This window comes from Vicia villosa, linkage group LG4 (genome assembly GCF_029867415.1).
Source record: "Vicia villosa cultivar HV-30 ecotype Madison, WI linkage group LG4, Vvil1.0, whole genome shotgun sequence".
Taxonomy (NCBI): Eukaryota; Viridiplantae; Streptophyta; class Magnoliopsida; order Fabales; family Fabaceae; genus Vicia; species Vicia villosa.
Window position 1 is genome coordinate 182,558,220 of NC_081183.1, and position 70,804 is coordinate 182,629,023.

The 70,804-nt window shown below is 34.5% G+C and overlaps 6 protein-coding genes and 1 long non-coding RNA gene across 10 annotated transcripts; 3 read left to right on the plus strand and 4 right to left on the minus strand.

The window, feature by feature from the left end:
* The first annotated feature begins 2,093 nt into the window (after window positions 1-2,093).
* On the plus strand, window positions 2,094-8,340 carry LOC131596292 (aberrant root formation protein 4). The gene is made up of 14 exons (XM_058868901.1): window positions 2,094-2,258; window positions 2,749-2,925; window positions 3,435-3,584; window positions 4,210-4,282; window positions 5,164-5,336; window positions 5,451-5,510; window positions 5,644-5,794; window positions 5,897-5,956; window positions 6,051-6,322; window positions 6,428-6,499; window positions 6,662-6,739; window positions 6,964-7,167; window positions 7,291-7,342; window positions 7,440-8,340. Exons 1-14 carry the CDS (start codon window positions 2,169-2,171, stop codon window positions 7,658-7,660), a joined length of 1,833 nt encoding a protein of 610 aa, XP_058724884.1. The 5' UTR covers window positions 2,094-2,168; the 3' UTR covers window positions 7,661-8,340.
* A 6,596-nt stretch (window positions 8,341-14,936) lies between these two features.
* LOC131596294 (probable receptor-like protein kinase At1g80640) lies at window positions 14,937-18,284 on the plus strand. The gene is made up of 10 exons (XM_058868904.1): window positions 14,937-15,263; window positions 15,453-15,629; window positions 15,730-15,980; window positions 16,062-16,194; window positions 16,284-16,347; window positions 16,555-16,651; window positions 16,752-16,854; window positions 17,322-17,440; window positions 17,529-17,618; window positions 17,711-18,284. The coding sequence occupies exons 1-10, from the start codon at window positions 15,104-15,106 to the stop codon at window positions 17,864-17,866; spliced, it is 1,350 nt and encodes a 449-aa protein (XP_058724887.1). The 5' UTR covers window positions 14,937-15,103; the 3' UTR covers window positions 17,867-18,284.
* Window positions 18,285-18,607: 323 nt separating this feature from the next.
* LOC131596293 (aspartate aminotransferase P2, mitochondrial) lies at window positions 18,608-21,844 on the minus strand. Its single transcript, XM_058868902.1, has 11 exons — window positions 21,654-21,844; window positions 21,533-21,574; window positions 21,054-21,248; window positions 20,883-20,921; window positions 20,706-20,795; window positions 20,465-20,573; window positions 20,268-20,377; window positions 20,043-20,186; window positions 19,682-19,848; window positions 19,147-19,411; window positions 18,608-18,997 (listed from the first exon to the last, which is right to left on the minus strand). Exons 1-11 carry the CDS (start codon window positions 21,723-21,725, stop codon window positions 18,866-18,868), a joined length of 1,365 nt encoding a protein of 454 aa, XP_058724885.1. The 5' UTR covers window positions 21,726-21,844; the 3' UTR covers window positions 18,608-18,865.
* A 1,268-nt stretch (window positions 21,845-23,112) lies between these two features.
* On the minus strand, window positions 23,113-25,238 carry LOC131596295 (uncharacterized). Of its 2 annotated transcripts, XR_009282246.1 has the most exons (4): window positions 24,656-25,238; window positions 24,322-24,471; window positions 24,139-24,280; window positions 23,113-23,693 (listed from the first exon to the last, which is right to left on the minus strand). XR_009282246.1 is itself a non-coding variant. In XM_058868905.1 (3 exons), the coding sequence occupies exons 1-3, from the start codon at window positions 24,902-24,904 to the stop codon at window positions 24,197-24,199; spliced, it is 483 nt and encodes a 160-aa protein (XP_058724888.1). In that variant the 5' UTR covers window positions 24,905-25,238; the 3' UTR covers window positions 23,955-24,196. The 2 variants fall into 2 exon arrangements, 1 of the variants encoding a protein (XP_058724888.1); XM_058868905.1 differs by lacking the exon at window positions 23,113-23,693 and having other exon boundaries at window positions 23,955-24,280.
* A 1,675-nt stretch (window positions 25,239-26,913) lies between these two features.
* LOC131596297 (uncharacterized) lies at window positions 26,914-30,299 on the minus strand. Of its 3 annotated transcripts, none has more exons than XR_009282248.1 (6): window positions 30,034-30,299; window positions 29,720-29,794; window positions 29,439-29,498; window positions 27,511-29,277; window positions 27,356-27,412; window positions 26,914-27,232 (listed from the first exon to the last, which is right to left on the minus strand). It is a non-coding gene; the product is annotated as an uncharacterized LOC131596297 (long non-coding RNA). The 3 variants fall into 3 exon arrangements; XR_009282249.1 differs by having other exon boundaries at window positions 26,914-27,412; window positions 27,511-28,238; window positions 29,235-29,277; window positions 30,034-30,295; XR_009282247.1 differs by having other exon boundaries at window positions 26,914-27,412.
* A 1,107-nt stretch (window positions 30,300-31,406) lies between these two features.
* LOC131598468 (probable receptor-like protein kinase At1g80640) lies at window positions 31,407-33,872 on the plus strand. The gene is made up of 9 exons (XM_058871064.1): window positions 31,407-31,468; window positions 31,573-31,711; window positions 31,790-31,922; window positions 32,012-32,075; window positions 32,279-32,375; window positions 32,466-32,568; window positions 33,010-33,128; window positions 33,216-33,305; window positions 33,402-33,872. The coding sequence occupies exons 1-9, from the start codon at window positions 31,407-31,409 to the stop codon at window positions 33,555-33,557; spliced, it is 963 nt and encodes a 320-aa protein (XP_058727047.1). The 3' UTR covers window positions 33,558-33,872.
* Window positions 33,873-33,917: 45 nt separating this feature from the next.
* LOC131596296 (aspartate aminotransferase P2, mitochondrial-like) lies at window positions 33,918-37,518 on the minus strand. The gene is made up of 11 exons (XM_058868906.1): window positions 37,326-37,518; window positions 37,207-37,248; window positions 36,739-36,933; window positions 36,550-36,588; window positions 36,373-36,462; window positions 36,206-36,311; window positions 36,008-36,117; window positions 35,783-35,926; window positions 35,447-35,613; window positions 34,788-35,052; window positions 33,918-34,646 (listed from the first exon to the last, which is right to left on the minus strand). Exons 1-11 carry the CDS (start codon window positions 37,395-37,397, stop codon window positions 34,515-34,517), a joined length of 1,362 nt encoding a protein of 453 aa, XP_058724889.1. The 5' UTR covers window positions 37,398-37,518; the 3' UTR covers window positions 33,918-34,514.
* Window positions 37,519-70,804: the final 33,286 nt, after the last annotated feature.

The window sequence follows — 70,804 nt, forward strand, 5'->3', positions numbered from 1 at the left end:
GTATCAAACTACATGAATTGTCCACCAAATTATATAATGTAACATCCAAAAGATTATAAAAAAAAACAATAGTTTCATAAGTTTTTCAAGTTCAAAAAAACAAATCTTTTCATCTACTTCTTCAACTTAATCAAAAGTTCAATCCTTCTACAACATCATCTTCATTAATTAAAATATTCATATTCGACTTGATTAAGTCCATCTCTAAATGTTAAAAATTCTTTAGTATTATAACCAAGATATGAATGTGAATAAAATTAAAAATCCATAGAGAAAATTTATGGGCCAAAATATAACATGTGATTTTTAACTTTAACAAAAAAAAAAAAAAAGTAAAATCAGGTCAAAGAGTAAAATCCAACGATTTTACATGATTTTACACGATTTCACCGATTTTAGAAAGATTTAAATCACGTAAAATCGTTCCAGAATACGATTTTATATAAAAAAAGTTTTTACCTGCGATTTAACACGAAATACTGACCTAAAAACGTGAAATCTATAGAATTTAGGTTTTAAATCGAGATTTTAACAACCTTGCCCCAAACTATTTTCTATGTTCTGCACCTGTGCTGGTGCAACACTTATACTGCAATAGATTTATGGTTTTGCAAATTGATGCAATAGATGTATGGTTTTTGCATATTGATAACCTGGCTTGAAGCTTTGTCATTCATAGCATGGATGTTCTATCCCTCATGTAACGTACTAACTCAATAGCTGCCACATAGAATAGATCTCCGAAGGAAAAAACCACTCATTTGGTGATGTATGCCCTTGTCTTAAGGAACTAAAGCAATGTTAATCATATTCAAATGAAGAGGGAAATCACTTCTAACCACAAACAACCTGCTCTAGAAATTTCGAAATCACACATGCCATAAAAATATGGATTGCGCCAAACAATACCATGACACTAATCAACTTGCATATAGAATTTAACATTCTTAAATCCTTAAACTATTCATAAAAACCAAAATGCCAACATTGCATTGTCCTCAACAGAAATAGTGGGATCTATATCATTGACGACACAATTATGAGAGCTAAGGTTCTTAAGGTTCTTTTGAAAGAGTTCAATGAAGTAATCACGTTCATCAACGTTTATTTAATGAAATAGTGGGATCTATATCATTGACGACACAATCATGAAAGCTAAGGTTCTTAAGGTTCTTTTGAAAGAGTTCAATGAAGTAATCACATTCATCAACGTTTATTTAATGAAATAGTGGGATCTATATCATTGACGACACAATCATGAGAGCTAAGGTTCTTAAGGTTCTTTTGAAAGAGTTCAATGAAGTAATCACTTTCATCAACGTTTATTTAATGAATCTCTCAACAACATAACCTATTATCTACGAAGCACGAACACCCAAACACGACTCCGACACTGATACAGAGATACAATAATAATTTTGAAAAAATAAATGAATTAAATATAATTAAAAGTGGCGGTGCAATCTGACACATACATGCATCTTTTTGGCTGTCATGTTACATAGCCTATTACGTTGCTAGCAAGAGTAAAAATGTAAACTTTTTATTTATTTATTGATTTATTTTCTTCTTTAATATTATTTTCTCCGTTAAGATGTTTTAGATATTTCACACGAATTAAAAAAATGTAATTGTTATTGTATGGAAAAAGGAAATGATCTATAATTTTATAAAAATGTTCTTCTAAAAAACGGTATTAAAAGAAGTGTTTGTCTAACACGTATAATACTGCACATATTAAGGCAAATAAAAGTAGTAATTTTTCATTGAAAAACATTTTATTATTTATTAAAAAATTATACATTTAAAATACACAAATTTCAATACAAATTTACTATTTTAAATTTTTTAACTTGTGCAAATTTACAAATTTACATAGGGTAGAAAAAACCTTTAAAAGAATAATAAAAAAGAGGAATAAAGGATAGAAAATATGATAGGAAAAAAATCATTAATGTTATATTAAAATTTTAAAATGAATTATAATTGTAACAAATATTCTTTTTTCAAAGTAACTTTATAATTTAGTATTCTTTTATTTTATTTTATTTGTATAAAAGAAAAGTTTAAATGACATTTTTACTCTAGTACCATTCTTTTTCGAAGTTAAGGTTTTTCCAGTAAACTGAAGAAACTGTTTTTTCTCTGTACTTTCGACATCACTTCTCATGTCGTTATCTGCAGAAAGCGAAGCCCCATCGTTTCGCGGTTCGGAACCTCTCAATAATCTTCAAAGAATTCTCCAATCATGCCCTAAAGTGAGTTCATCTTTTCAACCTCTATTTTTTTCAGTCCACCGTAAATATTGATTTTTTTTTTGAGGTTTGATTTATTTGAAATTAGTAGGAGACATGTTAATGTGAATTTGGAGGTAAACAATGCAAACAACTTTGATCAATGATGATTATGCAATGCCTTTTGATTTTAGGTTGATTTCACTCATGTCAGTAAAGTTATATAAGCTCAGTTTGAATAAATAACTTAATTAAGTGCTTATAACATAAGCACTTATCATAAAGTTAAGCTTTTTATTATAAGTTGTTTTCATAAGCCATCCAGAAGAGCTTATGGAAATAATTATCGACATGCCATAAGTTGTTTCTATAAGTTCTTCTAAACAGTCTTATTAGTGCTTCTATATTGGTAGATAAGCTCAAATACGTCAATTCATATAGGGCATTGAATTATTAGTTAATTGAAATGTTATTAAATTGCTGTTGACAGTGATGATTTATATATGCTTGGTAGTTGGCCGAAGTTGGAGATTCTAATGAGTATCAAAACACCATCTCCGAGCTTGTCGGTTTCCTTGATTCTTTATTGGATGCTGCTCTGTCTGATCCAGACAATGAATATGAAGAAAACAGTGCGTTTGAAGCTCTGTCCGAGATTCATCAATACATTGGTTCTCCGTCTCTTGACCAGGTTAGTTAACTCTTTTAGTCATGTTTCATAATCATTTCACTGTCTCGTAATACAGGGGGTGTTTGGACACTTGTTCAATTTCAATAAGCGTTTGTCATGTGATTGGATTGACTTGTTTGTGTTTATCTATTGTCGTAAGCACCTGTGAGGTTATATGGTAGAGTTAACGAAACCAACTTATGACATTTCCTTAAGCTGTTTTCCACTTATTTCCTTAACCTTTTCCAAGACAGATTATGAAAATACGCTCAAAGCAGTTTCTTTTCTTGTCTTAAACTATTTTTATCAGCTCTTTTGATTACCTACACAAGTGTCTGTAACATAAGCCCGAATAAAATTATTTCAAACGCCCCTATAGTCGTAGAATATAGAAATCAAATAACACAGGGATATGGCGTTATTATTCGGAGCATGACTTCTTTCAATCTCACAGAATCATGTAAGTTCTATTTTAGGGAGTGAGAAAGAGAAAATAAGAGTGCCTTATTGATTATTTGGTGATTTGACAGGAAGTTGTTGATGCTCTTTCCTTTGAACTGCCAAAGACTGTTTCGAAATTTGCTGGCATTTCAAGAAAGTTTTTGGACATGGCAATTAGCATCATCGATCAATTTATAGTGAAATGTGGTCCAAGGGATATGCTTTCAATTATCTGTGATGTAAGTCTGTCTTAATTTCAATGCTTAAAAGATTAATGATTGGTCCTTCCCTGATATTTAAATCCCATCAGTTTCATCCTTTTAGGTACCGATTTGATATCCCTCTAAGAATTTATTGCATGACATTCATAAAGGACACATTTGATATACTATTCTAAATGGACGACAGACCCGATAGCACACATATCTTTGAAATCCAAATGGACGTATACTGATATAACTAGACGTGCTTATTGTTTGTAATTGTATCTATGTATCTGTTTGCTTACTGCATAGGTATAGTTGAAGTATGTTAATCGAGTCAGTTCTTTAATGTTTATTTACAAAAAGTTAATGGCCATTGAACGAATATTAGTATATAACCTAGTTAGTAAATAGCACATAAGGCACTTGATGAGACTATATCATCGAAACATATGATTCACGTACACCTACATCATGTTCTGTATTATGCATCCCTGGCGTGAGATCTATTGTGATCCCCCATTTTTTATTTTAAAGTTGTTGAATCATGTCACAGATTCACAGTAAACATGTGAAAAACTAGACTTCAGTACCAGTGTGACATTTATTTATTTTTGGTTAATGTCTTGATCCTATGCTTCTGTAAATTTAATTGAAGCAGACATTAGGTTACTCAAGTAAGGTGACCAACGCTGCCAGTTACATTGTCCCTCCTTTATCAGGGCTCTCAAAGGGTAATTTTGCAGTGAACTTTTTAATTACTGGATACAATGTATATCTGTAACCTTTGTTCAACAGAGAAAAATATCATCATCACCATGTAAATTCCTGCTAATGCAGGGCTTTGAAGGATTGTGTTATTTTTCTTGTTTCTTTTCGCATTTCAAATTCCTGATTGGATTAATTTTATGGGCACATTTTTGGTTATCTTGAATCTTAGTTGCTCTGAGCTTAATATAAAGAAAACCCACCCTTTCTGACCATTACTAGCCAGGCTCGTTTTGGTTTTCATGACCAGAGTTGCATCAAATTGATTATTACATTAATATTGATAAAGGTTAATACAATATAATTTTTTGTTTTCTCAATTTTTTGGTAAGATTCATTGTATATATTTATGATTATTTTCCCCACTCATACTAGCTAAGCAAATGATAAGATCAATTTGAAAGAGATGTATTAAGAGGGGTAGATTTTGTCTATTAAAGGTTGGTCACATGTCTTAAGTGAAATAATGAAACAAGAGTAATTTCTTAGAATATATTGTGGTTTTTCTTCTGCATTCTGAACTATTCTCTTGAGAAAGTTTTTTGGTAATTGAACTGGACTCATACCAAATAAATCTAAGGCAGAGTATAATTGTTGGAGTAAACTGGCATGCTATGGGTGGGAAAGAAATATATTTTGTTTTTGGGCGAAAAAGTTCAATATACATTTGGATGCTATTCAAGTTGTTTTTTGTATTTGGGATGAGCGGAAATGAAATATGAATTTCAACCTTCCAATACAGTGAGAATTAAACAAATCATATTTTGAATTTATAATTTTATATCAAACCACCCAATAATTTATCGCTACTCGAAAATTTTCATTCATACCTATTTTTCCTTTTCAGTCCTTATTTCCATCCGGAGGCGTCACTTTGAGCAAGTAAAAGAAACCGTTCCTATAATTCTTAATGTTTTGAAGGCTGTATGTTTGGAGTCGGATGAAGAAGAACTTGATAATGTCTTTGACAGAGCTGTTGAGATTGCAAATTCTATATATGAAGTTTGCAACAAGTTGGTGGTCTGTTTGTTTTAAAACATTTCATTCTTTTTCTTTTGTTAGGAGAACATAAATTATTGATTTATTTTCCATTTTTTCAATATTTTTGCCGACATTTTTCCACTTATTCAACAGGATAATGCTGCAAGTGAGAAACTCCGAGCTCTCCTTGGTTTATATGTCCTGCAATGCTTGGTAGTTTTTCCGCACTATAAAATTTTATAATTTTTATTGTATTTCTTTCATATCCACTGTAGTAAAATTCTTTACTCACAGTGTTATGTTATCTACTGTAATATGATCTAATATGTTCCTATGCACTGTTCAGGCTCTTGTTTCAGCTAGGATAGACTACAAAGCTTCCGGTTGTCATTCATTAGTATCACAACTATCACGAATTTCATCCTATTGTGGTTTGTCTTATCTCAGTCTAGTAACAACTTATGACGCAGAGGCTGTGGCTAGCACCGTTTTTGGAGGTAGTACTCTTGGGTCACTCTGTGTATGGTCTGCTGTTAGTTTATTTTGATGTTTACTTAGCGCGGTTAACACCACTTTCTATATCTGTGTCAATTACCCAGAAAATAAAGATGATTGTATGGGCTGTTTATCTCATGTCAAGCATGGTGCCGCTCTATCAGGTTTGTGTTAGGACAATCACTGTTATACAATCATTGTCTTTTGTTTTATGCATTTCATTTTCACTAACCCATCAAAATCCATTTTCTTTTCCAGTTATTTGGGGGCATGTCTCAGAGGAGGTTGCTCAAGCTGCTAAAGAAGATATGATTGCGATCAAAGATGAGCTACGGAATAACCAGATCAAAAGGTGGCAAGCAATAGGAGTATTAAAACTTGTACTTTCCTTTGTAAGTCTGCCGTGGGAGTTAAAGAAACATACTATCAACTTCTTGCTTTGCATCACAGATGGAGATATCCGTGGAAACTGCGATGGTGGACATTCCCAGTGGCCATCTTATATGCCAAATATTTTCTCAGCTCTACAGGTACTGCAGCTCCTGACCTCAGTTTGTTTCTTATTTCTCGATCTTTTACTTTTTCAACAAGCTGCTGACATGTTCTTCACTTTTTATTATATTATAACCTTTCAGGCTGTTAAAATGGTCATCATGTATGCTCCAGACCCAGAACTTAGAAAAAATTCCTTTGCTGTGTTAAAAGGAGTGAGTTTCTAATACTATTCAATGCCTTTTCAGTTGAAAGTATTTTTTTTATAGTTTGTGTACAATATTTGATGCTCATTTTGTGAAATTGAGATATATGTTAATCTCTTGGATGTATTTTTCTTGATAGCTTTAATGTTTATGTGCTCATGTTACTCAAAGGTACTTGCTGATATTCCAATTTCTCAAAGACTTGACGTCTTGGAAGCGTTGATTACAAATACTGACTCTTCCTCCATGGTAATTCTCAAGGAGTGTTAGCAGCACCATCTAACCCTCCTTTTTCAACATACAGTCTCGCTATTTTGGAAATGGCTCTCATTAAATCATTGGTTGAAAAAGAATGTTAAAGAGAGTTTCTAACATATATCTTCTCAATCACAGTTTGCATAACTACATTGTTTATTTAGCTAATTGTAAGAATAAAATCATCTAATGACGATTGATTTTGCATCTCTGCGTAGATTGCCATTTTGGTCGATCTTGTTCGGAGGGAAATGCACACAGAAATCTACAATAGTACGTCAGTAGTAAAAGATGTCCAACAGATTAATAGCAACAAACATTCGAATACATCATTTTGGACTCCCAGCATCCTTGAATTTGTGGAGCGGATTCTAAGACCTCCACAGGGAGGACCTCCTTCCCTACCAGATCAGAGTGACGCGGTATTCTTCTTGTTTCATATTAATTTATAAAATCCTGGTATCTTGTAATGCATCTATTTGAATAAGCATTCCGCGTTTTTCTGGTTTCTATATGGATTATGCACTGATTTGTATAACCTGCAGGTGTTGTCAGCTCTCAACTTATACAGATTTGTATTAATGACAGAATCTACAAGTACGTAACAAGTATTTCATGTTAATGTTTTGCTAATTGTTCCTAAACAGAAACGTTTTTACTTGGATTGTGGTTTAATAATTACTTTTTGCAACAGGAAAGACAAACTACACCGGAGTCTTGTCGAGGAGCAGTTTACTCAAGGTCTACAATGAATGGCTGCTTCCTTTGCGTACCCTAGTGACAGTTATCATGGCAGAGAACAAGAATGATTATGATGAGCTTGCAGTTGACACTTTATGCACCCTAAATCCACTTGAGTTAGTGTTGTATCGATGCATTGAGCTTGTAGAAGAGAAGCTAAAGCAAGTCACATGATATTTCTTCTTGGCAAATCTATCTTTAAAAGATTTTTTTGGTATATGTTAGTTTTGATAGTAACCTGTTTTTTTGTTTGATAGCAACATGTGCCTGCTTGTCTAGATAATTTTATTCATATATTGTATCTAATCTTCAATGACATTCATATAGCTTCTAATCAGCACCTTACTAATAATAATTCATTTCATTTATATTGTTAAGCAACAGAAATGATATAATAATTGGACTAATGAGCTCCATTATCAGAATTCAAACCCATAATCTACCTAACATGTGATCACTCTTATTTTTTAACTCAATAGTCATATCATGCATTCACACAAAGTTTCTAGCCACATGATTCTTAACTTCATGTCTACTCCCAACTGCCCTTGTATTATACATATATATTAGACCACTGATGTTTACTTATGTTGTATAGCAATTTGTTTTTAAGACAAATTGTTGGATTTTTCTAATCCTAGATCTGTGACATTGACGTTTGAGATCACATTTTCCTACCAAATGGAAGAGGAAAATAATATAGCAAAGGTATTACGCAATTGACTTGTACAAGATAGATCTCAAACGTCGTTATATACCAACGGCTAAAATTTTATACAATTATTTTATTATTTTTTGGGACAAAAAGGTACCTCTTTCTACATTATGCCATACAAATAAAACATAATAACAAAAAAAAATAAAATTCCTACCTAGGATGTCGATTACATTCAAAATAATAGTTAATGCTTTATTAAATTTGGAAGTTAATTCAAAATAATAGTTAATGCTTTATTAAATTTGGAAGTTAATGAGTACATTATGATTGAATAATTGGGGTTACATTACAACTTCTTGATTGAGGTATGGGTTGAGTTATGAAACTACCACGTTCCTTCTCTTGAAGTAGACAATTAACACAAGAAAATTTCTTTAGCCACCTCCCTATGGGGGGTCACCCCCAGCGAAAAACCAAAACTACCCCTGCTTCAGAAATGAATTTCCGAAGTTTTTTTTTTTTGAATTTTTTTTGACTTCGGAAATGCATCTCCGAAAACACCAAAAAAATGGTGTTTTCGGAGATGCATTTCCGAAGTAAAAAAAATTCAAAAACGTGAATATTTTCGGAAGTTCATTTCCGAAAATATTTCTGCATATACAAATTTCTCTCTTCACTATTTCATCATTTTTCTCCAACACATTTCCAAACCCTCTCCAAAACCCAATCAATCTCCATCCATTTTTCGTCCTAAAATCAAGTTTCAAACCGTTGATCACGTTAAAGGGAGCATAGAAAGCTACAATTTCAGGTAAACATCACTCATTTTATTCCCTATTTCACTACATTGATTGAACAAATTTGTGCTGAAAACTGATATGGTTCGGAAGTTCATTTCCGAAATATATTACCTAACATATTTCGGAAATGAACTTCCGAAAATAGGCCTGGCAGTAAAAAAAAACAGTTTTGGCCAACTTTTGATAATTTTTTCATTTGTTAGGTATGGTGCATCCGGACAACATTGTGCAAGACGATGACATTGGACTTGTCAACATTAATAACGATCATGTTATCGACGTTAATCCTATGATCAATGTGGTTGACGTTTGGCAAGAATTTACAAATGATCGGAGCTTCGATAGTCGCCAATAATTAATTGATTGGGTTCGGAAGGAAGCTAGCAAACATGGATTTGGAATTGTTATTTTAAGGTCGGACAACGGAAATAGTAGGAGGAAAGCTTTCGTTGTTTTGAATTGTGAACGAGGTGGGAGTTATGTACAATCAAACCGGGTGCTAAAACACGAGGACACGGGGTCGAGAAAGTGCGGGTGTCCCTTTAAGTTGCGTGCTACTAGGAGGGTTGATGATTTGTGGCGGTTAACCGTAGTTTGTGGAATGCATAATCATGCCTTGGATGTCAAGTTACATGGACATCCAATGGCGTGTCGTTTGTCCCGCGAAGAGAGGAATGTGATATCGGACTTAACGATAGTCAAAGTGGCGCCTCGCAACATACTTGCCGATTTGAAGCGTAAGAAACCGGATAGTGTTTCAAATATCAAGCAAGTTTACAATGAACGGCACAATCTCAAAGTGTTGAATATGGGTCCTCGGTCGGAAATGCAACAACTTTTGAAACTACTAGGCGATAACAAATATGTTTCAAGCTTCCGAACCTCCGAGGATAAAGTTACGGTGCGTGATATTTTTTGGACTCATCCCGAAAGTATCAAATTATTCAACACATTTCCAACCGTTCTTGTGATGGATTCGACGTACAAGACCAACAAGTATAGGCTTCCGCTTCTAGAGATAGTCGGTGTTACCTCGACGGACAAGACTTATTCGGTGGGGTTTGCTTTTTTGGAGTGTGAAAAAGAAGACAACTTTACGTGGGCCTTGGGAATTTGCAAGTCTTTGTTAGTTGATCAAGAGGTTATGCCAAACGTCATTGTCACCGATCGGGACAATGCTTTGATGAATGCGGTCGATACCGTCTTCCCGACATCTACTGCTTTACTTTGCCGGTATCACATAACTTGCAACGTGAGAAGCAAGTTGAAACCCGCGGTTGGGACAAAAGATAGGCCGGATGAAAATGATAAAGTTGTTAAAGTCGGTGTTGTGATTGATAGGATAATGGCGGCATGGAGGGAAATTTTGGATGCCTACTCCGAAGAGGTGTATACCGAGAAATTGGTACACTTTAGGTCGTTGTGTGGTTCCATTAAGACTTTTTGTCATTATGTCGAATCCACCATTCTTGACAAAGTTAGAGAAAAAGTCGTGTGCGCTTGGACAAATCGAGTTAGACATCTTGGTTGCACCACGACTAACCGAGTTGAATCCGCACATGCGGTCTTCAAGAGGTGGTTGGGTGATAGCAAGGGAGATTTGTGTCGGGGTTGGGACACCGTCAACCAAATGCTCCAAAGTCAACACAATGAAATTCAAACATCGTTCGGTCGGAGCAAGACGGTTATAGAACACTGGTATAAAGGGCAAATTCTATTCTCCCAATTGATTTACAACATATCTCGAACGGGTTTGAATTTTTTGTTTCATGAAGCTAAGCGGTCGGAGACCACGGGGCCGGATAGTTCATTATGTGGGTGCACGATTAGAAAGACATACGGCCTACCATGTGTTTGTATACTTGCAAAAAAGAAGAATTTGAATTCACCCATACGCATGGATGAGGTAGCCGATCATTGGAAGAAACTTCGTTTTGATGATTTTGACCCGCCGAAAGAAAATGACTCCAAAATCACCATCTCCGACGAGTTGGAAGTGATAATGGAGAAGTTTGCTAAAGCGGACGACACAACAAAAATGCATATAAAAGAACAATTGCGAAAGATCGCATTTCCGGAGACCACCGATTTGAAACCGCCATCTCAACCGGTTAAGACGAAAGGTGCACCGGAAAAGTCCAAAATTACACAAGATGACACGTCAACAAAACGATCTCCTTCCTACTTTGAACATGTTGATGCATCGTTCCCGAAAATTCATGAGACACCTAAGTTCAAGTGTAGTGGTAACAAAGGTGCCCGTATTTCGAAGCCACCTCGCACACCGCCGATAAAAAAATCACCCATTGTCTACATTGATGAGATGCCACTTTTTATGCACAAATATATCGATAACATCGTTGATGTTGGAGGCAACGTAAATTGTGGATATCGGGCGGTTGCGGGTTTGCTCGGTAAAGGGGAAAATAATCACACTTTAGTCCGACGGGAACTTCTTGCGGAGTTGACTTCGTATCGGGACATCTACGGCCGACTATATGAAAATCAAGAAAAGTTTGCAAAAATTCATGATTCACTTGTTCCCCCACTTACCGGTATCGCTCCGGTCTCAAAGTGGATGTCATTCCCCGATATGGGTCATCTCATAGCAAGTGCATATGATATTGTATGCGTCGATTTGACGAGGTTTGGACTATGTGAGACTTTCTTTCCACTTCATAGTCGACCGCCATTGGACTCGTCGGGCTGAATCATATGCATCGGGTATCTACGATCGCGGCACTTCGTCCAAGTGTTTTTGAAACCGGGGTGTCCTATACCGGCTACTTGTTGTCAATGGACCGCACATCGTTCAAATGAGGCGGAGACTTGGCCGGATCCTTTTGTATCAAGAATGGCGGAGTTTGAAGAAATGATGAGACAAGAGCGCGAGCAAAATAGAGAGCGGTCGAAGAATGTGCCTATTTTGGACTTAGGATCCACCGATTGGTTCGGTGAATTTTAGTTCGTTCCGGATCGTTTATTATTTGTAATGACCATTTTTGTATGTATTGTTGTTTATCATGTAAAATCGAATCGATTCAATACATATATAATATAAGAAGTTTTTATGTCATCTTTGTCTAATTTGTGTTTAATGTACCTTCCATTTGTTCTATTTACCCAACACACTAAGCAATCAACAAACCTCAAAATTTATGTCTGTTTCTGCATAATTCGGAAATGAACTTCCGAAATATGCTAGTCTGCCTCCTATTTTCGGAAGTTCATTTCCGAAATGTCCCCTGAGGCAGGATAAGGTTTGTTAGGCCATCAATGCTCCAATAAGACTATAAATACTACACACTCTTCTTCATCCTCTTCACACCACAAAACACAAATGACACAAACCTACCCCCACCTAGCATTCGTCTACTTTGAAACCGGCTACCCGATGCCGTTCCAATTTCGCTTCTCGCGCGACACGCCGTTTGCGGAGTTGATACCGTCGCTCAACACGCTTTTGCACTATCCCGAGAATCGAAAGGTTGTCAAGCTCGAGTACCGCTCGCCATCGCTTAACGACGAGGGAGGCATTAAGTTCACACCTTTTGAGATCAAGAACGACGAAGATTTAGCGGTTATGTGGACAACGTTCGACCGATTTTCTTCGAAAGGCCCGATCGAGTTGGACGCAAAACTTCAAAGATCGGCGGACGGCGTTATCAAAATGTTGACTCATCCCCACCTACCCGTGTTCAACAATATGTAACTTTAATTTTATGTAATATTATCGTTGTAATCTTCACCCGATTAAATAAAGCGAATCGTTGTTGTTTTTCATTTTTCTTCTGTCCAGACATACTTTCGGAAGTTCATTTCCGAATTCCTCCAAGGGGGGTGCGTTCGGAGATGAACTTCCGAACCACCACATTTTTTGAAAAGTAACTTTATTTCGGAGATGCATCTCCGAAATCAATATTTTATATTAAAAAAACACTTTTTCGGAGATACATTTCCGAAAACACCTTTTTTAAGAAAAAAAAGTACAGTTTCGGAAATGAACTTCCGAAACAAGGGGTATTGTGGTAAATTTACCAGGGGTGGGCAAGAAGGTTAGGAGGTGGGTGAAGAAATTTTCTTAACACAAATGCATTCTCATAATTGAAGTTGAACTTAAGTTAAGACATCTGATTAAGAGATTTGTAATTTATAAGAGACTTATGTCATCTCATTCAAATGTTTTTGAGTATTAATTTTATTGTATTTATAATCATTTTGTCATTAAAACCTCTTTGTTATAATTATCTTAAAATGAGTTTTATACTATTAGATGTTGGATGTTGTTCATTCATCATATATATTTCTCTTAAATCCTATTAATTTCCAAATTTACCTTTTTGTATCATTCAAATAATACAATTTAAACATACACTAATCAATATTGTTTATTTGGAATTCTGAAACTATGTACTTGTAGATTTAATTAAGAAGTGATCAAAACTCATATGCCTAGCCCTAATAACTTTATGATTTTAATGATGAGAACTTCTGAATATGTGACATGTTTTAAAGTGACTTTGATGACAACAACTAGTAAGTGTTAAAGCTGATTAAAGCGGTCAAAGATGTACAAGATAGTTGATCAAGTTATTTCTCCGAATAAAGCTGACGATTTAGGATTTGATGTTCATCAGTGATATCCTCTGATGATGGCTTCTGACTTAAAGACTTCTCAAGTTTCATCAACAAGAATATTCAGGTGAAGTGTTCGTATGATTAATATACTCGGCAAAGGGATTTGGATCCTCTCATGTCATTTCTCTCATGTTTCCGTCATCCTCCATTCTCAACCATTAGCTCTAAAATTTTCTCTCTCTTTAGTATTATCATTTTTTGTTACTGTGATGATCAACCATTGGATTGGAAAATGGAGAGAGGGCTGAAATAAAACAGCATGAGAGGATCCAAGTTCTCGGCAAAGAGATTTGAAGTTTTAAAATATGGAAGAGAGGAAGCGTGAAAGTTCGTCTGATCGCGTCAGTCTAAGTGATTAATGTTTCATAAAAATCTAAGGACATTTTTGTAAAGGAGCATAGCTAAATCACATACTCACTGAAAATATTTTTAAAGTCTCTATTTTTAAAATAAAATTATCTAAAATATTTTTGGAGCATAGTGCGACTCCAAGAATCATAATTGTTGTCGTTCGAAGATGGGGTTATAAGAACTATATATGAATTTTTTTAAAAGATGAATGTAATATGGACGGTTAAATCAAGAGTTAGATTGTTTGAAAATTATTTATTGTTGTTGTCGATTGTTGAAGAAACGTCTTGATCACGAGGATTTTCCATTGTTGAAAATTCATTTAAAAGGAAATTTTAATTTCAAATAATTGAATATTTCATATAAAAAAATTATTTTTATTAATATTTAATACCATAATATAATTGTAGAATGATAAGTAAATAATTATTGAACTTAGCTCATTTTAATTGATTGATCAATATAAATAAAACACACCATATCCAAATTGGTTAGTAACTAATTATAGGATTAATAACAATTAGTTTGTAATGTTAATAACTCCAATAATACTTCTCAAAAAAAGTATAAGATGAAAAAATATTTTAAAAAATCAAGTTTTAGACTAGAAAAAAAATGCACAAATTAAATGAACATCATTTTCTTGCCGTTGCCATGATCCTAATATTAAATTTCAGCTGTCAATTATTGTCAAGGTCCCATTTTCCTATAACTGAGAAAACGATAGAAACATTACACTTTTTAATTCACAACAAAAATTGAAAAATGATAAAGACAATAAGACACAGTGCACAAAAGTAGCTCAAAAGGAATTTTAATTACTCTTCCTTTTTAACATTCTTTTCTATCACTTCAAATCAAAATAAGTGCCACAAAAAGTTCAAAAATTAGGTGAATAATTATAATAATAATGATAAAAATACTTATAATAATATTATTATATTGTTATTATTAGTCAAAAATATTTAATCAAAAATCATTTTCCAACAAATGTGTAAAAGTTACAAAAAAAAACACATTCACTTTCTGTGACACACAAACTCTTAGCTGTGTCTTTCTCTATCTCTGTGTGCGTGTGTGTTTTCCTTTTCATGATTCATCTATACATTTGTTTATGTCTTTGATTGAATCCTTATCTTCATGTTTGAATAAAAACATAGAAACAAAACAATGACAATGAAGCTTCTTCCCATGTTTCTCATGTTTCATATGTTCATCCTTATTCTTCACAAACCCATTTTGGTTCTTGCTTCTGTTGTTGTTCCTTCACCTCAAGTTTCACCCTTTCCTCCAATCCTCCCTTCAATGACAATCATTGCTACCTCTCCAGGTCTTAAAAATCATTTCTTGAACTCAATGCAAATAATGTACTATGATGTTTTTTTTCTTGTTTGTTTGTTATTTCTCATTATTTTGGATAATTGATCCTACCCTTTTTCTTAAACTCTGTTATCTTGTTATAATTAGTTAGAAATTTGAAAAAGTTTTGATTTTTGTTTATAATGTGTATAATTTTCAGGTGTTCATGATGGAGAAGATGAAGATGAAAAAATGGATTCACACAGGAAAAAGATAAGGGCTTTTGTGGTAGCTAGCACTGCTCTTAGTGCTATCATTTTGTGTCTGTTAAGCTTCTGGATTTACTACATCATAAATGGTTCGAAACCCAACAGGAAGAAGAACCTTAAAAACTCAGGTATTTTTACTTCAAGAAACTTCTAAAAAAACACTACTTTTTTGCTTGGTACTATTGTTTGAGAATTTGTTGTTTTTTGTTGTGTTTTTTGAATGGGTAGATTCTGAGAAAGGGCTTGGTTTTGCACCAATTTTGAGTAAATTCAATTCTGTGAAGAAGGTTGGTAAGAAAGGGTGTGTTCCAATCATTGACTATGAGCAAATAGAAAAAGGCACTGAAAATTTCAAGGAAAGTAACATCTTAGGTGAGGGTGGTTTTGGATGTGTTTACAAGGCTAGTTTGGATGATAATTTGGTGGTTGCAGTCAAGAGGTTGAATTGTGAATGTCAATATGCAGAAAGAGAGTATGAGGTGAGTTAATTGCGGCTAATAATCTCTTCATTTTTGTTATAAAAAGTTGTGTTGAATTTGAATAGTTGGATGAATTTGCAGAATGAAGTTGAATTGTTAAGTGAAATTCAACATCCAAATGTGATTTCTTTACTTGGTTGTGGAAGCCATGAGGATTCCAGGTTTATTATCTATGAGTTGATGCAAAATGGATCATTGGAAACTCAATTACATGGTAAAAAAATATTGTTTATAGTAATGTTATCGTTTGATTGAAATGAATTAATACTAATCACTTATTTTCCAAATTTTGATTATGTGAAGGACCTTCTCATGGCTCTGCATTGACATGGCATATGAGAATGAAGATTGCTCTTGACACAGCAAGGTGATTGACCTCTACCGACTCCTCTAAAAAGAGTGTGTCCGTTTCAGTGTCGGACACCAGCACGTCACTGTCACCTGTATTTCAGGGTCGTGTCTGGTTCTGTGTCCGTGTTTCATATATTGACCTTGATTAATCAATTCTCCGTTGCTTTCGATTGTAATTTTCTTAACATATGCTAGTATTGATTAATGTTAAACTGTTAATCAGAGGCTTAAAGTATCTGCATGAGCACTGTTACCCTGCAGTGATCCATAGAGATCTAAAATCTTCTAATATTCTTTTGGATGCAAACTTCAATGCCAAGGTAAAAGAAAAAGTTGAAATTGATGAATTATTTTCCTTATATTGCTAATATTCATTTATGATGTTCACTGTGTGACTCTATGAGTTGTTGATGAATTCAGCTTTCTGATTTTGGTCTTGCAATAATTGATGGGTCCCAAAACAAGAATAACATCAAGCTTTCAGGCACATTGGGGTATGTAGCACCAGAGTATCTCTTAGATGGTATGACAACTCAACTTAGTACAATTTCAATGCTGCATATGCATTGGTCACACTACTTGATAATATCAATGATTAATTAATAATGCTACTATATAGTTAAATATATTTCATCTGACCAGATCCAAGATGTTGCTTTTTGTCAGTGATAACAAGATATTAATATTAATAGTCTCAATAATAATAGTAATAATGAAGAAAAATAAACAATATCTTGAGAGTAGGGACAGAAATTTGTTCAGAATACTACTGTGACAGCATGCAACAGTGAGGTGGAATTGATTCTTGTCTGAAAGATAGGAAACATTTGGAAGATTTTTCCTAGATCAAACATTTAATTATTCAGTTGAAATTTGATTTTAGTTTTTAAGAGATTTTTGTGAATTATATAGTAATATTATCACATCTGCAATGATTCTTCAATGGAAAAACTTGAATTATTTAATGAGGGAATTGCATTCTTTTTACAGGTAAATTGACTGATAAAAGTGATGTATATGCTTTTGGAGTTGTGCTTCTTGAGCTTCTATTAGGAAGGAAGCCTGTTGAAAAACTGAGTTCATCTCAATGCCAATCTATTGTCACATGGGTATGAAATATGAATTGTTTGATCGAATTAGATCATAGGGTTGATATGAGAAATGAATGACAATAAGCTATTTTTCTGATGTTTGCAGGCAATGCCACAGCTCACAGACAGAGCCAAGCTTCCAAACATTGTGGATAATGTGATTAAGAACACAATGGATCCTAAACACTTATTCCAGGTTTGAGAATCTAGGAGTTCATTCTGCCTCTTCAATGTTTTTGCAGCATGTTATTATGCTTAACCGCTACCTGAACTTGATGTTCTTTGTAGGTTGCTGCTGTGGCCGTGTTATGTGTGCAACCAGAGCCATGTTACCGCCCGTTGATTGCAGATGTTCTACACTCTCTTATCCCGCTCGTACCCGTTGAGCTTGGAGGAACTCTCAGAGTTTCGCAAGTGACACATCAACCTCCAAATTCTAGTTAACATTGTAAAACCATCGATTTCAGAGAATATTCTTGTGTTGAGAATCCAGGCCATGTTTTCATGATGCTGCCAAACCAGTGATACTTTCTCAAACTTGGAGTTGCAGACAGATTCATAACCACACTGTTCATGTAATAATAATACATGTGGTCTAGTAGTTTGGCAACGAAGCATAGACACATTCATAAGGAAAAAGGGTTAGGCCTATATGATTGAAGACCTTGGGACTGTTAATGATAAATGCAAAGAAGATTTTAATTTCGATTTCATGAATATAGTTGTGTATAGTGCAGTGATTTTATGGAACAATGTATTGTCAGAAAGGATCTGATTATCTTTCACTACCTCTTTTGACTATATGTAATTCAATAAACCGGGTTACAAATAATTCAGAGAAACTGTTATTATGCTAAGATCACTTGTTCTGTGTTTTCTTTCCATGGGGTTGCGCTAAAAGGGAATTCCAACATGGTAACTTGCCCCAATCTGATATCATTAAACCGATCATCAATTCTGTTAAGAAACTTGTACATGACTCGTAACTAAAAATGCAGTTGAGGAAATCACACATTCATCTCACAATTTAGGTATGATACATCATATTTACAAAATAAACGGGATTTTGATAAACGGACTACGTTAATGCATGATATTTAATCCGAGTGAATAATTTATGTTTATAGAAAGCCTCAAGTGTTTCGACCCTCAACCCATGTCATCTATCGGCGTTTGTGTTGGAAATTTAGAAGAACCAATAATGTCAAATGATTGACTGCAGTAGAGTTACAACAATAAAAAACATACTATAAATGTATACATCAACACTTTGACTCAACTTATTTAAGGTTACAACAGAATTCCCAAAGGGACTATCAGGTACATATGTATGAAAATCAATGCATACATAGTAGAATTATTGTCATGTGTGCCGATCACTTTGATTTGGTATAATACTCACCAAAAATATATGCTTGCTTCAAAAGCACGTCTCACCGAGTTTCAGCTGACATTATGATAAGAATCGATAATAGCATCTGCAAGGTATTCACTTTTGGCCAGCGACAATCCTGCCAGGGAAATCCTTCCATCCTTTGTCATGTATATATGCCACTTATTTGTCATATTGTCACTCTGATAAGAAGAAAGATACAACAATGTCAACAGCGCAATTCATTCAATACAAATCACATATGCATATTATATAGATACAGAGTTGAAGAAATAGGACTAAAGATAATGTGTAAAAGCCATAAGTTGATCAAATGAAAGAAGTCAATAACCTGGTTCTTGTTCAAGCCTGTGAATGAGAACATGCCTATCTGCTTAAGTATGAACGACCAATCCTTTCCACTCTTGTCTTTTGAAGAAATACTATCATATAGCGCCTGTCTAACAGTTTTTATCCTTCCAGCCATCATTTCCATCTCTGCCTTCCATTCACCAAAGAGAGTTGGATCCCCAACAATATTAGCAACAATCCTAGCCCCGTGAACAGGTGGATTGGAGTACATTGGTCGAGCAAGCCTTTTCAATTGGCTCTTCACCCTGAAATACATAGTTATTAAAATGTTGACCAAGACAGAATGTTTACAAAGAGACTCGGTGATTACAAGATTATTTCAACTGTTCTGTACCTACAAATGCTTACTGTGGAGATTACTTGGAATGACTCGTGATAAAATGAACTATTCACATTTCTAGAAAAGGAATCAAAATGCTTGAAATTGAAAAGATAAGAGTAGACAAATTCAATCTTTTTCTTAGAAGTGTGCATTCAATTTCAAATATGAGAAAGCACCGCACAATTTACAGTACCTTACTGCAGATTCTGGTGATGAGGAAATGACATTGATAGCTCCAACCCTTTCAGCATACAGACCGAGATTTTTACTGTATGACTGAGCTACAAAAACCTCCATGCCACGTGACACAAACAATCTCACAGATGCTGCATCTTCATCTAAGCTTCCACTAGCAAACCCCTGAAATTTAATGCAGCTTAGTATATCGTAAGATATATTCAAGGTTACTGCATAATATCTACCGGTTTCAAGTTGAATCCATATCATTCGTTGTACAGTTTATATATCATAGTTTGAAATTTGTTAACGGTGTTTTAACATGTTGTCCAGAAATTTACTAAAACGATAGCTTATTAACCCAAAAGATTGTATACCTGGTAAGCAACATCGAAAAATGGAAAGTGGTTCTTTTGTTGAATTACATCAGCTATTTTTTCCCACTGTTCTGGTGTTGGATCAATACCAGTAGGGTTATGAGCACATCCATGAAGTAACACAAAAGTTCCTTCGGGAGCTGACTATAAAAACAGAAAACAGGTACAATTAGATAGAGTTCAATTTTATTTAGAATTGAATGAATATCTTCTTCAGGATGTGACCTTGATATCCTCTATCATGCCCTCAAAATCCAATCCAACTGTCTTGGGATCATAGTATCGGTACTCAGACCATGGTACTCTGGCGTCGTTGAAAATATTCTTGTGGTTACCTACAAAACAATGTTTACCATGATATATGAATTCCCTTGAAACAATTATCATGACCAAATTAAACAGAGAAAGGAAAAAATGCACACCCCACGTAGGATTTGATATCAAAACTTTTGCCTCGGGGAAATATCGTTCTATGAAAGCTGCACCAAGTCGCAGAGAACCAGTTCCGGAAAGACCTTGGACAGTGGCAACCTGGGTGCCAATCGAATAATGCAAGCAAATAAATTAAAAGAAAAGAATTAAAAAAATGGTTTCTTTCTATGCTCACAGCCAATAAACATTATATCCTTCAAAACAATTATATTATCTAAATCCAGTGCATACTCTTTGTTGTTTGATTGCTGGATTGTCTGCTCCGAGTAACAGTTCTGCAGTCGCCTTGTTAAATGCAGCCAAACCTTCAATAGGGAGATACTGCATTTACGAGATAAATCACAGTCAACAATCGAAAGCCAACAGTTTAAACCACGAAATAATCACATACGACCTAAAGAAAATTACCTCTTTGTTTTCCCCTCTCTCCAGCATAAGATTCTCCGCCTAAAAAACAAGCATTTCATCAAAATCAATATAAAAATAGTCATCAGGTTTCTGAACAAAAAGTTAAACTAGAAGCCAATACATGACATGGGAAAAGCGCAAACTATAAAAAAAAAACACAGCACCAAATACCTTTTTAACAACATTAAGCACATACGGCTGTAGTTCTTCCGTTCTATACGCTCCAACTCCAAGATTGAGCTTAACATCACTCGTATCTGCTCTAAATGCTTCAGAAACACCAAGAATCGGATCAGGAGGAGCCATCGGTATACCCTCAAACCGAGAAACATTAACCGCAGCAACCATAGAGATCCGACCAGAAGACTGAATCAACAAAATCAACATGCATAAGATAAAAAACACACATACAATCACACAATGAAAATGATCAGGGTACTAGCAACTATCCACCTCCTAATTAACCACTTTCGATATCAATTTCAAAACTTTTCCTCCATCAATCAATACCCAATAACAGTCCTACTCAATTGATCCTAAACTAATAACATATTTGAAAAAAATTGAAACTTTAAATAATAATAATAATAAGCTTAGTTACTGATGAACACTACACTACACACACACACCCTTTTGTTGATGAAAACTACCTGGCTAAATCTCAAACCGTTTCTTCCAATTTTGATCTTTCCCTGTTAAAAAACAAAACTTTTGATTAAATCATACAAAAGGGTAAGGATTGAATCAGGTGTGAAGTTGAGAAAGAGTTACCTTGATGGTGGTTTCATGCAATGGAAGTGAAGCAGAGTGTGAAGCTGCTACAGAGAGAACTGAAGAAGCCATTTTTTGTGCAGAGGAAAAAAACAATGCAAAAGGAAAATGCGGAATGGTTGGTTTTGTTTTTGTAGTAAAGATTTGGGATGAGACGAAACGAGTGACAGTGAGACCGTGGATTCTATGGGCGACGACAACTACGAAGTGGTTTTATAAACGACAATGTTTTTAGATCACTTTTTAATAAAGATGATAAAATAACGATTCTTGTAAAACAAAATAAAATTATATTGAAAAAAAATCTATTTCATTGAATAATCGATTTATAAAAGGATAAAAGGGATAAATATGTTATAGATCTCTATAAATATAGTAATTTTCAATTTTAGTTTCGGTAATAATTTTTTTCAATGATTAGTCGCTACAAATTTTTTCATCCATATTTTCAGTCTCCAACGTTAAAACTTATTAACGGCTGATGACGTGTCTTGACAGGTGAAAAAAAATATTTTTTTTTAACTTAAGCTTTCAGAGTGTATGCGCGGAATTAAGTAGTAAGCATTTTGTTACCAATTCCAAATCAAAAAGTCCCAAATGCAAAACCCTTACATTTTCGAAGGTGGTCTCTGAGTTCTTCTTCACCAAAACAAATAGTTGTGGTCCCTCATTTCTAAGGCGCCTGCGAAAGCTGTGATCCCAAGTTAGTCCTACTTGCTTTATCAATTTGTCTTGGTTGTTGAGTTTTCGCATTTGTATATAGGATTTCATCTGTTTTTATCTGTCCCACATAGTTTGTCTTATGTAATTTAGGATTTTGTAGTTAGCTTTTAATATGTAATGTCAAAATTACCCTATAAAATACTTGCAATTTACAGGAAATGAGGTTACTTAAGGTGCTATTTTATACCAAGGGGTCGTTTTGTAAAGGACCCGGATCTGAGGTACGAGGGGGATGTAAACGCAGTCAAGGGTCAAGATTCTAATTACTAGTCGTACTTTGAATCACGTGATCTACTTAAGGTAATGGACTCATCCTTTAACGTTGATGTTACAAGTGAAGCACCTATAAGGTTTACTACTGTATGGTTAGTTGATGCAACAAGTTTTATGCACTGTTATAAAATTATGCACTATTATGAAATGGTATGTTATCAAATTTTGCATTGCTATCATATTATGTTATTTTGGATGTACCAAATATATGTTCAAACTATATCAAATTATATTCCAAACTTTAGCCAAATTATGTCCAAACTGTATTATAAACCAACATAAATGTGCTAATTATGTCCAAAGTTTAGTCAAATTATGTTCAAACTGTATCAATTTAGATTTCAAATTTTAACTAACTTATGATCAAACTGTATTAAATTACATCCCAAGTTGTTACATTTTAACATAACCAAAACCAATCACAATATTTCATGCCAAAACAATGAACAATGTGCTAATTAAGTAACGAAATCAATTTTCTCATTGCATTTCAACATTTGCTACAGATTAAACTCAACTTACAATACATCACATTAAAACACATGTAATGTATACTATCAACACTTGCAATCTTTCAGGAGAGAAAAACATTGACAATTACAAAAATGACACTATACAACATTTTTAGATTTCCATTACGTTTCTCCAATTTCAATATGTTCTTCAAAATATTGTTCTTCTTTCTTAATTCTTTGTACATCTCCTTCATGTAGCCCATAGAGGCCATAACTTCGACCTCTGAGTTCATCAAGCTTGCATCTTCATTTGCAGATTTTTCTCCATAGTCTTCATTTCATATGAACAAATTGCACGTGTCAGGGGTCCTCCAAAAAGGACGTCTCCAAAATAATCCTCCTTTGTTAGGCCCTTCTTGCATTGATAGGAAACCATACGGACTTAGCACCCACAAAAGTTATGAATTCGCGCATTAACAGATGAAGAAGACATTTGCAGACTTGTTGAAACTGTAACGAAATTGCGACTTAACAGATGAAGAAGACGGTGCTTCAATGTCTAGAAGAATTTAACGTTGGTTCACGATGGCTAGACGAAATTAGGGTTGGGGCACAACAAATGTTATACATAAGCTTTAACATAAATACGTGAGAAAAACTAAATAGGGAATTACTAACATGTCTAGCTAATAAATTACAAAAAACAAACATTTTTCCACCATCTCTTTACTATTTATATGAATTTTACACGCACGTCCTTTGCTAGTTTTTGTTAGAAGTTCTTCCTGTGTATATTCTAATTAGAGAAGTTTTTAATATTTAAGATTTGTCTTTCTTTTAAACTGCAATATTGCAAAAAAGTTATTGGAAAATATAAGGAATAATTAAGTTGGATTTTTAGTGTATTTAACCATTTCCAATAATAACGACCAAATTGAAAATTAAAAAATAAAGTCTTAGTGCAAACAAAATACAAAAATAAATTCTTAAAACAAATGAGCAAATAAAGTAAATCCAAGAGATCAAAGGCTCACAATAGACTTTTAAGGAATCAGGTTTCCTTCTTTAAGGTAGGTTGGATAAGAGTGCAAGTCATGCCTTTTCCAATGATGCTTGCTTCAATTTCTTTGTTTTGGATCTTGTCACCGGCCCCCCTATACGATCATCATACTTGACTTTATTTGTTTTGGATCTTGTAATTGGACCCCTTATACCATTTTATTTGTTTTGGATCTTGTAATTGGACCCCTTATACCACGTGAAGGGTCTCTAGAGTCAAGATCCATTAGGTCTTGATCCCGAGTAGGGGTAGAGAATGAGTCTAACTCAAAATCAAACCAATCTTGTATTTTATTGGAAGGAAGAATCTACAACAAGGAAAAGAACCTAACATTAAATAGTTGTAAAACATATGTTGATTATAGTTTTAAAACAGAGAACACAATTAAATAGTTGTAAAACATATGTTGATTATAGTTTTAAAACAGAGAACACAATTAAATAGTTGTAAAACATATGTTGATTATAGTTTTAAAACAGAGAACACAATACCTTCACCCCCTTCTTCTCTATATTATCAAAAAAGAAGTCATCTTCATCTTCATCTTCATCTTCAATTAAAGACTTGTCAATGGTAGAATCTTCATCTTCATCTTCAGTTAAAAACCTGTCTTCTTCATCTGGGTTAGGGTTGGACTCAGACTTGAGCTTGGACTCGAGTCTAAGCCATAGCTTTCCCCATTCTTCAAGGGCTTCATTTTCTTCCTTTGTCATGGATCTCGTCTTTCGCCTATTTTCCATTAGTTATTGATCAAATGTGCTATTTGTATTCGTTGAAGATTCAGTAGTCAATTTCTACAAAGGAGAAATATCACAAACAAGTAGCAAGAATATGTAATTCTGATGCCCGACACAAATGCAGTACCAGATGTCACAGGAAGACATGAATTGCAGCAAATGTTTATATATTCCGTCATATTTCACTTATGGCCCAAATGTTTGGGTGCCCAGTAAGAATAATCTGTTGAAAATTATATAATTGGTATGTACTGATTCGTGATCATTTAATATTCATTGAATTTTTTTTTTATATTTGTATTATATTTGATAGAGAAATCAATGTGAAATTAGATACCTATTAATTTTATAAAAAATTAACTCCTCACTTTCGAATATTCTTTTAAGATTGATATTTTTATTCAATAATTTATTTTATATCTAAATATTTAATAAAGATATAATTTTTTGAATTACATTATTATAACTTAAGATATATATGTTTATTTTTTACTATTATATTTATTATATTTTATTGAGAAATCAAAATAAAATTAGATATTTAATTAACAAGAAATTAAAAATTGAAATAGTTATTGTTTTTAATTTTTAAAAATTGAAAAGTAAAAATCAAAACAATATTTTAATTTTTAGCTTTTAAAAACTAAAAAATGATAAAGAGTTTTTAAAAACTAAAATTTATAAAATATTGTATTCAAACAAATTTTTTAATTTTTTAATTTTCAAAAACTAAAATACAATTTTTAAAAAGTCTTTCAAACATGCTCTAACTCCTCATTTTCGAATATTCTTTTAAGATTGTTATTTTTATTCAATGATTTACTTTATATGTAAATATTAATAAAGATGTAATTTTTGAATTACATTATTATAACTTAAGATCTATATGTTTATTTTTTCCTATTATATTTTATCGTAAAATCAATATAAAATTAGATATTTATTGTACAAGAAACTAACTATTCACTTTTGAATGTTGTTTTAAGATAGTTATTTTTCATTAATAATTTATTTTATATGTGCGTAGTGTAAATTAAATTTACTTTATATATATATATAGTAACTCTCAGGTTATATGATGATTTATATGTGCGTAGTGTTTTTACGATGATTTTGGTTTATCGTTGTAAGTTTTTTAACTAATCGTGTCACGTTACAAATTTTAAAATGTTATTTGTTTGTTTAGAAGTTGAATAAAATGGTTAAATTATGAAGAGACAAATTTGTCTTTTTTGACATGTATTTTTCAAAAAAGGGAAGGACAAAATTGTAAGAGTGGTGAGCCTCTTCATTAATTGTTTGATAGTAGATAGATAAGAAGGGAGAAAAGTAGTTTGTACATATTCAAGGCAAAATCGGAAGTTTGGTCGATTGATTAGTAATAGATAGATAGTTGATTTCAAAGACTTCTACAAACTCCATCTATTATGCACTACCAATTTTTTTAGTTCACTTTATGCAGAGAAATAAGTAGAAATTATCCCAATAGTCGTTGATATGAAAACTATAAATTTTCACTTATATGAAAGGAAAAAAGGAAATAAGTTTATTCCTTAGTTTTAATACACATATGTCATCTTCTTATATTACTGAATATGAATGTGTGAGATCACCATCATGGCACACACAATAGAACTATATGGAACACTACACCATAGATTACAATAACCACAAAGTAAGCATATCAGCCATGTTCATCAATGATATAGAGCAGAGAGACACTACAAAGGTTTAATTTACTTTTTAATATTATAAAAGAATAATTTGTTTGCCATTTCATGTAACACTCAATCTCTATTTTATATCTACATAAATACATAAATGAAAAGTAACTTCAAAATATAACAATTATAAATTTAAAGGAATAATGTTGTTGGTTGGAACCTAACTTTGTACATGGAACTACACTTTTTCAACCATAGCAACCATTATAATCATTTGCAGAACCTATATAGCATCAAAAATTGGATATAATATATCGCAACATTCAATCTTCACTTAGCCATAGAATATGAATAATTAAAAACTGCTTTAACATGATTTGCAAGTTCTCTATTGTATCCATCAATCACATGCTTTTCAGTGTAAGATACTTCTAAACATGGTTCCAATTATCTCCTTTGAACACTTTCAAAGTCTATTTACTTGATGCAAGTTCTGGTATCGGAATGTTGGGACTAAAGCCTTCATCAATCACTTAGAAAATAGTAGAAGAACATGAAGCATTGAACAATTTCACATCAATAACTCTATAAAAAGTAAATCTTCCATCAACCTATAATAAGCATCTTTAGATACTATTTCAGCATGATTGTTGCAGTGTTGCTATACCTGAGAAAAAATTCAGAGCCCAAAAATATAAAAACCGGTGAGACTTGTAGAAAGAAGAAGAACAATTGCAATGAAGGAAGGAGACATAGGTGAATGTGTAGCTTGTGTCGGTTTGATCCATACATTGTGCCTTTACATTGCAGACCTTAGAAGTAGTTTCACCTTAAAAAAAAAGACATTCTGCAAATTTTCAGACAATAATAAGCACATTAAATTTTGGTACTAAAATCAAATAATTAAAATTGGATTTCACAAAAAAAATGAAATTTGATACTAACCTTTACTTTTTACATGATGAAAAACCTTTTCAAACTCAAATTCTTCCTTAATCTCTCTAAATTTAACTCAAATTCTCATAATTTATTTTCTTCTATGTCAAAGGATTCATTCAAATTCTATAAAACAAACTAATGCTTTTGTTAGGGACCAAATTGTAGTGTATTTCATATCTTTTTATTGGTCCCTTTAATCACTTTTTGATGCAAATCACATGTTTTAATCACACATTATGCAAATATGTAATTTTTCTTGTTCTTATTTGAAGTGAGTAGGTATTTCACATTTTTTTTGCTAGTTTTGTAGATTTGTTAATCTCAAGAGTTGTTTTGAGGAATGATAAAGTGGTGGCAAGCAAAGAAGTCAAGAAATCAAGCCAAGGAGTGACAAAGCACTCAGGACGCGCCGCAAACATCTATTGGCGCCGCGAACTGAGTCAATTTCCAAAGTCTCCAAGTCAGCTCAGTTGGCGCCGTGTCCTCCTATTGGCGCCGCAAACTGAGCGATTTCAGCATGTGCGTTTTGATGTTTCAAATCTGACTTTTATGAGGCATATGATGTGGTGGCGTGAAAGACAACAAGCAAGCACTTTTGGGGCTATTATCTTCTATTGGGTGTTAAGAGAGGCAAAGAAAACAACAATCATTTCTTTTGTCTTATTAGAAAACCAAATTGTGTATTGAATATATCTCTCTAGTTTTCAAGGAGAAACGATTATTCATTCCATATTCTGCAAAAAAACAATAGAGAGCAAAGTGAGATTAAGAGCAAAAACGAAAATCACTATTCTTGAGAGTTTGTAACCATGGCTTTGAGGAGCTAACTCCATTTCTTTGTCAAGATTAGAGGTAGCCATTCCATATTCTCTATGTATTCTTCTTAAACACTTGTGTATGTGAATCCTATTGAATGAATGTAGAATGTTTCTTTTGCATTGAACTCATATCATTGGTTTATATTATTGTAGAAATAGGTAATATAAATTATGTCCTAAAGATTCATTCAAATGATTTATAAATCCTAGACATAGGTTTATATAGTTGTTTTTCTATTAAGTGTTGATAAGAAAGATTGTTAGAATGGGTTTTTGAGTTAAGAAATTGCCAAAGATTTATTTTATCAAGCATCACAATACTACTTAGACATAAGAGTATTGAGAGGACACTAGATTATTCATGATATTAGATTTCACATACTTGGTTTGAGATAATACTTGAGTTTGGAATGGTGAGCCCTAATCTTGGCAAAGTTCATTTTTAATTGAGAAAACCAACTTTTTACTATCTTACTTATGCTTAGAAAGTCAAGAACAATTTCAAACAAACCAAACCAAACCACCTTTATTTATCAAACTTGAAACGATTGAAACTATAGAACGGCGGTAATATCACCCAATCTCTGTGGATACGATACAAAAATATTTGCCGGAAAAATACTTTTCAACAGCTTTATGAATAACAAAATGAAATTTTTAACGTTCGGAATTTCAATTCATACATCAAAATATAATCGAATATCCAACTAACAACAATAGCACTAATACTACCTTTGATATTCATTCTGAATCAAACAAAATCATGTGTATATTTGAGTTTGTACAATCACATCCTCTTATAATTGTTTGATGATATGCAGGAAAAAACACATTAAATAAAAGTATTGGAATGCTATACCAGATTGTTAACTATAGGAACATTTTCCATAACACAGTTGGTATAAAAAATACCTAACAAAGAAGACTGCATGGTTCAGTTCTAATACCAAGCTCCCTGTATCAACAAAAAATTTAAATAAGTGTCATTAAATGTAAGCATATAATACAACCAAGTGCAGCTGAATCTTACAGGTACATCAAATTATCGCTTGGAATAACTCCAAATTAAAGAGACAAATAAACACCAAATTAACAAAAAAAAGTGGAAAAAACCACCTGATTGTTTTGCTTGATAATATTTATGTCCATCTCCTTACTTATATCGTTGTTCTCAATCTATATTGAGCATGAAGAAATGATCAAAAGTTAAAAACAAATGAATAATATTAATAAATCATTATAAAATCATTTAAATGTAGATAGTTACAGTGTTGTTAAAGGAATAATATACAACTCTTTCAAGTTGTAGAAACAGAAAGGTGATAGTCTGATAGATATGAGAAACTACACTATTGGATACAAAATCAAAATGTAACAAAAAATAGCACTAATACTACCTTGCCCATTTGAAGTATAGAAAAACCTCCAATGAAAAGATCTGGATGTGCCCCGAATAAATACAATCATTTTACCTGTAAATGAGAACAAAATAAGGGTTTCATAGACAAACAAAACTGATTATGGTTTTTTGATGGAAACCCTAAAAATCGAAAAATCATATTAAAAAGGATTAGGAACACAAAACCGAAATTAGTGTCTTCCAGATCCTTCAAAACCGATCTACATGTAAAGTGAAAATAAAGTATCTAAAGTAGAACCTGAGAAAGAGAAGATGAACAAAATCAATAGAGTGAAAGGAAAAGAGAAATACCTGTGTTACATCTGAAACTGGTGGTTATCGTTAGGTCCTGCGCGGTGGAGTGGAAAAAGAAACAGAAACGTTGACGGCATATGTGTGATGGTCGTAAGTAGGATTGGAGGAAGGGGCTGCGATATTGTTAGGGTTTGAAGAGAGGATAAGAAGAGATTGGGGAATGTAAGGGAAGAAGAGGGAACGGGAAAGAGAGAAAGAAAAAGAGAATTTGAATCTAGAAAGAAAGAGAAGCTACGAAATGATTTTGATGGGTAAGTGTGCATTGAAGGACAGGACACGTGTAATGGTTTGAGTTGATATAAAATGGAAAAATATTTTGGGTTTATCAAGAGACAAAAATGCCCTTTTTACAATGTAATTTTTAAAAGAGGGAAGGGCAAAGTTGGAAGGGTAGTGTGCCTCTTGTTTGATTGCTTGATAGTAGACTAGATTGAAGAATTTTTAACATCTGAAACAACATGTCACAAGAGATGTCAAGACATCAAATATCAGGATATCACGCAGAGAATTAAGTAAGTTTGTTACAGTTCTGTTTTAATTAGTGCATAATATTCTAGGAATATTATGCACAATATGTGGCGTGATTACGAAGGCATTGTAAAGGTCCAAGAGCTAAGGAGAATAGACAGAAGAGGACCTTAATTGTAGCGCAAGAAAAGCTACAAGTTTGTTACCTGCGGAAGCTGATTTGCTGCAGAAGTTTGTTACAGCTTATACTGTTATTTTGAAGGCCCAAATCCAGTTGGGATGTTAGGTTATAAATAAGCAGTTGTAACCTAGTTTTAGCAAGCTAGCCAGTTTTAGAAATATGTAATCTTTAGGGTTAGCCGTGTGAGGTGAACCATCCGGATTGTGGGATGGTCACCATGTTTACCTCGAAGCCCGTAGGCAAGAGGTTTGTTTACTCACTCAGAAGCTGTGAAGTAATGAGGGGAGTTTTATCTTGGAAGAAGCTGTGAAGCAATTCCAAGTAAGGTGCCACGTGTATGACAAGTATTTTTGTATCTTGTTCCTTGAAGATGGTGTTTCTTCAAGATGTATTTTGAGAGCCAAGACGTTGATGCATGTGTTGTGTATCTGGTAGACATCACTGAGGTGATTTAAAGTGAGCTGCGTGTTCATATCTAAGGTAGGAGTAGATACGATATAGGTTTAACTATCTTAGGTAGAGAGGTCATTAGGTAGTTCGATTAAGTGAGGAGGAGTAAATAGGGAAGGTTGAAACTCTGAATTAATGCTACTAATAGTGAACTTCATTCTTGGCTTGGTATGCCCCCAGATGTAGGATGAGCAGAACTTGGTAAACAATTCCTTGTGTTATTTATGTTTCTGCACTACTTTATATTTCTCCCTACCTTTTCTATTTTATGATGTCGAATCAGATACTACGACATACTGAATCTGACGTTCACCAGAATTTTTCAATCGTCATGTTAGTGACTCTCAGGTGGATGAAAGTGGTGCCGTTGAAGATTGATCTTTTTTGTTTGACGATTATGTGATAATACACTTCAGTTGAAAGACAATTTGATTAAGAGATATAAATTTCAAGGAAAGTAACATCTTAGGGGAGGGTGGTTTTGGATGTGTTTGCAAGGCTAGTTTGGATGATAATTTGGTGGTTGCTATCAAGAGGTTGAATTGTGAATGTCAGTATGCAGAAAGAGAGTATGAGGTGAGTTAATTTATGATAATAATCTCTTCATTTTTGCTATAAAAAGTTGTGTTGATGAATAGTTGGATGAATTTGCAGAATGAAGTTGAATTGTTAAGTGAAATTCAACATCCAAATGTGATTTCTTTACTTGGTTGTGGAAGTCATGAGGATTCAAGGTTTATTATCTATGAGTTGATGCAAAATGGATCATTGGAAACTCAATTACATGGTAAAAAAATATTGTTTATAGTAATGTTTTTGTTTGATTGAAATGAGTTAAAACTAATCACTTTCTTTCCAAATTTTGATTATGTGAAGGACCTTCTCATGGCTCTGCATTGACATGGCATATGAGAATGAAGATTGCTCTTGACACAGCAAGGTGATTGACCACTAACGACTCCTCTAAAAAAAGTGTGTCCATTTCAGTGTCGGACACCGGCACGTCACTGTCACTTATGTTTCAATATTGTGTCTGGTGTCTGTGCTTCATATATTGACCTTGATTAATCAATTCTCCATTGCTTTCTATTGTATTTTTATTAACATATGCTAGTATTGATTAATGTTAAATTTGTTAATCAGAGGCTTAAAGTATCTGCATGAGCATTGTTACCCTGCAGTGATCCATAGAGATCTAAAATCTTCTAATATTCTTTTGGATGCAAACTTCAATGCCAAGGTAAAAAAAAAGTTGAAATTGGTGAATTACTTTTCTTATATTGCTATACATTTATGATGTTCACTGTGTGACTCTTGTTGATGAATTCAGCTTTCTGATTTTGGTCTTGCAATAATTGATGGGTCCCAAAACAAGAATAACATCAAGCTTTCAGGCACATTGGGGTATGTAGCACCAGAGTATCTCTTAGATGGTATGACAACTCAACTTAGTACAATTTCAATGCTGCATATGCATTGGTCACACTACTTGATAATATCAATGATTAATTAATAATGGTACTATATAGTTAAATATATTTCAACTGACCAGATCCAAGATGTTGCTTTTTGTCAGTGATAACAAGATATTAATATTAATAGTCTCGATAATAATAGTAATAATGAAGAAAAATAAACAATATCTTGAGAGTAGGGACTAAAATTTGTTCATAATACTACTGTGACAGCATGCAGCAGTGAGGTGGAATTGATTCTTGTCTGAAAGATAGGAAACATTTAATAATTTCAGTTGAAATTTAATTTTAGTTTTTAAGAGATTTTTGTGAATTATATAGTAATATTATCACATCTGCAATGATTCTTCAATGGAAAAACTTGAATTATTTACTGAGGAAATTGCATTCTTTTTACAGGTAAATTGACTGATAAAAGTGATGTATATGCTTTTGGAGTTGTGCTTCTTGAGCTTCTATTAGGAAGGAAGCCTGTGGAAAAACTGAGTTCATCTCAATGCCAATCTATTGTCACATGGGTATGAAATATGAATTGTTTGATCGAATTAGATCATAGGGTTGATATGAGATATGAATGACAATAATCTGTTTTCTGATGTTTGCAGGCAATGCCACAGCTCACAGACAGATCCAAACTTCCAAACATTGTGGATAATGTGATTAAGAACACAATGGATCCTAAACACTTATTCCAGGTTTGAGAATCTAGGAGTTCACTCTAAATCTTCAATGTTTTTGCGGCGTGTTATTCTGATAAACTGCAACCTGAACTTTATGTGCTTTATTTATAGGTTGCTGCTGTGGCTGTATTATGTGTGCAACCAGAGCCATGTTACCGTCCGTTGATTGCAGATGTTCTACACTCCCTTATCCCTCTCGTACCGGTTGAGCTTGGAGGAACTCTCAGAGTTTCACAAGTGACACATCAACCTCCAAATTCTAGTTAACATCGTAACCATCGATTTCAGACAACATTCTTGTGTTGAGAATCCAGGCCGTGTTTTCATGATGCTGCCAAACCAGTGATGCTTTCTCAAAGGTCGACAGATTCGAGACCACATTGTTCATTAATAATAATACATGTGGTCTAGGAGTTTGGCAACGAAGCATAGACACATTCATAAGGAAAAAGGGTTAGGCCTATATGATTGAAGACCTTGGGACTGTTAATGATAAATGCAAAGAAGATTTTAATTTCGATTTCATGAATATAGTTGTGTATAGTGCAGTGATTTTGTGTAACAATGTATTGGTCAGAAAGGATCTGATTATCTTTCACTACCTCTTTTGACTGTATGTAATTCAATAAACTGGGTTACAAATAATTCAGAGAAACTGTTAGTTATTCTTCTAAGGTCACTTGTTCTGTGTTTTCTTTCCAAGGGGTTGCGCTAAAAGGGAATTAACTTGTCCCAATCTAATATCATTAAACCGACCATCAATTCTGTTAAGAAACTTGCGCATGACTCGTAACAAAAAATGCAGTTGAGGAAATCACACATTCATCTCACAATTTAAGTATGATACATCATATTTACGTGAATGCATGATATTTAATGCGAGTGAATAATTTATGTTTATAGAAAGACTCAAGTGTTTCGACCCTCAACCCATGTCATCTATCGGCGTTTGTGTTGGAAATTTAGAAGAACAAATAATGTCAAATGATTGACTGCAGTAGAGTTACAACAATAAAAAACATGCTATAAATGTATACATCGACACTTTAATTCAACTTATTTAAGGTTACAACAGAACTCCCAAAGGGGCTATCAGGTACATATGTATGAAAAATAAATCAATGCATACATAGTAGAATTATTGTCATGTGTGCCGATCACTATGATTTGGTATAATACTCACCAAAAATATATGCTTGCTTCAAAAGCACGTCTCACCGAGTTTCAGCTGACATTATGATAAGAATCGATAATAGCTTCTGCAAGGTATTCACTTTTGGCCAGCGACAACCCTGCCAGGGAAATCCTTCCATCCTTTGTCATGTATATATGCCACTTATTTGTCATATTGTCACTCTGATAAGACAAAAGATACAACAAAGTCAACACCGCAATACATTAATTACAAATTCATTATGTAGATGGAGCCGTCGAAGAAATCAGACTAAAGATAATGAACAAAAGCCATAAGTTGATCAAATGAAAGAAATCAATAACCTGGTTCTTGTTCAAGCCTGTGAATGAGAACATGCCTATCTGCTTTAGTATGAACGACCAATCCTTTCCACTCTTGTCTTTTGAAGAAATACTATCATATAGCGCCTGTCTAACAGTTTTTATCCTTCCAGCCATCATTTCCATCTCTGCCTTCCATTCACCGAAGAGAGTTGGATCCCCAACAATATTAGCAACAATTCTAGCCCCGTGAACAGGTGGATTGGAGTACATTGGTCGAGCGAGCCTTTTCAATTGGCTCTTCACCCTGAAATAAGTAGTTATCAAATTGTTGATCAGACAGAACGTTTACCGTAGCATATTATTGCGTTGGTCAAGTTGAATATAGATAATAGGTGCTCGTGTATTAGATGAGAGAGATTTCAAAGAAGTCAATTAGTAAAAGTGCATTTTAACTTTCTCAGGAAGTGATTATTGGAGAGACTCAGCGATTACAAAATTATTTCAACTGTTATGTACCTACAAACGCTTATTGTGAAGATTATTCGGAATGACTCTTGATAAAACGAACTTTTAACATTTCTAGAAAAGGAATCAAAATGCATGAAAATTGAAAAGAGAAGAGTAGACAAATTCAATCTTTTTCTTAGAAGTGTGCATTCAATTTCAAATATGAGAAAGCACCGCACAATTTACAGTACCTTACTGCAGATTCTGGTGATGAGGAAATGACATTGATAGCTCCAACCCTTTCAGCATACAGACCGAGATTTTTACTGTATGACTGAGCTACAAAAACCTCCATGCCACGTGACACAAACAATCTCACAGATGCTGCATCTTCATCTAGGCTTCCACTAGCAAACCCCTGAAATTTCAATGCAGATTAGTATGTCGTAAGATATATTCAAGATTACTGCACAATATCATTTGCTGTACTGTTTGTTTATCATAGTTTCAAATTTGTTGATGGTGTTTTAACATGCTATCCAGAAATTTACTAAAACGATAGCTCATTTACCCAAAAGATTGTGTACCTGGTAAGCAACATCGAAAAATGGAAAGTGGTTCTTCTGTTGAATTACATCAGCTATTTTTTCCCACTGTTCTGGTGTTGGATCAATACCAGTAGGGTTATGAGCACATCCATGAAGTAACACAAAAGTTCCTTCGGGAGCTGACTGTAAAAACGGAAAACAGGTACAATTAGATAGAGTTCGATTTTATTTAGAATTGAGTGAATATCTTCTTCAGGATGTAACCTTGATATCTTCTATCATGCCCTCAAAATCCAATCCAACTGTCTTGGGATCATAGTATCGGTACTCAGACCATGGTACTCTGGCATCGTTGAAAATATTCTTGTGATTACCTACAAAAAAAAAGTTAAGCATGATATATGAATTCCCTCGAAACAATTATCATGACCAAATTAAATAGAGAAAGGAAAAAATGCACACCCCACGTAGGATTTGATATCAAAACTTTGGCCTCAGGGAAATATCGTTCTATAAAAGCAAGCAAATATATTAAAAGAAAAGAACAAAAAAACGATTTCTTTCTATGCTCACAGCCAATAAATGTTACATCCTTCAAAACAATCATATTTTCTGAATCGAGTACATACTCTTTGCTGTTTGATTGCTGGGTTGTCTGCTCCGAGTAACAATTCTGCAGTTGCCTTGTTAAATGCGGCCAAACCTTCAATAGGGAGATACTGCATTTCCAAGATAAATCACAGTCAACAATCAAAATTCAACAGTTTTAAGCCACAAATAATCGCATACGACCTAAAGAAAATTACCTCTTTGTTGTCCCCTCTCTCCAGCATAAGATTCTCTGCCTACAAAACAAGAATTTCATCAAAATCAATATTGACTACTCAATTGAAAAAACAGTCATCAGGTCTGTGAACAAAGGTGAAACTAGAAATCGATATACGACATGGGTAACGCGCAAACTATAAAAAAAATAAATACATTGCATCAAATACCTTTTTCACAACATTAAGCACATACGGCTGTAATTCTTCCGTTCTATACGCCCCAACTCCAAGATTGAGCTTAACATCGCTCGTATCCGCTCTAAATGCTTCGGAAACACCAAGAATCGGATCAGGAGGAGCCATCGGTATACCCTCAAACCGAGAAACATTAACCGCAGCAACCATAGAGATCCGGCCAGAAGACTGAATCAACAAAACCAACATGCATAAGATAAAAAACACACATACAATCACACAATGAAAATGATCATGGTACTAGCAACTATCCACCTCCTAATTAACCACTTTCAATATCAATTTCAAAACTTTTCTTCAATCAATCAATACCCAATAACAGTCCTACTCAATTGATCCTAAACTAATAACATATTTGAAAAAAATTGAAACTTTAAATGATAATAAGCTTAGTTACTGATGAACACTATACACACACACCCTTTTGTTGATGAAAACTACCTGGCTAAATCTCAAACCGTTGCTTCGAATTTTGGCCTTTCCCTGTTAAAAAACAAATCTTTTGATTAAATCATGAAAAGGATAAGGATGAATCATGTGGAAGAGTGAGAAAGAGTTACCTTGATGGTGGTTTCATGCAATGGAAGTGAAGCAGAGCGTGAAGCTGCTACAGAGAGTACTGAAGAAGCCATTTTTTGTGCAGAGGAAAAAAACAATGCAAAAGGAAAATGCGGAATGGTTGGTTTTGTTTTTGTAGTAAAGATTTGGGATGAGACGAAACGAGTGATAGTGAGACCGTGGTTTCTATGGGCGACGACAACTACGAAGTGGTTTTATAAACGACAATGTTTTTGAGATCACTTTTTAATAAAGATAATAAATAACGATTCTTGTAAAACAAAATAAAATTATATTAAAAAAAATCTGTTTCATTGAATAATCGATTTATAAAAGGATAAAAGAGATAAATATGTTATCCATCTTTATAAATATAGTAATTTTCAATTTTAGTTTCAGTAATAATTTTTTCAATGATTGGTCGCTACAAAATTTTTCATCCATATTTTCAGTCTCCAACGTTAAAACTTACTAACGGCTGATGACGTGTCTTGACAGGTGAAAAAAAAAATTTTAACTTAAGCTTTCGCAGTGTATGCGTGGAATTAAGTAGTAAACATTTTGTTATCAATTCCAAATCAAGAAGTCCCAAATGTAAAACCCTTACATTTTCGAAGGTGGTCTCTGAGTTCTTCTTCACCAAAACAAATAGTTGTGGTCCCTCATTTCTAAGGCGCCCGCGAAAGCTGTGATCCCAAGTTAGTCCTACTTGCTTTATCAATTTGTCTTGGTTGTTGAGTTTTCGCATTTGTATATAGGATTTCATTTGTTTTCATCTGTCCCACATAGTTTGTCTTATGTAATTTAGGATTTTGTAGTTAGCTTTTAATATGTAATGTCAAATTTACCCTATGAAATACTTACAATTTATAGGAAATGGAGTTACTTAAGGTGCTATTTTATACCAAGGTTCGTTTTGTAAAGGACCTGGATCTGAGGTACGAGGTGGTGATGTATACGCAATCAAGGGGCAAGATTTGGATTACTAGTCGTACTTTGAAGCACGTGGCCTACTTAAGGTAATGGACTCATCCTTTAATGTTGATCAAGTGAAAATGTGGTGGAAAAGTGGAGATGGTTTACTTGAAAATGATCTAAAACCATTTACAAATGATGAAGATGCATTGATGTTAACTACAGTTGTTGAGCAGAAAAACTGTGATGGTGAAATATATATAGAGGAAAAACCCTCAACAGATGAAATGGCATACATGGAGAAGCTAATGGATAAACAAAAGGGACATGATGTTGAGGACAATGATGAGGAGAGTGATGAGGATCAAAGGGATGAAGGGTTAAGGGAGAATGTTGAAGCCAATGTTACAAGTGAAGCACCTAGAAGGGTGAATGTTGACGGTAATGTTACAAGTGAAGCACCTATAAGGTTTACTACTGTATGGTATGTTGATGTAACAAGTTTTATGCACTGTTGTGAAATGGTATGTTGTCAGAGTATGCATTGTTTTCAAATTATGTTATTTTGGATGTACCAAATACATATCCAAACTATATCAAATTATATTTAAAACTTTAGCCAAATTATATCCAAACTGTAGTATAAACCAGCATAAATGTGCTAATTGTGAAACTTTAGCCAAATTATGATCAAACTGTATCAAATTACATTCTAAGTTGTTACATTTCAACATAACCAAAAGCAATCACAATATTTCATGCCAAAACCAAGAACAAAGTGTTAATTAAGTGACAAAATCAATTTTCTCATTGCATTCCAACATATGTTACTGATTAAACTCAACTTACATTAAATCACATTAAAACACATGTAATGTATACTATCAACACTTACAATCTTTCAGGAGAGAAAAACATTGACAATTACAGAAATGACAATACACAACATTTTTTATTTCCATTACGTTTCTCCAATTTCAATATGCTCTTCAAAATCTTGTTCTTCTTTCTTCATTCTTTGAACATCTCCTTCATGTAGCCCATAGAGGCCATAACTTCGACCTCTGAGTTCATCAAGCTTGCATCTTCATTTGTAGATTTTGCTCCATAGTCTTCATCCCATATGAACAAATCGCACGTGTGAGGGGTCCTCCAGAAAGGACGTCTCCAAAACAATCCTCCTTTGTTAGGCCCTTTCTTGCATTGATAGGAGACCATATGGACTTAGCACCCACAAAACTTACCAATTCATGCATTAACAGATGAAGAATACATTTTCAGACTTGAAACTGTAACGAAATCACGACTTAACAGATGAAGAAGACGATGCTTCAATGGCTAGAAGAATTTAGCATTGGTTCACGATGGCTAGACGAAATTAGGGTTGGGGAACAACAAATGTTATACATAAGCTTTAACATAAATACGTGAGAAGAACAAAAGAGGGAACTACCAACATGTCTAGCTAATAAATTAAAAAATCAAACTTTTTTCCACCAGTTAAGACACGTCATTAGCCGTTAGAGAGTTTTAACATTGGCGAATAATAATGTGGATGGAAAATTTTCTAGGGACCAATCTTTGAAGGAAAATTTTATAGGGACTAAAAGTGAAAACTGTTATATTTATAGGGACCAATAACATATTTAACCATTTATTAAAGGGTTAATGAACTTTTTGGTCCCTCTAAATATCTCAAACTTCGTTTTTAGTCCCTCTAAAATTTTCCTTCAAAGAATTGTCCTCCTAAAATTTTAAATTTCAACTTTTGGTCCCTCATACAATTTAGCGACGGTTTTTAGCAACGATTTTAGCCGTTTTTTTATTTTAGCGACGGAATTAGAGACCATTTTAGCTACGATTTTGTCATGAGGGACCAAAAGTTAAAATTTATAATTTTAGGAGGACCATTCTTTGAAGGAAATTTTAGAAGGACTAAAAACGTAGTTTGAGATATTCAGACAGAGCAAAAAGTTCATTAACCCTTTATTAAATATTCCACTTATCTTATATTTTAGAAGAATAAATAAATTTTATTTTATAAATAAGACACTATATCATAGTAAAGATAATTATTACAAAATTTATTGGCATTCTAGTAAATTTATAATAAGGCTAACAAGAACCAAATTAATTTAATTAAAAATAATTTAAAATTCGATTTGATGTCGTGATTTATGAGAGACTTTTGACAAACTTTCAACGCTATAAATAGAACCTATCTACATCAAGGGATTGTAACTGGTGTATGAGTATATAAGAGAATTTAATTCATATGCTTCAGGATTCCTTCTATGCAACACCGATATGGATTAAAATTGTCCCTTATAATATAATGACTCACTTTTACTCTTTGTCTTACATGGATTGAATGGCTTATAATCTTAAAGGAAATATTAGGGATTCGCACAAAGACTGCTAGACGTCAATATTGATGATAAGCTCTCTTTGAAAAAGGCTTTTGGTGACCTAAAAACCCGATTGGACCAATCATGCATCTTGTAAAGGCAATCGAGGAAAGTGGACTTATGACGGTGCCTGCAAAAAGTCTACTTCCACGATAAAATGTGGTGGCTTGTTCAAGGACTAATTCGGAAATTGGCTAAGAGGATATGCACGGAAAAATTGTTCGGTGTGATACGTTTACTATAGAGATGTGTGCGACGTCATATGGGATTGAGATAGCTTGAAGTGAGAGAATTAAAAATATGGTGGTCGAGAGTGATTTTAAAATCTTAATAGATATGGTTAACCTAGAAACTAGAGATGTACAAAACTTCCTAACTTTAGTTCGTAGAATTATAGGGATTATTCAAATGAATTGACACATCAAGTTCAACCATACATGGCAGGAGGGAAATCGTGGTGCAAATTGAATAGCCAATTACAGTCTTACAATGAACAATAATGATTTCCTCATTCTTTTGAATCTCACGTCGAATAAGTTGGACGTTATTTTAGCTAATGGTAAAAATGGAGTCTCGATTCCTAGATGCATTAGATTAGTTCATTAGACTTTTGTTTATCTTCTGTAGATCATTATACCCTGTTTTGTAAAAAAAATGATTTGATAATTAATTCGTTGAATTTAGTACATAAATTAATTAAATTGAACTTAATTCAAAACTAAAGAATAAAATAAGTTAGTTGAACTTAAAATAGGTATCATAAATTTGCTAACAAAAACCCTTATATATAGACAAATGGCTTTTTGAATGACCCTTAGAAAATCAATGCGATTAGTTATTGTATGGTTGTAGAAGTTACATCACTTGCAATACCTTTTGCCCTTGATCTCCTCCTCTGGCGGGATTATGTGACCATTTAGTAGTTGATTATGCTTATCTTTGAACAGGTGATCAAATATTTGTTCAATTTTGTATTTCAAAGACATATTATATTATATCGTGAAGTGTTGTCCTTCCCTTTAGCAGACTTTAAGGCGTGACAAAAATATCATGTTTCTTTCACAATTTATTTACCCTAAAATTTGGTAAGCAAGCGTTAGTCCTCCAAAAACAACTATATTTTTGTTACTTACAAGATCGACTAGATTGATCATAGGACATGTGTTTAGTTTTGGTGTTATAATGTCTTTCTAATATACATTCTTATGATTGTTATGGCTAATTTATAAGTAACGACAATGCTTAAAACCAAATAAAGGCAGGTAAATAAAAGATTCTGACTCGAAGGTAAAGGAAATCTAAAAAGAATTTAGTAAAAATTGATAATTAAAGTAAAAGGTGGTGAATCATACGTAGATTCTCAGAAAACTCGTTTCTCGATATATGTTGATACTTTGAGCATTATTAAGTGTTTGTACATAATTGAACATACTAAAATCTAACACTAAGATTCTTAATTATATTAATTCGACCATAACGGTATTTTTCCTAATGGAATGCCACGTTTGTTGTTTGCATGTTTTTTGAATTCTGATGCCTCGACGCATCCTTTTTGGATAAGATCGATCGTTTGAATTTGAATCTTCTTTCTTTCAAGGCGCCAAACCAACTAACGTGACCGTCAAAGCAATCTATTTCGCAACCTCAAAAAGTATTCTATGTTTCATCTTTTTTTCGAGAATAACTCCCTCCGTCAATGTTCAACAAGATAGAACCAATCGCGAACTTGGTATTCGAACAACCTTCACAAGTTAAGCTTGAACTTCTCTTCGAAATAACTTTATTTGAACACTCTTTATTACAACTTAACACTTCTCAATCATCGAAATTCCAGTTAACACCGTCTCATTTGCTACTATATATGTTGTGGCATTGAATGGCATATTAGTGTCATGTTCCTCGATATCAATGATGGAGGCACACACTTATTCTCATTGTGGTCTTAATGATTTCCTAAACTCGGATAACTGTTATTCCCTCTTCTCCATGCTTCAATTCTGTTAAAGTGTTGTATTATTGAGTAGAGTCTTGTTTTGATCGTGCCTTAGCGTTAATTGACCCATTATGACCTCGGGTGTCTCGTTATGTATGCACGTTCTTACTCTTATATTAGACCATAATTGACCTAAAAATTTTGTATGGTAAAAATATAATAAATATGAGAGGAGCATAATATATATATATATATATATATATATATATATATATATATATATATATATATATATATATATATATATATATATATATATATATATATATATATATATATATATATATATATATATATATATATATATATATGGGGTGCTTATCTCACTTGATAAACTCCTAAATACAAAGCCTATTAAAAATTATATTGAAATAAATGTGTAAAAGTCTATGTAAGTTGCACTTCGTGAGATGTCATATAACCTCACCAAATACCGAAAACTATGATGGTTAAAAAATAAAGCAAGGAAAAAACAATTACCACTGCCTCAAAAAGGGCAATGCATTCCTTATAACATCACGAAATTACTCATCTTGGCGTCCTGTTCAAATCAATAGTAGAAATTGGTTAAAATTATTTCCACCAATTTGCAATACATATCGTATGATTAATAGCATGTTTGGATTGACTTTTGGAAGATCCAGAATCAATTCTAGAGGTGTAGAATTGATTTCGGGTGATTTTAAGGTGTTTGTTTTATCAAAAGTAGAATTGATTCTGCCTCCAAAATTGATTCTACTAGAAGCTAGAATTTGTAGCTTCTCTCTCCAGAATTGATTTTGGATAATTTTTACACTTAAATTTATTGTTCAACTCACTTTTCCATAAACGCATTCAAACATAAATCAATTACGCTAAACTCAATTTTATTAAAATCAATTCTATCAAACTCAATTCTGATATAATCAATTATATTTACCGTCAATCCAAACATATCATAAGATTAAAAAGTAATACTATTCTCCCATGTAACAAAAAAGTAAATACTATTCTACCATAAAAACAAGAAAAGAGCTATTTTTTCACATAAACAGAACCACTTTATTTGCCTTACGTCACATTCTTTTCTTATGTATATATTAAGTATAAAATAGAAAGTTGGTATAAATAATTATAAAAGACTTCTCAACATGAACATCTATTTTTAAGTTGTTTGTATTTTTTTCAATTTTCTATATATTTGTGAAGTGAAACCCGGCTGTTCAATACAATTTTTAGTTTTATATATAAAAAAAAAGTTTCATTATTCTCACAGCCCAATTGCAATCTGATGACATTTGATTTTTATTAGTTAGCAATAGAATCTCCATCAAGTATACGCAGCAAGAAGACGTTGTACTGTCGTAGTCTCTTTAGATCATGTGACACAATATACAAGAATCAAACTAATGATCTATTGAATTTGAGCAACAAATTTAAACGACTTGAATTGATTTTTATGTTAAGGTCCAGAGTCCAAACTTATCAAACACAAATTTTATTAGTTTAGATATCATTATTTTGTAATTTAACATTTTCCTCAAGAGACGTATTGTTATGATGCGTCGATATTTGAATTTATAGGTTTTAGAAAATTATTTAAATACATCTATTTTGGAGAAAATGTGTGAAAGGATTACATTGGTGTTCGAATTAACTTCAATTTTTGAAAATAATCTAAATTAATCTTGAAGAATAATAATCACACTCTTTGATTGATCACGTCTCTCGTTTTTCAGTCTTCACTCGAGTGAATTAATCACACATTGATTGCAAGATGATCCCGAAGAGAAAATATTTGAATGAAGAAAAAAAGAGATATAAGTTGTGAAAAGGAGAATGGAGGAAGAAGTGGTTAAATTCGCAGAGTAATCCCTACTTTCTATTTCTCAATTTCCCATTATGTTTACAATAATAGGGTACCTTCTTATTTATAGTTGAGTTTGCTTGTTCAACAAACAAACCGTAATTAATTAACACAACAAATACAGAAAACAAAATAATTGTTAAGTCTAACTTTGTCGAAATGCACTTCTTCGACAATAACATATTTTTACAACTACTTGCTATATTCGACTCTCAGTTGAATATAATTAATACAGACTCTGTCGAATACGGATTTAATGCAAAGAATTACATACTTAACACACCACCTAATTAATTGTGTCTAAGTTATCTACATTCGTCGTAGCTCTCATTCTTTTAAACAAATTGAATTGCACAACCTTCGTCATGATGTTTGCAATCTGATTCTCAGTTTTGCAGTGTTCCAAGTTTAGCTTCTTGTTTCCTACATGCTCTTAAAAATAACAAAACCTCATCTCGATGTGTGTTTGCTTCTTCCATGTGTTATCGGATTCTTATCCAGATTGATAGCTGACACACTGTCAATCTTCATGGTCATTTCTCCAAGATTCCTCCCTGTAATTTCTTCGACCAGATTCATAACATCCATGTTGCTTGACCTGTACATAGATAGGCAACTATGCACTTTGTTTCACACAATGATAGTGCTACCACTGGTTACTTTCTTGAGTTTCAAGCAACTTGTGCACCACCTAGCATAAACACATACCCACTTGTGAATTTTCTATCCTCAACATCACTACACCAACTTGTTGGCTGTAATTTCGATGCCCAAGAAGATGTGAGATGTTCTAGTGAAACTTAAGGAAATTTTGAGGTGAACAGGCTGATTTTGACAAGAAATTGGATGAGTTCGATTAAGACCCGATGAAGAGGTTGTTCTACCGGCAAGGTTGTGTCACACTAGTACTAGAAAGTTTTTAAAGTGATTTAGACTTGGCAATCGACAAGGATAAATTTGAAATTGGATGATAACTTCATTTTAGCCTTACATGTTCCTTAAGAAGGACAGATGGAGACTTATGAAAGACGGAGCGCGTGCAGACGAGAACGTGTCATCCTTTGGAGATTACCATTATTGTCGAAGTAGTATAAATAGGGGTCTTAGTAATTAGATTTGTGTGTTCACTATTGTACCTGATCGGTCACCATTTCTACTTAATTTCGTCATACATTCGGCATAAGATCGCCATACTTGGTAACACTTTGTGGTTGTTTTTAAGTGTTTTTCTTTAATTCATCTAATTCTAGTTATTCTATGAGCAATGTATTTTTATGTCGTTTTCTTTGTCAATTAGGTGCTTTTGATCTCGTTTGGTAATGGTTTCAGGTTAGCTTCAGAGTGATGGAAGATCGCGTGGCCAAAAGATGTGAAGAAAGAAGCAAAAAGCAAGGAAAAATCATATGGGCAGAGGCGGACACGGTCTGACCGTGCCACCTGACACGGCCGTGTCAGGCCTCAAGAAGAATTCATCTCCCAGACCAGAAGCGGACACGGTCTGCCCGTGTCAAAGGACACGACCGTGTCAGCGGTGCGGGCAGGAGTTCTAAATTTGTGGTTTTTCCAATTTTTAAAGTCCGGGGGCAGTTTGGGCATTGAGGCAAAAATCTGAAAACCTAGAGGGATTAAAAGAGGCTTGAGAGACAAGGGGAAAGGACTTTTGATCGTACGATAGAATTCCAGAGAGGAGAAAGATAGCTTCATCAAGGTTTTGGAAGACGAAGAGATTCAACGGTGGACACCATTGAAGATTAGAGTTCTCCTAATCTTTTGTAAATGTCTAAACTTTCTGATTTTGGTTTCTTGAATATTATGAGAGGCTAAACCCCCCAATGCTAGGGGGTGTCCCTGATTTGAATTGTAATGACTTTTGAATTCCGTATTTCTTTAATCAAGTATTAGTTTTATGCAATTTGATTGTTTAATGTTTTTATGCCTTCTTTGTCGGAAAAACAAAGATTGATCTACGGTTAACAATTTGTAGGACTACGGTTGTTAAGGTTTTTAAACAATTTGATCTAGTAGTTATCACCTAGGACTAGGGATACCGAAAGGTTATTTGAACATTCTTGATTATTTACATCTTTGGTTTGCAAACCTTTGTTTCTAAGGACTTAGGCAATAGGATTGCAAACCAAAAGGCTTTCCACTAAGGACTTAGGGAAACACCCTTAAGAACAAATAGTTGCAGTCTATGAACTTGTTGAAGAGATCTTTTTACAGAGTCATTATAAGGAAGATCAAACACCTACCCTGGCATTACCTCAAATTACATCTAAAAAGTCAAACTTTAATTTCAGCTTATTTTTATTATTTCTTTTATTTAAATTTACTTATTGCATTATAACAAAACACCTATTTGCTCTTTTGTTTAATTGACTTAAATAACTTGTGTTTCCTACGCAATCCTCGTGATCGATACTTGGGGTAAAACCCATTATTACTACATCGGTGAAAATAGTACACTTGCTATTTTTCCGATCAAGTTTTTGGCGCCGTTGCCGGGGATTGCCAAAAATATAAGTTTTATTTTAGTCAATTAAAATTTTATTGCTCTGCAATTAAAATTCTTTTTGCTGAAATTTTTATTTGCTTATTTTAATTTTATTTTTTTAACTTATCTACTAATCGATTTCTAATCTTGTATGCGAGGTAAGGCCTCAGCTGAACTTCTTTTTAACGCAGAACCAGAAAGATTATTGAGAGCACGACTCCGAGAAGTCAAGCGAAAAAGACTGGTGTAACACCCCGAATTTAATTAAATTGGTTAATTAAATTATTGAAGGATTTAAATATTTGATTTAGTCGAATTTGGATTGTCGGTGTTATTTAAGGGCGTATTTGGAATTATATAAATCGAAGTCGGATAGTCAGAAAATAATATTAAGAATAATATTATTTATAAGTCGGAATTATTATATTGAAGGAATTATTATTATAAGTGATATAATTGATTATTTGAGTTATATCTCTTATTGGGCCTAAATTGATTTTGGAGGATATTAAATAAAGAGAGGATTTAAACACTAAGCCCAATTGGTTTTATATTAGGGTTTTAGAGATTTTGGAAAGAGGGAATTGTCATAATGAAGAGACAAGAATAGAGGAGAAAGAGGCAAGACTATGGAGAAGAAGAAGAAGAAGCTTGAAGATTTTTTCATCCATGGTGTCAAGCAAAGATGCAATTAGAGATCCATTGAGTTGCTTCCATTGATAAGGTAAGGGTGGGGTTCTCTTCCTATAATGGGGTTTATGAAACCTTGTATGTGGGGAAAATTGGGTGTGTAGATTTATTGCATTATTGTGTTGTTTGTTGTTGTTCATATAAAATTGAAATTAGGAAATAATGTTGTTACTGCTGTGCGTTAGAAATTTGAATTAAATTAGAAACAATATGCAATTTGTGGGTAATGGAATATGAGGAGAATGAAGTAAAGCCTCGTGAAGTCCGGCAACCAAAACCTTGCCAGTCGGTGTGTATATAGTGGGAGGCGGCACTCCCTATTTTAAGCCACCCACTTATCTCATGACAATAAATTTATAGGAATATTTAGTGTTTCTATGGTTATGTTTACTAAATTTATATAATGCATAAGTGATCTTGCAATATCAAAGTGTTATGAAATATTTAATGGCAATGATATGTTGTAGGTACTGTTCTGTTTTTCGTTTACATACTGTTATCTAGTATATATATAGATATATATATAAATAAATAATGGTTTATTTTAATAGAAATGAAACATGGTTATGAAATGTGATATAATTAGAAACAGTAGAGTGTATAACAGTAGTATATGTAGGATTAATAATAATGCAAACAGTCCCGTTTGACCGAAATAGCCGAATTAAGCGGTATACTTAGTTGTTTAGAATTTGATGAAAATTTACGTGATAGCTAAGTTTAATTAGTAGATTAACGTGGTGGTGTTATTTAGTTGAAATTGTGATATTTTACGAATCGACTAAAATTGTGTTTAATTTAATTATTCTTTATAAATAAATTATAATAATTTAATAGAATTGTCAATAGAGTTGTCAATAGAGTTGTTAGAGTCGACAATAAGTTGTCAGAGTTGTTTTGCATTATTAAAAGTCATATTTTTATTTGTTTTGAGTAATTCTGACATGTTTAGAGTTGTCAGTGTATAACGTCGGTGTTTGTTTTTTATTGGAACTTTAACAATTCATATCTTTTGAACCGTAACTCCGTTTGAGTCTCCGTTCGAGGCGTTAGAAAGCTAGCGTGATATTCTTTTCAATAAAAATGGTTTTGAGCAATAGATGCTAGAAATTGGAAATGGAGTAGAAATTGAAGTGAATTAAATTAATATAGTTTGATATTAACTGGTTAAATTAATAGTTAAATTAATTGCAATGAGTTTAATTGATTGGAATATACTTGAAGTTGGATCAATTATTCGGTTTGTCGATAAATTACGATATTTTGAGAATTTATCCGTAATTGTGTTTTGATTGAATATGTATGTTGAGAAATATATATTATTATGTCAATGATGTTGTTTTGATATTGATTCTCTGTGGGTAGTTGGATAGCATTAATTTTAATGATTAATTGCTTGATTTTAAATGTGTATGTTCATATATAATTGGCAAAATGAGAATTAACATGAGATAGTATGGTTACTAGTGTTAATTGGATTTTGTGAATCGTAATTGATTAATTGACCTTTTATATGTGAATGATATGTATGTGTTGTGAATGTTGTGTACAATTGGTGGATAATTCATCGAGTTGAATTATTGTGATATGCTAAATATTAAGATGGTAGAGATGATCTTAATTGCATATGTTTGATTAACACTGTACATACATTCATATCATGGATGCCTTGAAACAAAGGTGGTTTGCTTTGAAACATAAGCGAGGCTTGGATTCTAGAGTGAATCGGAAAGCGGTAAACTATATGTTTACATTTGGTGGCTTTGATCTTGTCCGGATCTGAAGCGTGGCTAGATTCTATATGAATCGGAAGCGGTGGAACTTTGGGTCCATATTGGGTACCACATGCATAGAGTCACATGTCTTGCATTGAGTCACATTGAGGTTATGTGATGTTTGAATATATGCATTTATGTGATTGTTATGTGTACATGAGATGTGATAATTGAAATTGGTGATGTTTTGATACATAATTGGTTAAATGTGTGGATATGTGATAATGATGGATTGTGTATATATTTAGGATAATAGTATTGAATCTTTTGAGTATTATACTATTGAATTTTGTGCATACTTGAATATGTGAAATTATTAGATGATACTATTTACATGATTATGACTTGTTATGTGATGAAAAGTATGTGAGACTAATGAACTGTAGAAGTATGATGTGTATAGTAGCTATTGATACTTGTGATGTGATGATTTTATATGTCTGAATCCTAGCATGCAATTTATCATATGCCCACTTATATGATTTGATATCTCACCCTTTTCTCTTGTTTCGCCGTTGTCTTTATATTGGTAACGTGCAGGTATTCAAGTATGAAGATTTAGTTGCCGTTACTCGAGTCGGTTGTCGCTCTGATACGTAGCACTCTGGGGGGAACGATTTATATTATTTATGATGTTGCTATTTAATTGTTTCATTTTGGTTGGACAAAATGATAAGTTAACTAAAGATATTTTATTGAATACTTGTTTAAGTGATTCCGCTGTGTTTTAATAAAATAAGTTATTCTGTTTCAAAGGTGCTATGTATCCGCTTTATGCGACGAGGTGATTTGTTTTGTTTTGATTATGTGACGCCTCATTTGTTTATTGAGAAATTTTGAAAACTCTGATTTTATATATAATTGCTGGGTAGAAATGGGGTGTTACAATAGTGGTATCAGAGCCTGGTTTGTCCGTCCGGCCAAGTTATCGAGTCAGTTGAGTTGAGTGATAGTTGAATGTTGTCAGTGTTTTATTCCTTAGTACGTGACATGTGTGTGAAACACTGTCGGTACTTGGTTGCTTTGTTGCAGGGATTGGTTTAATTCCAAGTGGGGGAGAAGTTTTACTTTTCAAAGATGTTTCTGTTGTAAGGGATGGTCATGTATGCTGTTGACAGGAGAAGATGCAAGTGTTGTTGAGAGTTTTGGATGTTACCCAGAGTCGAAGACGGTGTGAAGTTAAGGATAATTTTGGGAGACAGAAGTTAGAGAGTGGCGATGTTCAGCGCGGTTGAGGACTGAGAACTTGTCTGTGTGTTTAACCTTTGCGTCTGATGCCGGTATTTGACAAGTGTTAAGGTGATAAAGTTGCAGTAGACTTTATGTTAGACTTGCATAAGTGATTAATGAACGTAGTCGATGTGTGAAGTGTTGTGAATCGCAAACCCGAGTTGGTACTCGAGAATGCGTGTAGCTTGATTTTTGAATATCTGATATGAACTCCGTTTGAAGCGCCCGAAAGATAACGAGATAAAGTGTATTATAAGAATGATTGCTGCAGTCGTAATAGATTTGATTTTGACATGATGATGTTGGGATGGGGTGCAGTTTGTCGTCGAAGTTATTTGAGGAGTTTAGGAGATAACATAAAAATTGTCGATGCTTGACGTCGATGTTTACAATTCGGATAACATCAGAGATTTGTATCTTGGGTTTCGAGTATCAGTTGGACGTACTGTTTGAACCTATGAAGAGGTGAAGTTGTATTTTACTTTATGGAAATGTGTAATCCTGTTGAATAAGAATGGTTATAACCGCAAATGTCTGAAGCGAAGTTAAGCAGAACTTGTTGTTGATGATTAAGATGAGAGAACGAGATGTTCAGTATTACAGATGATTTGAGTACTGATGAATTTTAAGGAAGGGTGAAGTAGTAGTGAAGTGAAAAAGTCAGACTTAGGGATGATAGAAGTCGTATTTGGGATGCCAAAAGTGGCGGTGTATATAAAAGAAGGACTGTATGGAATTTCTATCGCCAGTTTATCGTGAGGAGGACTTCGGTTGAGATGAAACGAATTGTGTGATGCTAAGTGATTATGAATCAGACTTCTGTATTATGTTTGAATGTCGGTGTCTCATCGACAAGATCGATTGATAAGGTAAGATGTTGTAGAAGTTGTGAAAACCCAAAGTGAATCATTGGATTACGTCGTGTTATTGGATTTAAGTGGAAATTCGGAAAGGACATTATTTTGATGTAACAACGATTTATACTCCACTGAGTTTGTCGGATACTAATTGGCAAATTGGGGAACTGATCACCCTCAATCTATTGTTAATGGTAGACGAAACTCGTGTTGGATGTTATAGATTTGTCTTGTTGTCTTAATAGTGTAGAAAGAGTATATATATTTTATCGTGAAGATAGTCGCCCATCAGTTGTGTAGCTTGGTAAGAGGGATGGTTGAGTTAGAACTAGATGAGATTAACAATCGGTGTGGTACGTTTTATGCAAGCGAGTGTCGCAAAGTGAAAGATTGGAAATATCAAGTAAATAACGATGTGAGGATGAGTATTGAAGAAAGTTTGTATTGGATCGAGAATTTGTGAACCATATAAGTGGACGGAATTTTATCGAGAATGGTGACTTAAAAGAGAATTATCAGAGTTGATCAGCGGAAGCCTTAGGTGACACTGTTGTTGTGAGGCTTGAGGGAGTAAGAAACTATATGCCAGAAGTCGGTAAAGATGAGTTATCTTGATATTTGGATTGATGGACTGTTGGAAAAAGTGCGATGCGCCAAAATACTGCATTGAGTCGTTGATTATTGCAAAATTGGTAAGAACTGTAATGTGTTTGTGTTCATGAGAATCGTTGTTTTGACGAAGAGGTAGTGATCGAAGTGTTACCAAGCGCGATTTGGAGATTGATATTTGGATACGAGGTTTGTGTTTGGATGGTGTTGAGCCAATTTTCGAGGACGAAAATATTCTAAGTGGGGGAGAGTTGTAACACCCCGAATTTAATTAAATTGGTTAATTAAATTATTGAAGGATTTAAATATTTGATTTAGTCGAATTTGGATTGTCGGTGTTATTTAAGGGCGTATTTGGAATTATATAAATCGAAGTCGGATAGTCAGAAAATAATATTAAGAATAATATTATTTATAAGTCGGAATTATTATATTGAAGGAATTATTATTATAAGTGATATAATTGATTATTTGAGTTATATCTCTTATTGGGCCTAAATTGATTTTGGAGGATATTAAATAAAGAGAGGATTTAAACACTAAGCCCAATTGGTTTTATATTAGGGTTTTAGAGATTTTGGAAAGAGGGAATTGTCATAATGAAGAGACAAGAATAGAGGAGAAAGAGGCAAGACTATGGAGAAGAAGAAGAAGAAGCTTGAAGATTTTTTCATCCACGGTGTCAAGCAAAGATGCAATTAGAGATCCATTGAGTTGCTTCCATTGATAAGGTAAGGGTGGGGTTCTCTTCCTATAATGGGGTTTATGAAACCTTGTATGTGGGGAAAATTGGGTGTGTAGATTTATTGCATTATTGTGTTGTTTGTTGTTGTTCATATAAAATTGAAATTAGGAAATAATGTTGTTACTGCTGTGCGTTAGAAATTTGAATTAAATTAGAAACAATATGCAATTTGTGGGTAATGGAATATGAGGAGAATGAAGTAAAGCCTCGTGAAGTCCGGCAACCAAAACCTTGCCAGTCGGTGTGTATATAGTGGGAGGCGGCACTCCCTATTTTAAGCCACCCACTTATCTCATGACAATAAATTTATAGGAATATTTAGTGTTTCTATGGTTATGTTTACTAAATTTATATAATGCATAAGTGATCTTGCAATATCAAAGTGTTATGAAATATTTAATGGCAATGATATGTTGTAGGTACTGTTCTGTTTTTCGTTTACATACTGTTATCTAGTATATATATAGATATATATATAAATAAATAATGGTTTATTTTAATAGAAATGAAACATGGTTATGAAATGTGATATAATTAGAAACAGTAGAGTGTATAACAGTAGTATATGTAGGATTAATAATAATGCAAACAGTCCCGTTTGACCGAAATAGCCGAATTAAGCGGTATACTTAGTTGTTTAGAATTTGATGAAAATTTACGTGATAGCTAAGTTTAATTAGTAGATTAACGTGGTGGTGTTATTTAGTTGAAATTGTGATATTTTACGAATCGACTAAAATTGTGTTTAATTTAATTATTCTTTATAAATAAATTATAATAATTTAATAGAATTGTCAATAGAGTTGTCAATAGAGTTGTTAGAGTCGACAATAAGTTGTCAGAGTTGTTTTGCATTATTAAAAGTCATATTTTTATTTGTTTTGAGTAATTCTGACATGTTTAGAGTTGTCAGTGTATAACGTCGGTGTTTGTTTTTTATTGGAACTTTAACAATTCATATCTTTTGAACCGTAACTCCGTTTGAGTCTCCGTTCGAGGCGTTAGAAAGCTAGCGTGATATTCTTTTCAATAAAAATGGTTTTGAGCAATAGATGCTAGAAATTGGAAATGGAGTAGAAATTGAAGTGAATTAAATTAATATAGTTTGATATTAACTGGTTAAATTAATAGTTAAATTAATTGCAATGAGTTTAATTGATTGGAATATACTTGAAGTTGGATCAATTATTCGGTTTGTCGATAAATTACGATATTTTGAGAATTTATCCGTAATTGTGTTTTGATTGAATATGTATGTTGAGAAATATATATTATTATGTCAATGATGTTGTTTTGATATTGATTCTCTGTGGGTAGTTGGATAGCATTAATTTTAATGATTAATTGCTTGATTTTAAATGTGTATGTTCATATATAATTGGCAAAATGAGAATTAACATGAGATAGTATGGTTACTAGTGTTAATTGGATTTTGTGAATCGTAATTGATTAATTGACCTTTTATATGTGAATGATATGTATGTGTTGTGAATGTTGTGTACAATTGGTGGATAATTCATCGAGTTGAATTATTGTGATATGCTAAATATTAAGATGGTAGAGATGATCTTAATTGCATATGTTTGATTAACACTGTACATACATTCATATCATGGATGCCTTGAAACAAAGGTGGTTTGCTTTGAAACATAAGCGAGGCTTGGATTCTAGAGTGAATCGGAAAGCGGTAAACTATATGTTTACATTTGGTGGCTTTGATCTTGTCCGGATCTGAAGCGTGGCTAGATTCTATATGAATCGGAAGCGGTGGAACTTTGGGTCCATATTGGGTACCACATGCATAGAGTCACATGTCTTGCATTGAGTCACATTGAGGTTATGTGATGTTTGAATATATGCATTTATGTGATTGTTATGTGTACATGAGATGTGATAATTGAAATTGGTGATGTTTTGATACATAATTGGTTAAATGTGTGGATATGTGATAATGATGGATTGTGTATATATTTAGGATAATAGTATTGAATCTTTTGAGTATTATACTATTGAATTTTGTGCATACTTGAATATGTGAAATTATTAGATGATACTATTTACATGATTATGACTTGTTATGTGATGAAAAGTATGTGAGACTAATGAACTGTAGAAGTATGATGTGTATAGTAGCTATTGATACTTGTGATGTGATGATTTTATATGTCTGAATCCTAGCATGCAATTTATCATATGCCCACTTATATGATTTGATATCTCACCCTTTTCTCTTGTTTCGCCGTTGTCTTTATATTGGTAACGTGCAGGTATTCAAGTATGAAGATTTAGTTGCCGTTACTCGAGTCGGTTGTCGCTCTGATACGTAGCACTCTGGGGGGAACGATTTATATTATTTATGATGTTGCTATTTAATTGTTTCATTTTGGTTGGACAAAATGATAAGTTAACTAAAGATATTTTATTGAATACTTGTTTAAGTGATTCCGCTGTGTTTTAATAAAATAAGTTATTCTGTTTCAAAGGTGCTATGTATCCGCTTTATGCGACGAGGTGATTTGTTTTGTTTTGATTATGTGACGCCTCATTTGTTTATTGAGAAATTTTGAAAACTCTGATTTTATATATAATTGCTGGGTAGAAATGGGGTGTTACAACTGGCATCGAAAGAAGACTCCCCTGTAGTTTCAGAATCAGAAGACGAAGAAGTAATATCTATTCAGTCCGAGCAGTCAGATTCTGAGCCTGAAACTATGGCAGCTGATCCACCTCCTCCAGAGAGACTTTTGGGTGATTATGGAAGAGCCAATGCACCGCTTGGAAGAATGACCATTGTAAACCAACCGGTCAATGTTGCACACTTCCAACTTCATCCTTCAACTATCCGACAGTTGGAGAGCAAGCCGTTTGCGGGACGAATCAATGAAGATGCAAATAAGCATCTACAAAGATTCCTCACCACGACAATGTCATTAAAGATTGAAGGTCATTCTGAAGAAGCTAAGAGACTTGTAATGTTTCCTTTTACCTTATCTGAAGATGCGGAAGAGTGGTTTTACTTACTTCCAGCTGGAAGCATCACAACATGGCAACAGATGGAAACCGCTTTCTTGAACAAATACTTCCCCGCATCAGTTTTCATCCGAAAAAGATATGATATTGTAAACTTCAAGCAGAAAGAAGGGGAATCGTTGGGGGATGCATACAAAAGGTTCAAGAGATGTTTGATTGCATGTCCTACTCATAATATGGACCCAACCGAGCAAATGCAGACTTTCGTAAATGGTCTCCGAATTAAGACAAAACAGCTTATTGATACGGCTGCCGGTGGCTCAACTAATTTTTCAACAGCCACGGGTATCAAGAAGATCATAGAAGCTATTGCTGCTAATGAGCACATCGAGTTATATGACCGTGCAATGAGCCAACCGGAAGGTAAAATTGATTTGAAGCTTGCTGATCAGGTAGTTAAAATGGAAGACCAAATTGCAGCTGAAGTAGAAAGAAGACTGAAGAAGATGAATCTTAGTGAACAAAAGGTAGCACAAGTTGAACCAGCGGCCTCAGTTGTATGTGAAATATGTAGTGGACCACATTTTGCTATGCATTGTGTGGCAACGCAAGAACAGGTGGAACAGATTCATATGTTGAGGCAAAATAATCCATACGCCAATACTTATAATCCGGGTTGGAAAAATCATCCTAATTTCGCATGGAAGGACCAACAAGGAAACTTTCAAAAGCAAGGATCAACCCAATTTCAAACTCCAGCGCAATCACAACAACACAGACCTCCACAACAACAATTCCAACATCATCCTCAACAATTTCAACAACAGGTACCAAAGAAAGAAGATTGGGAGATCGCTCTTGAAAAAGTGGCAACCCAAAACTCTCAGTTTCAAGAAGAGACAAGAGCCAACCTCAGGAACACCACGGCTTCAATCAAAAATCTTGAAGTTCAAATGGGTCAAATAGCACAACATCTCACTCTACAGGCACAAGGAAACTTTCCGAACGAAACTGTGAAAGATCAAAAAAATCTAGAGAAGATCAATGCTGTTACAACAAGGAGTAAAAAGGTGTTAGAACCGGAAAAGGAAAAAGAAGAGATAGATGACCCTATGGTGATAGAGGTAGATTTGGAAATAAGAGAGAACCCAAGAGAGCCAGAAGTGGTGATACCACCGGTTAAACAAGCTGAAGAAAAAATTAAAAAAGGTGCTAAACCGGAAATTAAACTACCCTTCCCTTCAAGAATAACAAAGAAGAATTCAAAAGAGAAAGACTTTAAGAAGTTCACTAAATTGTTCAAAAGGTTAGAGGTGAATCTACATTTTTTTGAAGCACTTGAGCACATGCCTTTGTATAAGAAATTTATGAAGGAGGTGTTGGCGAAAAAGAAATCACTAGGAGGAGAACCAAAAATTGTAATCGAGAAGTGTGGTATAGTCTCTTAAGCAAGAAAGATCCCAATTAAGAGGAAAGACCCTGGGCCGGTGGCGATACCATGCACTATCAAGAATATAGCATTTAAAAAGGTACTCCTCGATTCTGGTTCTAGTGTGAGTTTAATGCCTTTATCCATTTTCAAAAAGCTTGAATTAGAAAAGATTAATGAAAGTAAGACACAGTTAAGGTTCGCCGATCACACCGTTAAGAAATCCTATGGGGTAGCTGAAGATGTACTAGTGGAAGTTGATAAGTTTGTTTTCCCTGTTGACTTCCACATCATGGACATTCCAGAAGATGAAGAAACTCCTATCCTTCTTGGGAGACCATTTTTGTCGACAGGCCGCTGTAATTTTGACATTGAAAAAGGGACGCTAACGCTGAAATCATTTGATGAAGAAGTAACCTTGAAGATGTTAGGAGTCAGGAAACATAGGTCAGATGTGAATGAGAAAACTTCAACTGGTATGACGGAAGGTGAAAAAGAAGACAAAAATCTTAAAAATCTCCAAGAAAAAGTTTCAAGCATAGCCTCTCTGTTGGAACCAACTTATGTAGCCGCAAAAGTCCTAAGAAAGCTAAGGAAATCAAGAAAAATGTGGGAAGCAAATTGAAGAGAAAAGTTATCCAGGCTTTTCATCTTCATGAGTTCGCGGTTGCGGAAGTGGCAAGCAACAAGGTTTGGAAAAGGAAATACCCTCCATAAAAGAGGGTAATGGACCGTCGAGCCATGCGACGTTAAACGAAGCGCTTCGTGGGAGGCAACCCACGGTTTTAATGATAAATCTTTCTGGTTGTTTGTCTTATTTTCAGGAAATAAAAGAGAGCATCTCCAGTGGAATCTGGGAAGTGATCATTGGAATGCAATACCTCTGTAAGCAACCTCTCTGAGGCTGGTTCTAAAACATTGAGGACAATGTTTAGTTCAAGTGTGGGAGGGGTTCGTGGCATTTGCTTTTAGTTGTTTTCCATTTTTGTTTTTGTTTGTGTGTTGTGTTAACATTGTGTTATAGATTGAGTGATGGATGCCAAATGAATGGTGATTGGTAGTTAGTGGATGAAAGGTGCAACCTGAACTTAATCTCTCGAGGTACTTTGGAAGTGGACATAGCCGAAAGTGTCGGACGCAACTTGAAGAACAGGACTGAGAAGGTAAGTGGTGAAATCGAGCCGGAAAGGAAAGTCACATGACATAAAGGGTGTGTTGAAGCTGCAAACTTAGCCTACATGGTGAGAAACATAAAATGCCAAACACATGTAAAGATCATCATGAGAGTGAAATCAGGTATGACTTTATCTCTCTAATTTTGCGTTTGTCCTACCGACACAGTACAATTATGAAATCACACACTGAGGCACTTGTTTGTTCTCCCCAGAGCCTTTCCGTCCTTCATTTATTTTTGTTGTATCCCTCGTTAAACCCGTTGAGCCATTCCCCCTTGTTTGTTAAACCCGCACATGTCATCCTTAACCATAATTCTATCATCTTTGTTTGGCACTTATGTAATTATTGCTTCTTTTGAATCTGTGTGAAATTGTAAGTTTGGGGTAGTGCTTAAGAAAATAAAGGGCAAGTGTGATATATAAAAAAAAAATTTAGAGAAAAGTGTGTAAAGCACAAGAAAAAAAAAGAGAAAAAAATAGTTTAAAACACTTGCCTAAAAAGATTTGAAAGACTCGAACAATGTTGATTACCCGGTAATTAGGTAAAAAGGAGAGTCTAAGAAGAAACCCCCTCACACAAAATCGAACACAAAGACAAGAAAAATAACATAAGTGCTAGTTCATAAACCATTTGCATATCAATCTCTTGTTTATCCTTCCTTTCACCTCAGCCCCGTTACAACCTAAAAAGTCCTCAAAAGTGTGTTAATTCTCTTTGTGTAGTGAAAGTAGGATGCATGCAAAGTCAAGGGTTGATATTGCATATCGTGATGTTGAGCGAAAAACACTCTAACCCTGAGAGACAATGTGAGAAGTGTGAAAAGTTTGCAGGTGAAATACACTCTGTTGTGAAGTGTGATGGACAACAAGGTTCGATAAGCCCGAACGCCTAATCAAGAAATAGAAGTAAGTTGCGAAAGACATCGACTATGTTGTGGAAAAGAAAAGTTCAAGGTGACCTCTGTTTGATCTCTTGCATCACTTGAGGACAAGCAATGAGATAAGTTTGGGGTTGTGATCGGTCACCATTTCTACTTAATTTCGTCATACATTCGGCATAAGATCGCCATACTTGGTAACACTTTGTGGTTGTTTTTAAGTGTTTTTCTTTAATTCATCTAATTCTAGTTATTCTATGAGCAATGTATTTTTATGTCGTTTTCTTTGTCAATTAGGTGCTTTTGATCTCGTTTGGTAATGGTTTCAGGTTAGCTTCAGAGTGATGGAAGATCGCGTGGCCAAAAGATGTGAAGAAAGAAGCAAAAAGCAAGGAAAAAGCATATGGGCAGAGGCGGACACGGTCTGACCGTGCCACCTGACACGGCCGTGTCAGGCCTCAAGAAGAATTCATCTCCCAGACCAGAAGCGGACACGGTCTGCCCGTGTCAAAGGACACGACCGTGTCAGCGGTGCGGGCAGGAGTTCTAAATTTGTGGTTTTTCCAATTTTTAAAGTCCGGGGGCAGTTTGGGCATTGAGGCAAAAATCTGAAAACCTAGAGGGATTAAAAGAGGCTTGAGAGACAAGGGGAAAGGACTTTTGATCGTACGATAGAATTCCAGAGAGGAGAAAGATAGCTTCATCAAGGTTTTGGAAGACGAAGAGATTCAACGGTGGACACCATTGAAGATCAGAGTTCTCCTAATCTTTTGTAAATGTCTAAACTTTCTGATTTTGGTTTCTTGAATATTATGAGAGGCTAAACCCCCCAATGCTAGGGGGGTGTCCCTGATTTGAATTGTAATGACTTTTGAATTCCGTATTTCTTTAATCAAGTATTAGTTTTATGCAATTTGATTGTTTAGTGTTTTTATGCCTTCTTTGTCGGAAAAACAAAGATTGATCTACGGTTAACAATTTGTAGGACTACGGTTGTTAAGGTTTTTAAACAATTTGATCTAGTAGTTATCACCTAGGACTAGGGATACCGAAAGGTTATTTGAACATTCTTGATTATTTACATCTTTGGTTTGCAAACCTTTGTTTCTAAGGACTTAGGCAATAGGATTGCAAACCAAAAGGCTTTCCACTAAGGACTTAGGGAAACACCCTTAAGAACAAATAGTTGCAGTCTATGAACTTGTTGAAGAGATCTTTTTACAGAGTCATTATAAGGAAGATCAAACACCTACCCTGGCATTACCTCAAATTACATCTAAAAAGTCAAACTTTAATTTCAGCTTATTTTTATTATTTCTTTTATTTAAATTTACTTATTGCATTATAACAAAACACCTATTTGCTCTTTTGTTTAATTGACTTAAATAACTTGTGTTTCCTACGCAATCCTCGTGATCGATACTTGGGGTAAAACCCATTATTACTACATCGGTGAAAATAGTACACTTGCTATTTTTCCGATCAAGTTTTTGGCGCCGTTGCCGGGGATTGCCAAAAATATAAGTTTTATTTTAGTCAATTAAAATTTTATTGCTCTGCAATTAAAATTCTTTTTGCTGAATTTTTTATTTGCTTATTTTAATTTTATTTTTTTAACTTATCTACTAATCGATTTCTAATCTTGTATGCGAGGTAAGGCCTCAGCTGAACTTCTTTTTAACGCAGAACCAGAAAGATTATTGAGAGCACGACTCCAAGAAGTCAAGCGAAAAAGACTGGCATCGAAAGAAGACTCCCCTGTAGTTTCAGAATCAGAAGACGAAGAAGTAATATCTATTCAGTCCGAGCAGTCAGATTCTGAGCTTGAAACTATGGCAGCTGATCCACCTCCTCCAGAGAGACTTTTGGGTGATTATGGAAGAGCCAATGCACCGCTTGGAAGAATGACCATTGTAAACCAACCGGTCAATGTTGCACACTTCCAACTTCATCCTTCAACTATCCGACAGTTGGAGAGCAAGCCGTTTGCGGGACGAATCAATGAAGATGCAAATAAGCATCTACAAAGATTCCTCACCACGACAATGTCATTAAAGATTGAAGGTCATTCTGAAGAAGCTAAGAGACTTGTAATGTTTCCTTTTACCTTATCTGAAGATGCGGAAGAGTGGTTTTACTCACTTCCAGCTGGAAGCATCACAACATGGCAACAGATGGAAACCGCTTTCTTGAACAAATACTTCCCCGCATCAGTTTTCATCCGAAAAAGATATGATATTGTAAACTTCAAGCAGAAAGAAGGGGAATCGTTGGGGGATGCATACAAAAGGTTCAAGAGATGTTTGATTGCATGTTGTCATACCCCAAAATTTGCCCACACAATTTCTCTTACACAAATTCATATCAACACACAAAGCTTCCAGACACTTTCCCCTACACAAAGGCTCTGAACTAGTGTTTGGTTCTTTCAAAGGAAAATCACTGAATCAATGACTCCAAGACATCCCATATGGCTCAAATTACTTCCATGACAAGTATCAAGGCCTATCTCAAAGCTCTGGCCACTCAAAAGTTCAGAAAGTCACCAGTCGACTAGTTGACCTAAAAAGTCAACTGTGGTCAAAATAAAGTCAAAACTCCTGATTTTTTGTCAAGACCCTCACATTGAAGTATCACTCACCATTTGATCAAGAATTGATCATGATGATGCAAAGAAAGATCAGAAAAGTCAAGAGTCAAAAGTTACTATTTTGGGCATGAGCTGAAAAAGTCAACCAAACTTTGAAAATTCACCAAATATTCATACTTCATCAGAAAAATTCCCACCAAAGCTCATTTTGAAGGGAATTCATGCCTCTATCCAATGGTCCAAGAATCAGAGCTCATAGGTCAAGGGTTTAAGAGATATGGCTTCATACATTATAGGTCCTTTTCAAAAGCCAACAAAAAGACACTTTTTTCAAAAAGGACATAAAATGAACATGGAAACTAATTTTGATATGAGACCAAAAGCACTGATTAAAGGACTCTCTAAGGTTTCTAGAATGTCTTAGAACACCTCCATACCTCAAAAATTGAGGGAGATACACCTTGTCAAAGTTGGACTATTTTTGAGAAAGAATGTGAAGAGAAAAGGTTCAAAAACCCAAACATTTCCAAATGGGCCTATGTTTTTCCATCCAAACTCCATCTTAGGCCCATGCATGTCCCAAAATTATATCTCACTATTTTTATTATTTTTTATTAATTATTTTATGGTTTTATTTATTCTAAATCACAAATTAATTATGTAAAATAATAAAAATAAAAAGATATGATCTCTCTTCAATTTTAGGCCAAGATTCCCCTAAGAAACCTCAAATTCGTGTACCCCTTATTGGTGAATAAAAAGATTGAGTTTGGTTAAATTTAGAAACATATTTCCTAAATCTTCAATCAAATTTTCACTAATTTTCAATCTTTGATTTCATAAGATTCTCTCCAAAATTGTTAACCTAATGCCTTCTATTATAAGTACAGAACTTGATCACACCAAAAAGAAAAGGGTTCGGCAGCCAGAGAAAGCTTCACCCGAGTTCAAGAAATCAAGAAAATTTCAAAACCAAAATCGAAGTTACAAGCCAATTCAAGAATATTTGTTGATTATAAACCGTCCCTGGACCTCTAAGAAAGCATTCGCGATCGAAATCAAGATTCAGAACCTCAAGAACACGAGGTAAGGTCCCACGGTTTGTTCATCTGCAAATTGATTCGAATTGCTCTTTTCATGCATCATCAGTGTTATTTAATTGCATATTATTGTTCATGACAACGTGTTGAAGGTTTCTGGAAGTTTAATTGGATTTCCATGCGTGTTTTAGAACTAATTGCCGTTTTAGGGTTTATGCTTGGAATTTGGGAATTCTGGATTTAGAGAGAATCAGATGTTGGTACTAATGCAGGCATGTTCGTATGAAGGAGGTGATCACGAATATGGCTTTAGATTTTAGTTTTTGTACTTGTATGCGATTTTGGTTAGTTGCAGGTGCTCTAGTGACGGTTCAGAAAACCGTAGCTAAAGGTTAGGCTAACACGACGGCCCAGGGAAGAAGACGACCTCGCGTCGTCGTGTGATTGGACCATTCAAAACGCGCGCGACTTTTTCTTTTTATTTGAAATTCTGATCCTGTGAGCATCACCTACACGCCACCATGATGCACCTTCATACATCAACCCTCCAGATCGAAGGCCTCCTGGATCCAACGTCCATCAGGTTGAGGGAGTACCATGGACTTCGCTGATGCACCACACAGAACCAGCTGAGTTCCTCTTCTATTTTTTATTTTTATTTTCGTTTTTTTATTTATTACATAAATTGTTTTTTTTGAAATATTCTAGAAAAACAACATTTGTTTTTTTTAACTGATTTTTTTTTACATAATAAAAAATATATTTATTTTACTTTTCATTATTATTATTATCATTAAAATTTTTTATTTATTTAAAGTCAATTTAATTTATTTAAATCATTTGTTTAAATTGTCAATTATTTTTTATCAAGCGATTGAAGTATAATTAGGGTTAGGTAATTTAATCGAAACTCGATTTTCACTGATTTACTTAATTGGGTTGAAAACCAACAATTAATTTGTTTTTATTCTAGCGTTAACTTATACCCAAAATCAGGGTTTACGAAGATCATGCCCTACACTGAATGTTTTATTTCTTTGCCTTGCCTTTTCAGGCTTACCCTTCAACGCTTCCGACTACGCGCCTGACTCAAAAACCCGAAGTTAAGTGTTCTATTTAATTTAATTTAACTTTCTATTTTGATGATTTTACTTTTAGGGTTTGCTTTGCATTTCATCCCTTTTCTGCCTTGCCTTTCAGGGTCAACCTCAAAAGCAATCTCCGACTCTAACCATATCAGATCAAATCTAAATCAAAGCTAAGTATTATTTATTATTCATTATTAATTTATTTATCTTTTATTTTATTAGGGTTAACCCCAATTGTTCCCGAACCGATAATGCACTCACCCTCTTTTGTTTGCCATTTTTCTTTCTTTCAGGGTTTTCAAATGCCAAAGCTACGTCCTTGGTAACCCTAAACTTCATTTTATTTTATGCTTTTTATTATTATTACTTGTGTCAAACCCTGATTAGGGATCCACTGGTTACAATTTCCCGCCCCCTTTATTGCTTTATATTATTATGTACTGCGTGGTTAGTAAAATAGGGAGTGGCAACCTTAAACTGACTTAGAATAATTAATTAAAAGATAAATATTCGAATTGAATCACGTGATTGATGCACACACGCACGCTTTTTGGGTAACCCTCTCTGTTGCCTTGTTGCCTTGTTGCCTGTTGCCTTTGTGTTTTTGCAGAATAAGCCACGTCCCTCGAATTCGAGGATACCTCAGCCATGTTGCCTCGATAAAAAGGTCACGACCCTAATGATGCTGCCTTCGATACACAAATGACCTAGACCCTCGGATGTTGCCTACGAAAAGGCTGAGGTATCTTCTGGCTGCCTACGAAAATGGCTTATTCTGATCCTTGCCTTAGACTACCTGCCCCTCTATGGCATGGGACAGTCTTATGGCAAAGGATGCTTCGATGACCCTTCAACCTCCAAACGAAAGGCTTCCTGCCCTCTTATGGCAAGGATAGACCCTTTCATTCTGAAAGGCAAAAAGAGACCTATTATCTGAGTTTAAGGTAATTGCCCCTAATTGCCTTGCAATGCTCAAACCTTTTATTATATTCTTTCTCATAATTTTTCAAAAGGGCAACGCTTATTCACAAGCTAAAGTCCCTATCCCTTTCATCTACATTTTCTAAACAAACGAGCAAGCAAAGCAATTAAGAGCCCATGGAAAACCATGGATGTAAAGGGTGCCTTACACCTTCCCTTTGCATAAATTACCCCCCGAACTTAGATTTCTTTAAAAAGGTTTTTTTCTGTTTCTTTTTGCCTTTCCGAATATTGTTTGGATAAAATAAAAGTCGGTGGCGACTCATGCTTAACCGCAACATTTTTCGATTATAAAAAGTCAGTTCACCGTGTTACAGAACTGGCGACTCTGCTGGGGATAAATTTCGATTAAGAGGGGTTACCTTAAAAGTTTAGGATTCACTTAAATGTTTTCTATTGTTTGTTTTGCTTGCTTTATCTTTGCAGGGCTGTTTTGGGTATTCTGTTGTGTGAAAGATCCTAACCCGGATCTGAGTACCTTAGGTATGTGGCATGAGATCAGGGAGACTGTACGACATGTATCGTTATGGTTGAACTGGTGGCCACCGTTAGTGTGACACTTTGGTTTGTCCTGATGGCCCTTGAATTTGATCGAGGAGACATTTGGCTACCGCGTGGTGTCATGAGCACTAATTCGCCCTTAGAACCTTAGTCGAACTTGACTCTGGCTTATAAGAAGTAGCGAGATGGCTGGCTTTGGATTCCTGACTAAAGTCGGTTGATACTCGATGCTACACTCATTGAGATTAGACTCAAGGGATGTTTTTGGCTGGCCGATTGTGCGCTATGTTGAGACAATGCCCACGAGAAAGATCAAGGATATGAGCACCCTAGAACCTGGTTACTTTGTAGGACAGGATGAACCAACTAAACGAAAGGAAGAAGGGTATATACCTATGAACTTCATGCAAGCCTACCCTTAAGGCAATTGTGTGACTTGTTTGTGTTTGTTATCTACTTGGCATCATAACATCATAACATCATAACATCATAACATCATAACATCATGACATATCATAACCACTAACAAATTTCAAGGACCGAGAAATTTATATTTACACTGTTTTGCAGGACATGGCTTTTTCTACCAGAGATTATGTACGACTCAACTTTGTAGGGATACCTTCTGAGCTTAAGGAGCTCGCCTTGGAAGTCCCTGGAGACTCTAAGTTTGCTGAAAGACATGGTTATCTTCTTCGACTGGTCACCTCTCAATTTGAAGAAGATATGATGAGAGTCTTATGCCAATTCTTTGATCCCGAACATCATTGCTTCACTTTTCCGGATTATCAGTTGGTACCTACTTTGGAGGAGTTCTCAAACTTACTTGGTGTACCTATATCTAAGCATCTGCCCTTTACTGGATTGGAAAGCACTCCGAAACTCGAGACTATTGCTGCTGCACTTCACCTAAGGAGGTCAGACATCGCCTCCAACTGGGACACCAAGAATGGAGTAGAAGGTCTCTCAGCCAAATTCTTATTTGGAAAAGCTCGACAATTTCTGAAGGCCATGAGCTACCATGCTTTTGAAGATGTTTTGGCTTTATTAATATATAGTTTGGTTTTGTTTCCTAATCCTGATCAATTCATTGATGTGCACGCAATCAAGATTTTTCTGACTCACAACCCCGTGCCTACGCTACTTGGAGATATTCTACATTCCCTTCACTCTCGTGTCATGAAGAAGCGAGGGACTCTTATGTGTTGCACACCCTTGCTGGCTAGGTGGTTTATTTCGCACCTTCCACGCTCAGTAGTCAGAAACGATCAAAAGATGCAATGGTCTCGAAGAATCATGTCACTTTCTCACTCAGATATCCGTTGGCATGTTATGTCTCAAGAGTACGTCACTATCATCGATCATTGTGGGAAATTCCCTAATGTGCCTCTCCTTGGCATTAGAGGAGGAATCACCTACAATCCTTCATTAGCTCTACGACAATTCGGTTATGCTCGAAGGGATGGTCCTCATCACTTGCTCATTGAAGGGGTTGTTTTCAACTATGAAGAAGATGTTCATAATCAACGCCAAGAGTTCATACGCGCTTGGAACAAGGTGTATAGGGTGGATAGCAAAAGTTGGGGGCAAAAGAACTCCCTTCCCTCAGAACCTTATCTTAGGTGGGTGCGCACTCGCGCTCAACGTTTCGTCATGCCATATCCTTATGTTAGACCTGTGATTGTTGAACCTGAATATGAAGAAAAGGTTCCTTTGGTTGTTCTCCATCCAGACATGCCCACTGATCTAGAAGAACTACAAAAGTCATGGGTCCAATTGAAAGAAGAAAGGGATACTTTTGAGACTCAATTCCGCGCCAAAGAGAAACAAGTGTTAGAACTCACAAGGCTACTTCAAGCAGAACAGAACGTCAACAACTTCATTGGATCAAAGAGGAAGCGTCCATGGGAAGCTTGAAGAAATTCTAGTTTATTATTATTATTATTCCTAGTTGTTTACATACTTATTTTTGTAAGCCAAAGTGGCAAAGAACCATAACTAAAGAACAATTTAATTATTATTATTATTATTAACAAAGCTTGTTCTTTCTTTCTTGTTTAAGCAAATTTAAATTTCGAGGTCCTTGAAAACATTGCATATGCATAATCATATCATTCATAAACATCGCATCACAGGTCTCATAAAGACAAATGCCTCATCTTTATGCTGTTTATTTCAGTAAGAAAGATGGATCTCGAACAATCTGTCAAAGCTCTCCAAACTCAGAATGCTGAATTTCAAGCTCTGATTCTGAACCTGGCCAATGGGCAAAATGAACTGAAAGCCCTTCTGACTAAGAAGGAAAAGAAGACTCAGAAACCCAAAGGGGTGATCAACTTGGGAAGAAGGTTCAAAGGTCGTCCCAGGAGGGCCGAGGATGCTGAAATCCCTAAGAATGAGGAAGATGAAGAGAGAGATAATCTCAGTGTCAAGAACAATCAGGGAAGCCATGTAGGTTCTGATGGTGAAGAAGAAGAAGAAGAAGAAGACGAGTATCCCCAAGACGAGGATTACGCTGATGAGAAGTATAGGCTACTGGAAGAGCGTCTGAGAAGTATGGAAATTCAGAAGGTACCTGGGTTGGATTTTGAAGAATTAGGACTCGTTCCTGGGGTCGTTATTCCTCCGAAGTTCAAGACTCCCGTTTTTGCTAAGTATGATGGAATTTCCTGTCCTAAGATGCACTTGAGGTCTTACGTGAGGAAGATTCAGCCTCACACTGCTGATAAGAGGCTCTGGATCCATTTCTTTCAAGAGAGTTTATCTGGAACTCAACTCGAATGGTATTATAAGCTGGAAAGTGCTAGCGTCCGTACATGGGAAGATTTGGTTGTGGCTTTCTACAAGCAATACCAATATAACTCTGATCTTGCACCGACTCGCATGCAACTTCAAAGCATGTCCATGGGTCCTAAAGAAAGTTTCAAGGAGTGTGCTCAAAAATGGAGAGATTTAGCTGGAAGAGTCCAACCTTCTTTGACTGATAGGGAGTTGGTGGACATGTTCATGGGCACGCTAACTGGACCATTCTATAGTCACTTACTGGGTAGTTCTTCGTCTGGGTTTACTGATCTTATCTTGACTGGAGAACGTGTTGAGAGTGGTATCCGAAGTGGGAAGATTCAAGTGGGCGCATCCTCTAGTGCTGCAAAGAATCCATATCATGGAAAAAATGAGTCTAATGTTGTTCATAGTCAGAGGGGCCGTGATAAGAACGACCAGAATCAGTCTGTTGGTGCCGTCCTCATCTCTACTCCAACATCTCAACAATCTCCCAGACAAGAGTATCAACGCAAAACTGATAGACCAAGGAGACAATTCACCCCGATCAACATGCCTTTGTCTCAAGCCTTACAACATCTACTAAAGGCTAAGCTGATCACCCTAAAGGATCCTCCGAAGTTTACCAACACTGCTAGTCCAGCTTATGATCCCAAGGCTACATGCGCCTACCATTCTAATGCTACTGGACACAATGCCGACAACTGCTGGGCATTGAAAAATAAGATTCAAGATATGATAGATGCTGGTGAAATTGAGTTCGACACTCCTGCAACTCCTAATGTGATCACTGCTCCCATGCCTAATCACAACAGGATTGCTAATGTTATGGATGGCTAGAAGGATGAACCTTTAGATCATTAGATTTACTTTCTCTTGCAATTTCTATTCTGTTTGTTTAAACACTCAAATTATGATAGACATTATTTGTTTTAATAATCATCATCAGTGCATTGCATATGTTTGTCTTGAATAAATTATTTCGCTATCACTCTTCTTAAATTATGTCTTTACTCTGCATATGTTTTGTGATACTCAACTTCTGCTAAGCTGTAAGCCTTTTAAGGGAGGATGACGAAAACGATACCACAACCTCATACAGTATGCTTTTGAACGGACTATGCTGACGATGTACAGGCATTGTTTCAATTCCTAAACAGTGGAGATATAAGGATGTTAATCCCTCGTCAACCCCTTCGAGCCTAAGAAGTAGAAGTTTCTTTCTTGTACTAATTAAAACCCTTGATCATAACCTGGGGCAGGGTAGTTCTCAGTTTATTTGGTTATGCATTCTATTTTAAGAGAATTATTCATTACTTTCAACAAAGGTTTCATTCACAGGCGTTCATCCGCACACATCAAAGTAGTGTTGGAGACGTTAATCAAAAGCCAATGATGGTTCATCAATCATTAAGCAAGGCAGTCAATATCTTTCAAAAAGAAGAAAAAAAATTGAAAAAAAACTTGTATACGAAGAAAAGCCTGCTAAGTCAAAAATCAAAAGATGACTTAGGCAAAAATCAAGGCATCCCGCTGACTGTAAGCTCAAAATAGATAGTTCAGGCAAAAGTTAGGGATATCAAAAGGATGAAAAAAGAGAGGTCAATAAATTCCTGAACAACACAATGTTGTGACTGCCAAAAGGAAGAAGTGACTGCCATCTCAAAAGTTCTCTTTGCTTGTGAACCATCGTTATTATCAAAAGTGCAAATCCAAAAGTCTCTTGGAACCTGAATGCACAAGTTGAATTAACTGGGCCTATGACTGAAGATCATCACGAAGAGGGGTGGGTACAAATAAACTTTGAGCCTTTATCCTTTGTTTCTTAAACCGCGAACCAAGCCACGTTACAACCCTTAAAAGTCCTAACTGAAGCATGGTTAGTTCGAAAGCATACTGTCACCAAAAAGGTATCCCGACTCCCTAAGGTTCACTAAAATGCTGAGTGGATATTTCGCTTCTACAAAAATAGCATGTTTTACAAATATCACGCTTTTACATCTCTTGTTTTAATGTTTTTTTAAAACTCAAGACAAACGTATGCATTGCATCTCATGAATTCATTATTAAACATATTCTGCTACGTAATTTCAAATGTTAGCATCAGAATAAATTTGCACAGGGTATGGCTAATGACTAAAAGTTACCCCGACAAACAAAATCACTCCAAGAAGCCATGTCTCTTACGTATACAAGGGGCATGACATGTTTTTCCCAATCAGTCTGGGGCAATCAAGTCAAGATTCCGAGAATCTCTCATGGATGCTCGAACAATCAGGAGCATACATCCAAGTATGTCTAAAGCTAGTCCCCAATCAACATGGGACACTGTCTTGAGCCCACGATTACTGGGGGCATATCGCCCATAGTTTATATCTCACAAAGTCCTCGCGAGGCGAATCTTTCTAAAGTTCCTGCTAACTGGGGCAAAACTATGCAAGTCCAGTCCGACATCTTGATCAATACTCAGCGGTGTGTCCCAATAC

Bases quoted from the DNA above. Each gene is read 5' to 3' on its own strand.
- LOC131596292 (XM_058868901.1), top strand. From the start codon at position 2,169: ATGTCGTTATCTGCAGAAAGCGAAGCCCCATCGTTTCGCGGTTCGGAA. The intron at 4,283-5,163 runs GTAATTTTGCAG...TTTCCTTTTCAG, and splicing joins TTTATCAGGGCTCTCAAAGG to TCCTTATTTCCATCCGGAGG. The intron at 6,323-6,427 runs GTACTGCAGCTC...ATAACCTTTCAG, and splicing joins ATATTTTCTCAGCTCTACAG to GCTGTTAAAATGGTCATCAT.
- LOC131596294 (XM_058868904.1), top strand. From the start codon at position 15,104: ATGACAATGAAGCTTCTTCCCATGTTTCTCATGTTTCATATGTTCATC. The intron at 16,195-16,283 runs GTAAAAAAATAT...GATTATGTGAAG, and splicing joins ATTGGAAACTCAATTACATG to GACCTTCTCATGGCTCTGCA. The intron at 16,652-16,751 runs GTAAAAGAAAAA...TGATGAATTCAG, and splicing joins ATGCAAACTTCAATGCCAAG to CTTTCTGATTTTGGTCTTGC.
- LOC131596293 (XM_058868902.1), bottom strand. From the start codon at position 21,725: ATGGCTTCTTCAGTTCTCTCTGTAGCAGCTTCACACTCTGCTTCACTT. The intron at 20,574-20,705 runs GTATGCACTGGA...ATTGGCACCCAG, and splicing joins CAGCAATCAAACAACAAAGA to GTTGCCACTGTCCAAGGTCT. The intron at 20,187-20,267 runs GTCACATCCTGA...CTGTTTTTATAG, and splicing joins GCATGATAGAGGATATCAAG to TCAGCTCCCGAAGGAACTTT.
- LOC131596295 (XM_058868905.1), bottom strand. From the start codon at position 24,904: ATGGAAAATAGGCGAAAGACGAGATCCATGACAAAGGAAGAAAATGAA. The intron at 24,472-24,655 runs GTATTGTGTTCT...TCCTTGTTGTAG, and splicing joins TAGAGAAGAAGGGGGTGAAG to ATTCTTCCTTCCAATAAAAT. The intron at 24,281-24,321 runs ATGGTATAAGGG...AAAACAAATAAA, and splicing joins CAAGATCCAAAACAAATAAA to GTCAAGTATGATGATCGTAT.
- LOC131598468 (XM_058871064.1), top strand. From the start codon at position 31,407: ATGTCGAATCAGATACTACGACATACTGAATCTGACGTTCACCAGAAT. The intron at 32,076-32,278 runs GTGATTGACCAC...TTTGTTAATCAG, and splicing joins ATTGCTCTTGACACAGCAAG to AGGCTTAAAGTATCTGCATG. The intron at 33,306-33,401 runs GTTTGAGAATCT...CTTTATTTATAG, and splicing joins ATCCTAAACACTTATTCCAG to GTTGCTGCTGTGGCTGTATT.
- LOC131596296 (XM_058868906.1), bottom strand. From the start codon at position 37,397: ATGGCTTCTTCAGTACTCTCTGTAGCAGCTTCACGCTCTGCTTCACTT. The intron at 36,934-37,206 runs GTAGTTTTCATC...TTGTTGATTCAG, and splicing joins ACGGTTTGAGATTTAGCCAG to TCTTCTGGCCGGATCTCTAT. The intron at 36,118-36,205 runs GTGTGCATTTTT...TTTTTTTTGTAG, and splicing joins GATATCAAATCCTACGTGGG to GTAATCACAAGAATATTTTC.